A 71,275-nucleotide genomic window follows, 5' to 3' on the forward strand; every position below is an offset into this window, starting at 1 on the left:
TCTTCTGCTCACTTGGCCGGCTATGCCACTACATAGTCCCACCATTGGCAGCCACTATAAATCAAGGTAAAACTTATAGTTTTCCTTAAATTCTTGATTCTTAAATACTTGGAGGAGCTGTGACTATACTTGACCTCTATGAATCATAATACATGAGCATCAATGGTGTTTTGAAAGGGCTGGAGTTTCAGTTGAACCGAAACCTTTTGTGCAGGTAATATTTATAACAGGCTAGCCAGATTTATAGCTACCTGACCTGACCCTCCAATGGCAGGCAAAACCACGAGTCTTTTAATCCTTCTCCTTCTCAGCTTCGCCTCCACTCTGCCTATTGGTCACTCAACTTCTCAGAATGATCGAAAGGTAAATTATACTTTCCCGCTTAATTTACAGTTGCATTAATTAGGGATGAAGCCAGAATTTCAATTAAGTGGATAATATGAATAAAAAAAATTCATTAAAGTTCAAAATAACACTCATTCAATATTAGCAATTTATAAACAAACTGAAAAACACAAAATGATTGTTTTTTAATACATTACCATACATGTATTGTTACACAGATTAATTATGATTGCTACTTGCTAGGAAAAAAAAAATACAAGAAAACAGAAAATCCAAAGTCAATTGTTGCTATAATTAAGATTGTTGTTAATATTAGTTATTATTGCTAAGTTAATATTTATGTCTAGAAATGTTCTTTGTCTCTTTGATATAAAGATGTCAAACTAAAAACAAGTGCTCAACAATCTTTATTAAAGTTCCTCAAAAAAAAAATAAAGTCTTTATTAAATATTTAGTAAGTCAACAACCTTCAGAAAAAGGGAAAATCTATAAACACAAAAAAATTGATAAAAAATTGTACAATTGTTGATGAGACTAAGGGTCCGTTTGGATACAGTTGAAAACTGAAAACACTGCAGCAATATAATTTTTAAATGTGTAAATAGTACTGCGAGACCCATTTTTAATAAAAAGTTGCTGAAAAGTAGGTGAACAGTGCACACACAGTACGCGCACAGTGCGCTGTCCCCTGTAGCAGAAAAAAAAAAAAAAAAGAAGAAGAAGAAGAAGAAGAAGATGGAAAGCGCTGAACGCGAACCAAGCCTAATTATTGCTGGTAGTTAAAAAAGTAATGTTATCGATTTAAACCATATAAGAACTACGTAAAGTTTATCAACTCAACTTTTGTGAAAAAATGTTGTTAAATTTTTTTATGTATGTTGCTTTGCTATTAAATAAAGGAAATCAAATATGAATGCTCAACCAACTTTAATCAAATATTTGCTTTTTAGATAAACTTATTGACAAAAAGGGAAAATCTATAAATATAAAAAAATTGACAAAAAATTGTTCATTTGTTGATGAGACTAATCGTTAATGGTAGTTAAAAAGTGACGTTAATGATAAACTTATATGAAAACTACGAAAAGTTTGTCAACTCAACTTTTATGAAAAAATGTTGTTAAAATTTTTATGTATACTGAATTGCTATTAAATAAAGGAAATCAAATCTGAATGCTCAACCAACATTAATCAAATATTTGCTTTTTAGATAAACTTATTATAATATTTTAGCCTCTACTTTAGTTACACTATTGACTTTCTATAGTGATTGGACCAGCTTTAATTTTGGGCATTTAAAAAAAAAATTTGGGGAGTGAGATTTTGACTATATGAATATGATGGGTTTAGTAAATTTTTGGTAAATGTTTGGGCTTTCATATGCCAATCGTTAATTTTAGTTGTTGGCTTGTTATTTGGGCTTTCTTTTAAGGAGGGCAGTGATGTTGTTAGGTTGTTTAGAGGGGCCAAGTTTAATTTTATTGGGCTAAATTCTAAAATAGGTTTTGTGTTAAGGAGATTTTTGAAATGCTATGGGGGCCATGGCCCCTTTGGTCTCCCCACCCAACTCCCCTAGCTCTATACCTGCCACCAATTGACGCATGGTATGTAGTATTTGATTTTTGCTTCTCCCTTACATTTCAAACTTTGGATGCTTCTCAAAGGGGAAAAAATTATGTGGCAAATTTTGATTAGTAGAGAATAAAGTGAAATACACATAAAGGAAGACTTTTAGGCATGACTTAAACTAACTTTATTTTCTTGATATGATATGATATTATGCACGCAGGCTTATATTGTGTATATGGGCAACAAGAGGGATGAGGTTTCCACATCATCCCTATACACAAGCATGCTACAAGATGTCATCGGCAGGTTATAAAAGTAGTATAATGGCACCACCATAAGCTCACTATATGAATCTTAATTTTTTTTGTTATAACAATAAGTTTTTGACATTTTTAACGATAAGTTTTTGTCATGTTATATATAGTGGGAAAATAAAAAGTGGAGTCTCACATGTTGTATTTATATTTATATCACTTGTTTTTTTAGAATCTTATATCATGATTAATTATATGTAATATAATAAACGTTGATTTTTACATATTATTATAATATTAAGATTATGTGATTCAATATAAATGTTCTCCATTCAATATATATTTGTGGTTTTACCTTAAAATTATTAATATTATTTATTATATATAAAATTTTATTACCAAAGTCTCAAAAAGTTTGAAACACTACCCTGGTTAAAATTCCATTTTACATTTTCATTTTATGTTTTGATAAAATTAAACTTAAAAAATGTACTTTATGTAATATGAGTTATTTTTTCCATTTTGTATTTTTATTAGCTATTATTTTATTATCAATTTCAATAATTTTAGCAATTTTGTAATTTATATAAATATGATTTTTTTTTAATTTATCCATTAGATTCAAAAAAATTAGAAAAAAAAAAAGTTAACAAGATCTCAATAACATTAAAAATATATGGTTATAGTTATCAGGCATTGAAATGCTTCTAGGTCCTAACCTGTCAAAATGCATATGCCTACTTTCAGCCATATTGGTCCAGAATCTTTACTCTATAGCTACAAAAGGAGTTTCCATGGATTTGCAGTGGAGCTAACTGAGCAAGAAGCTCAAAAAATGGCTGGTGGGTTAACCAAAAAACAAAATTCCCCCCCCCCCCCCCCCCCCCCAAAAAAAATCTTGAATTCATAACAAAATTATGTAACAATGAATATGTAGGAATGGATGGGGTAGTGTCGGTGTTCCCTAACCAAAAAAAAGAGCTTCATACAACAAGGTCATGGGACTTCCTTGGCCTTCCTAAGCAAGTCAATAGACCAACAACTGAGAGCGATGTCATTATAGGAGTATTCGACACTGGAATTTGGCCAGAGTCTGATAGCTTTAATGACAAAGGATTTGGTCCACCACCTAGCAAATGGAAGGGCAAATGCCAGGCCTCAACCAATTTCACTTGCAACAAGTATATCTTTAACATCCATCTATTACATTTTGTATTGTATTTTATAAATTACTAACATGACTTGTTGTAAATAAGTGAACAATAAAATTGATGTTGATCGTAGAGCAAGTGAAAGTAATATCGTTCCAATCACAAAAAGCCATGTTAGCAACAAGAAAAAAATTTTGTGAAAAACGTTGTGCCAAACACATAAATTTAGAGTCAAAAGTACAACTAACAAATGTGATTACAATTAACGCAGTAAAATCATTGGAGCAAAATATTACCGTAGCGATCGAGATTTTCAAAAAGAAGATTTTCGATCTCCAAGAGATTCAGAAGGCCATGGAACACATGTTGCATCAATAGCAGCTGGGAACTTGGTGAGCAAGGCTAGCGTACAAGGTCTTGGTTTGGGAACAGCACGAGGAGGGCTTCCATCAGCACGCATTGCTGTGTACAAAGTATGTTGGTATTCTGGCTGTAATGATGCTGATATTCTTGCAGCATTCGATGATGCCATTGCTGATGGGGTTGACATAATATCTATTTCAATTGGTGGATCTTCTGACAACTATTTTATAGATACAATTGCCATTGGTGCCTTTCATGCTATGAGAAATGGAATACTGACATCAACTTCTGCTGGTAACCGGGGTCCATATCTAGCAACACTCTCAAGCTTCGCCCCATGGTCTCTTTCTGTGGCTGCAAGCACCATAGACCGAAAGTTCTACACCAAGGTCCGATTAGGTAACAACAAGATCTATGAGGTAATTAATATGCCCTTGTTTTGGAACATAAATAAGTTAGCCTACTTTAACTGTTTCACTTTGTCAATTGTACGTAGTATGTCATGCCTATCCTCCCATTGTAAACTTTTGTTATTTTCTAAGGATAAAAATAAGTACATATGTAGTAAAGTACTATCGGTGAAGGATAAAATATAACACTCATCTTGGAATTTAGGAATTTTTTTAATAATAATAATTTTTATTTTTATTTTTGACCTATAAGAAAAGATTCTATGTAATTTTTTTTTTCTTTTGAAAAATAATAACATTAATAAAATGCTAATACATAAGGAAAAATTTCTATATCTCACTCTTGGTGTTCTATTTTACACTTCACCAATTGTAGTCTACCACACATTCCTATTTTTTCTTCATAAAGTAATAATAAATTAAGATATATAAAATATAGAACAAAGTTTCTCTCCAAACTAATTTGGAGAGAAACTCTTCAAACTTCTCATATATTTCTTTTTTGGGTGTGAATTTTGAGAATCTAACCATTGAATTTCATGTTCCTTATGTTTTTAACATACGTATCAAATTTCGTTCAAATTGGATGTTATTTACTATTTAATCAATTAACTTATTTTTTATATACAACTTTAGATCACAAAAATTTGAAATTATAACATTTATTTGATGACATTGCAATTGATCTTTGATCTTCTTGAAATTTTGTAAGCATTAAGAATGTAATAAGAACTTGCAATCTGACGGTTAGATTTTCAAAATTCACACTCAATATAAAGATATATTGATGAGTTTGTAGGGTTTCTCTCCAAATTAGCTTGGAGAGAAACTTTGTTGTAAAATATAGGCACATAGTATAAGGTAATTGATGAAACATAAAGTAAAACACTCTCAGTCACTCAATGTGAGATATATAGAGTTTCATTATATTTGAAAGTGTTGAGCGAACCATTTCCTTAATAGTGTCGAATTGCATGTGTAGAGCCTATGGTATAAAAATAAAGAGATTAAATCCTATAAGGATGTGGTATAAAACCCGTATTTTATCCCTCCAATCTCAACATACCACATCATCTTATCACATATTTAAGAATAAACACAATCACACTTAATCAATTCTAATACCCATATATACATCCAACTAATTTGGGAATTTATTGAGATGTTATTTGGTGTGGTAGAATGTATTGAATTTTAAGTAAAATGTTGATATAACAATCACTTATTGGATGGTGTAAAATATGGGTTTTACACCCCATCCTTATAGAATTTATTCTCAAAATTAAAACTGCAAACTAATTTGAAGAATTACTTTACTTTGTGTGTAGGGCATTTCAATTAATACATTTGACCTCAAAAATAAAACGTATCCAATAATTTATGGTGGAGATGCACCAAACAAGACAGAAGAGTATGATTCATCCATGTCCAGGTAATTGAAAAAAAAAGGAAAATTTAAATAAGCCTTAACTTTTTATATATATACATATACAAAATGAAAAATTCTAGTATTACAAAAAATTACACAACTTCTTTGTCATAATTGTGATGTGACAAAACGTGACCAAGGTGATCAATACCATACCAATACCAACCGTATCGGTACGTATAACGGTATTGAAACACCAACATTTTGTACCGGTTTAAATACCAGCAGTACTGGCCATACCGGCTGATTTTGGGTATTATTAGCTGGTACAAAAAAAAACTTTTCTTTTGTTTTGTAATTTTTGTAAGGACAAAATGATAACTTATTTGCATTAACTTATAAGTATTATTTGTTTTCTTAGTATGCAATGAACAATTAAGCTTTCAATTTTTTATATTGTGTTTTTTTTTTCTTTTAATTGATGCTAAAGTCTAAAATCATGAATATTTTGTTCAAAATTGAGGTAATGTTTTATGGTAAAATTTTATATTTATTATAATATATATATATATATATATATATATATATATAAATAACGGTAAATCCGAAACGGTACACCAGTATTAACAAGCACCAAAATATATCGTTTCACTGGTCAAATTGGTACAGCCCCCGATATGAGATTAACTCCCTTAAGTGTGACTCGTGAAGAAAAAAATTGTGAGCCTATTCATAAGTGATAGTTAAACATTCCCAGTCTGCCATGTTAGAGTTGTAGGAAAAAAGTTGTGGAATAGTTTGTAGTCTTAGAACTACTCATAAACAAAAGGAGAAAAATTTAAACCATTTGCCAATCGTGTGTACTTAAATCTATTAAACTAGCAAGTGAAATATTCCTTGTGCTTCAAAAAAGTGGTACCAATTATCAAGAACTTTATAACTCAATTGAATTTTTTTAGTATTTTTAATGGAAATATTCAGTATTCAAATTCATCCACTTAACTATCAAATTAAAAAAAAAATTTAAAAAAAAGTGTACCAATTATGGACACATTCTAACATGGAAGTATTATAAAAGAAAAGTTGGTAGCTAGTTTTAAAAAAATGGAACTTATTGGAAAAATGCAGGTATTGCTATGAACATTCCTTGGACAAAAATTTGGTGAAAGGTAAAATTGTACTTTGTGATGTTGAGAATTATGGGGTTGGACAACTCTTAGCTGGTGCAGTTGGAACTGTGATGCAAGGCCGACGCCCCAGTTCTGGGGCTTTTGCGTTTCCATTGCCTGCAACTTACCTTAGCTTGGAGGATGGTGGCAATATTTACTTGTACATAAATTCAACAAGGTATTAATCTAAAATACCTTAGACAATTAAGGACTACACAACTCATAGGACATACTAATCCTAATCAAGATGCACAATTTCTAGGAGCCCAACTGCGACTATTCTTAAGACTGATGACCGTAAAGATCCATTTGCACCTTACATAGCTGAATTCTCATCCAGAGGTCCAAACCCAGCTACACACAACATTCTCAAGGTAACTTTCTAGTAATCAGTAATCACTTTTATTATGCATCAATCACAACTAGCTATGTTAATAGTGGTGAATAAAGTTGTAAAATATGTTACACTCCTAGAATTATTGGTATTATTCTTCTAATTGAAATATATTTTATGTTGTTTTAGCCTGATTTAGCTGCTATTGGAGTAGACATTCTAGCTTCATGGTCACCGATTGCTCCAATTTCCCCAATTTCTGATGTCAGTTTTGATAAGAGAGCATTGTCATATAATATAATCTCGGGGACATCAATGTCTTGCCCTCATAGTTTAGGGTCGGCTGCCTACATCAAATCTTTCCACCCCACATGGTCACTTGCAGCTATCAAATCTGCTCTTATGACTACTGGTAATAGCTATATTCAGTTCCTAATCTTGGTCATTTTAAGGCCAAACTAATTAGTTTGTTCTTTAAGTTTAAAATGATTGTTTCAAATCCCTAACAAAAGTGAGTCTCTTTCGTCTCTAAAGTTTAGAGTGCTCGTCTTATCTTCCTAGCATGTTTAACGGAATGATGATATGTTAGTTTTTAGTTTGGTCATGTCATCGTTTCATTAGAGAGATTTGACGGTTGTTGAATAATTAAAAAAGATTACCTTAAGTTTGTTAGGAAATAAAAGATATATACTTTAAACTTTAGTAACTAATATAGTTGGTAAATTAAAATTTAAGAATCAATATTGTATTTTATCCTCATTTTAATATAACCATAACCACGACCAAATTGGTAAATTACTTGCAATTGTCCCCATGAATCCTGAAGAGAGCTTTGGAGTTGAATTTGCATATGGTGCAGGCAATATTAATCCACATAGGGGTGCAAATCCTAGTTTAATATATGATACTGATGCACTTGACTACATAGCTTTTTTGTGTGGACAAGGATACAGTACGAAGTTATTACAAGCTATTACTAGAGACAATAGTAGTTGTTCCAAAGGTACTAATGGAAAAGTTTTCGATCTAAACTATCCTTCTTTTGCTCTATCCACACCATCCTCGAATTCTATAAGTCATGTTTTCAATCGGACGGTCACCAATGTTGGAACATCAACATCTACATACAAAGCTAAAGTGAGTGCCCCTCCTGGACTTAGTATCAAAGTGAACCCTAGTGTTCTATCATTTACATCTCTCAAACAAAAGCTATCATTTGCCCTTATGATTAAAGGAACAATAGATAGACAAATAGTCTCGGCTTCTTTGATTTGGGATGATGGCACATTTGAAGTGAGAAGCCCCATTGTTGTGTATGAAGCATTTTGACATTCTATATATGGAACATGTATTACCAATATTAAGCAAGCAAAAACTTTGGTTTCAAAAATAATATTAATAATAAAGCAAAAGCTTTGAAGTATTATGCTCATATAAAGAAGGATGATAGCGGTGATGAAATTACACCACGAAAAATGGTTGTAAACTTTTGCTACTTGATTGTAATTAAATGTAGTGCCTCTATTAAAGATAATGTCTTTCTGATATGTAATTAGGGTCAACTTGATACAATTTGAACCTAAGATAATGGTGTATTTGTTGGAAAAACATGATTTGTATCTCATACAAAACATACACAGCAGAAAATTAACGATTCAACTTCATTCGCAATTAATAACATATATTATGTAAATTTTAGAATGGCGCAAATGCACTTTTAGTCCTTACATTTTGACTTTTTTTCATTTTAGTCCTTACATTTTATTTTTACTACTTTTAGTTCATAAACCAATTAACGCGTGATATTAAATCCTATATGTCACCTAATTAACGGGAAACTGAAGTGAATGACAGAGAAATTAAAATATTATTAAAAAAGTCACTTAAGATAAAATAATATAAAAATTTCTAACCTTCTTTTTAAAAAAAGAAAAGAAAAAAAAATTAAATTAATTTTGTTTCTCTTTTTTTGAGAAACACATGAATCTAAAACATGTGTTCTTCCCGTTAATCATGTTTTTCATTTTCTTCCCAGCAAACCTTGCCTAGAAATTTTAAAAGTCAATATTTTTTTTTCTCTTTTCTTATATTTCCTTTGCAACAAAACCCATAAATTTACAAAACACAAAAACATTCAACAATTACTCTGTCATTCTTTCACATTCCCATTACAAACACAAAGACCTTCAAGGATTCAAAACACCTTCAACAAACCCAAAGTCCTTACACGCCTTAATCCAAATTTACAGACCCAAGCAAACCCAAATAGCAAAAACCCTAAACTCAAGATCGCTTTCCTCTTCCTCACCAACTCCAACCTCCACTTCGCCCCTCTCTGGCAGCAGTTTTTTCAAAATGCCCCTTCCAAAAACCTCTACAACGCGTATGTCCACACCGATCCTTCTGTCAAGGTCACCAGCCCTAAGGGCACCATCTTCGAATTCCGCTTCGTTCGGGGGAAAAAAACCTACCGCGGCTCGCCGACGCTCATCTCTGCCATGCGCCGTTTGCTCGCCACCGCCGTCATCAACAATCTGGCCAATGCGTTCTTCGTCGTGCTGTCTCAGTACTGCGTCCCTCTCCACTCTTTCCGGTACGTGTACAGCTCGCTCGTCACATCCACCACCTTCGATCCACTCTTTTCAAGGGTTCAATAATAAGTGTTGAAAAAAACACTAATATATTGGGCTCAGCTTAAATTAGGTAGACTTATTTCAAGGTCACTAATAACCCTCCAAAATAAATAAATTAAGGTAACCCTCCTTGTTCAACTTTTCCCACATTTCTTGTCGATTTTCTTTGCACATCTGTAGTTTCATCTCCGAACGAAGAGCCAAAATGCTGCCACAGTACAGATGCTATCGTCCGCTGTGAAGATCTTTCACATTTCTCAGAACAAACATATCCTAACTCTGTCTGTTTGTTTACAAGTCCTTTCTCTCTCTAACCCTGTTTGTTTCCCAAGAAAAAAAAGAGGAGAATGCTGTGTTTTGGTTTTTGTTTTGTGTATTGTGGTATCGAAGGTTTTGAATTCTTTAAAATTGATGCCTCTCAATTTATTATGTGAGTTGGTATTGATGCTGATTTTGTGGTTTTGATCTGAGAATTTGTTTCTGATTTTGGAAATTCTATATTTATGTTTAGCTAATTTGATAATTAGTATATTACAACAAGAGAAGTAACAAAATTAATTTAATTTTTTTTTAAATAAGAAGTTTAGAAATTTTTTATATTATTTTATCTTATGGGACTTTTTTAATAATATTTTAATTCCTTCGTCAACCACATCAGCCTTCTCTGTTGGTTGGGTGATAAAAAAGACTTAAATATCATGCGTTAATTGGTATAGGGATTAAAAGTGGTAAAAATAAAATGTAAGGACCAAAATGAAAAAAAGTTAAAATTTAGGGACTAAAAGTGCATTTACGCCTTTTAGAATTCAAGAACAAAAGAATTTACCTTGGTGCAGTGAAATTCAAAACCAAAGATCAGAATTACTTGAGAACACTTTTAATCTTCACCCCAATTCACTTTACGTCCAAGAAGTGTGGTTTCTCAATCAGTTTCTAAGGGAGAATAATAGAGTGTCTTGCACTCACATATACACATCATTTCATAACAGTGTCTCTTTTTTAAAATTATGTATGTTTCTCCCTTTGTATCTAACTGATTATCCAATTGGGCTGGCTTTTTGGGTATTTCCAATTGGATTTTAGTGTGTGGCTTAGAGTGGGACCAAAAGGGAACAAATAAGACTCTAGCTCCAACGGGCCTTGGACTTTTCTGTCAACTTTTGACAAGCCCAAAGTTACCATTAATTATATTTAATACCACTATATAAATATAATTGCACTCTAGGCCTTATTAATAAATTATATCCCAAGATTTTATTGTACATGCAATCCCTTCATAAAATATTCATAGTAATACAAAGTCATGAATATAGACTGTCACTTCGAAGATTACTACATCTTAATATTTGAGTATCCGGTTTAATCCTTTAAGTTATTCATCATATATTTATGAAATCCAATTTCATAAATATATATTTTAGTAACTCCTTACTAAAGTGGTTAAACCTAACACTCTGAATAACTAAACCCATTAAACTTATCTTAAGAGAATATTTTATATTTCCGTTAAGAGATTATAAATTCAATTTTGAGAATATATGTTCCATCAACACTAAATGCCGCTACCCAACATACTGAGATTTTAATCGTGACTTTAGATTTCACTCATGATATATCAAAGTAACCTACACTTCATGATCATGTCCATTATTCTCTCAGGATTAAGAGTTGATATAAATAGAAGTCGTGAGATTTCTTATTCATTTGACAGTCATTAGGAGAATAATAAATCTCACAGCGGTCCAATTCAATATGTCTTAACTCTTAAAACTTATCAACATATCAACTAGAAGTCTCTACTTTCATGATCAAGACAAATCATCTTAGTTGATATGTTATAGTCTTTGTAGATGAAACCAATTTCATCACCGGCTACAAACTACAATTCTGAGTTTATAAAGAACTTGTGATCTATATTTTCTGTGACTAAATCACATAAATCGCATACTATGCATCTCATAGACTATATGATAATGTCCAAATATTTATGTTACCAATACTATGCATCTCATTCAGTCATACATAATGTTATACAAAGTATCATACAATAGGATTTAAGAGCACTAATCCTAACAGTATTAATCTTATTTCTCAAAAAAAAAAAATGATACGTATGTTCATAACATTTTCATAACAAAGACAAATCGTCAAATACAATATGTAACTTGATTAATTTCATATAAAGAATCAAATATCTTGATTTATGTATAAAATTTAACAAAAAAGAAATATGGTTTTACTTTTTATTTTGTAAATGTGTGGGATAGATACAATTATAAATACTAATAAAAATCTCAAGTCGTTATGATATTGAGAGAGAAAGAGACGAATGAGTTTAAAGACAAGAACATATATTATTATTATTTAAATAAACACTACCTTTGAAGACTGAATTAAATTTAAAACCAAAAAAAAAACCTGCTCTAGTGAGTTTTGGAGAACAATTTTCTTAAAACAGACGTTAAACACACTTTTTTTTTTGGACCTACAATTTTCTGTGATTGGAAAACAGCAAATTATTTTTAAAATAACTATTTGAGATAAGATCAGAAGATTGTTAGTGTTGGCTTCGGACAGTTTAGTTTGTTGGCGGGCTTGACAAAAGCTATTTGAGGTCAGAAGACGTTTTAGTTTGGCCCAAGTTCAATTCCTTCCTTGAAATTGTCCATTTCTCTCCCGTACACTTTGAGTGAACAACATTGACTAGACTGCTCTTAGGACTAAGAATAGGGTAGGAGACTTCCGAGTAATTCTAGTATCATATAAATTGTTACTAATTTTATCATAATTATCTTACATATTAGATTGTGATTAATTATTTGTTACTTTTACAGTAATTTATTATTTTTTCTTCATCATTTATAATCTATCACGTGGACAATGAGACACAAGTTGTCTCACGTGGCTTAGTATTTTTCGTTCTTTAATGGACAGCCAAGCCTCTTCCCTTTCATGGCTTAATTAGCCTACCGAAACTGATAAGTCATGGGCCAGTATTGTGAGAAAAAAAGGAGGAAAAAAATTGACAGGTAAGATGGGTATGCAGTGAATTCCCATTTTCTAGTCTTATCAACGTTGGAAATTTGTTAAGTGTGGGTTTACTCGGTCTTGGCGTAGACTTTTCTTCTTCCACAATTTATTGCACTTGTGTCATTGTTGGTTAGTTGTTGGTGATGTCGCTTTTTGGAGGATATATAATTGTAGACATATTTTTAGTAGTGTTTATTACAAGCATGGCTGATACACAAACTTTTACAGAATTAGCAACCCTGTTAACTTATTTGTTCTTGATATACTGATAACTTCTTAAGAGAAATTTTTTTAGTACGAAATCTAATTATCTAGTTATGTATAGTCATATTGAAGCCTTAAATTAAGAGGACCTATATATTACGTGTTGTAATATAAAATTTAATTTTGTTTAAGGTATATTGTGGGGAGTTAATTAGGAGGAGGAGGAGATTAAAGAGGTGAAATTCAAACTAAAGACATCGGACACTACTAAGATATCACTATTGGCCTATCACAATCCTTAATTCATATATTTGGTTTTCAAGCACTCACAGACAATACTGCGACTCTAATATATAGTTTTGAGGTTATGATATGGCTGAACCCATTGGATGAGTATCTATGGTCTCCGATCCTCCATTTCCCCATCTCTTATTTAGATTCTGCAGACATTGGTTACTAAATGAATAGATGTTGTGATGGTCTCTTATTTAGATTCAGCAGACATTGGTTACTCAATGAATAGATGTTGTGATGTTAATTAATGGTCATACCTAGGCAGGGTCTTCCTTGGACAAGTCACCCCCTACTATTTTTCTTTATAAGAAAAAGGAAAGAAAGAAAGAAAAGTATGCATATTGGTAAACAGATTAATTTTTGTTTCCCCTAAAATGGAGTAATTAAGGTTAAACGTTTTGTGTACGTTTCCAAATAATATCTTTACAAGATTTTTGGAGTCAACAAAAATTCAAAAACAAGTATCGGTAGAATTCAACTTAATTATGAAAGTTTAATATGTATTTAGTTATATTTATTCTTGAAGGCTTTAGTGTGTATGAATATGGTTACAAGCTAGTTATTATATTTTACTAATATATAACATGTGCATATGTATGGTACAATTAAAAACAATTATAATTACACATATGTATTCAAATTAAACTTAGTATAATAGGAGTAATTCTTAGGTACTCCCGGAGCACGGAGAATGATGCTCATTCCTCTCACATTTATGGTATGGTCCACTAATTAAATTCATGGTGGAGTCCACCATGAATGTGAGAGGAAGGAGTACCATTCTACTATACTCCGAGAGTACCTAAGAATTTTCCCCATATATATTTTTTAAGTCATAGATAAGTTTTACTCATTCTCTCTCTCTCTCTTATACACGTGGCACATAATTAAATAATAATTGGAATCTAATTAAATTTTTTCTTAGTTTTGGCTTTAATTATAGGTTAGTTTTGGCTTTGATTATAGGGAAATACTTAGGTACAATACTTAAATGCTATTCTTTAATTTTCCATTTTAAGATTTTGTCATGTATATTTTTGCTTATAGGATGAAATTGTATTTTTTAGGTAAGTAACCACAGGGCTGAATCTTAAGAGAGGAATATAAGGAACGGCACCTAAGGTATTATGCCTAAGTTTTGTCCTTAATTATATATATAGATAATTAAATTTAATGTTGTTTATTTGTCTTTCACAATTTCATTTTTATTGGGGCTCCATATCTAATCTTTGAAATTAAGGTTTTGGTGTTTTTTTTTTGTCATTGTTACATATCTAATCTTGGAATATAATTGGATTTTTTTTTTTGAACATATAAACTAAAAAGTTCAAAGAAAAAGAAATTCAAATTCACACTTTATTTTTAGTTTTATAGAGAATTACTGCTTTGCCTTCAAGACTCTTGATAGGATTTGAATGTTGGGACATTCAACAATGAATTTTGAAGGGGCATCCTAGTACAAATACACCCAAGATATTTTGCCAATTTGAAGCCCAAGCTCTCCAACAAGAAACTACACCCTCTCCTTTTCGGCTCTATCTACCTCCTCCATATCCCACTCTCATATTCTTTTCACTTGGCTGGCTATGCCACTACTACATCTTCCCACCATTGGCAGCCATTATTTCCACGTACCCTGGGTCACAATATCACTATAAATCAAGGTAAAACTTTTAACTTTCCTTAAATTCTTTTATTTTTTGAAATACTTGGAGGAGTTATGGCTATACTTGACCTTTAAGGATAATACATGAGGATCAATGGTGTTTTGAAAGGGCTGGATTTTCATTTGAGCCGAAGCCTTTTGTGCAGGTAATATTTATAACCGGCTAGCCTGGTTTATAGCTACCTGGCCCTCCAATGGCAGGCAAAACCACAAGTCTGTTAGTGCTTCTCCTTCTCAACTTCGCCTCCACTCTGCTTATTGATCACTCAACTTCTCAGAATGATCGAAAGGTAAATTATGCTTTTCCGCTAATTTACAGTTGCATTAATTAGGGATGGAGCCAGAATTTCGATTGAGGGGAGAATATGAATAAAAAAATTCATAAAAGTTCAAAATAACACTCATTCAATATTAGCAATTTATAAACAAACTGAAAAACACAAAATGATTGTTTTTTTAATACATTACATGTATTGTTACTCAGATTAATTACGGCTGCAGCTTGCTGGGTAAAATAAAAAATACAAGAAAACAAAAAAATCCAAAGTCAATTGTTGCAATATATAATTAAGATTGTTGTTAATATTAGTATTGCCAAGTTAATTATTTATGTCTAGAAATGTTCTTTGTCTCTTTAATATAAGAATAATGCTACATGCACAAACTATTTTACAATATTTTTACAAAATATTGATGTGGACAACCTCTTATTGGTTTTCATCTAGGCCTAACATTAATATTACTTTTTCATTTATCAATAATCACTCACTATATTAGCAATTTGTAAAAAAATTTATAAAATAGTTTGTATCTCTAGCATTATTCTTAATATAAAGATGTCAAACTAAAAACAAGTGCTCAATTATTTTATTAAATATTTAGTAAGTCAGCAACCATTAGAAAAAGGGAAAATCTATAAAAAAAATAATAAAAAAAAAAGACAAAAAATTGCAAAATTGTTGACAATACAAATGGCTAATGTTAATGATAGACCCATACGAGAACTACGAAAAATTTGTAAACTCAATTTTTGTGAAAAATGTTAAATTTTTTATGCATATAGCATTGCTATTAAATTAAGGAAGTCAAAATTAAATGCTCCACCAACCATTAGCAACCAGTAACTAACCAACTTTAATCTATTATATTTTTTCTAGATAAACTTTATTATAATATTTTTGCCCCTACTTTAGTTACTTTCTAAAGTGATTGGAACAGCTTTAATTTTGGGCATTTTTTTTTCTTCTTCTTTTTTGACTTTTTGGGGAGGGAGATATTGACTATATGAATATGATGGGTTTAATCAATTTTTGGTAAAGTGATTGGACCAGCTTTAATTTTGGGCATTTTTTTTCTTCTTCTTTTTTGACTTTTTGGGGAGGGAGATTTTGACTATATGAATATGATGGGTTTAATAAATTTTTGGTAAATGTTTGGGCTTTCAAATGCCAATTGCTTAATTTTTTATGTTGGATTGTTATTTGGGCTTAAAAAAAAAAAGGGAGGCTATGTATTGTTAGGGGTCAAGGTCAATTTTATTGGGCTAAATTCTAAAATAAGGAGATTTTTGAAAAGCTAGGGGGTCATGGCCCCTTGATCTTCCCACCCAACTCCCTTAGCTCTATCCCCACCAATTGACCTATGGTATGTAGTATTTGATTTTTTTTTTCTCCCATTAATTTTAAACTTTGTCTATTTCTTAAAGAGGGAAAAAATTGTGCTGCAAACTGTGATTAGTAGAGAATAAAGTGAAATATGCTCATAATGTAAGGGAAGACTTTTCGGCATGACTTAAACAAACTTTATTTTCTTGATATTATATGATATTATACACGCAGGTTTATATTGTGTATATGGGCAACAAGAGAGACGAGGTTTCCACATCATCCCTTTATACAAGCATGCTACAAGATGTCATCGGCAGGTTATTAAAGTAGTATAATGGCACTACTGTAGACTTGCTATATGACGCTTGAATTTCTTTGTTATGATAAGTTTTTGTCAAGTTATATTTAGTGAAAAAAAAGGATGGAGTCTCGGTATTTATATCTTTGTCAATTGTATTTTTAGAATCTTATATAATGATTATATTACATAATAGGTGTAAATGCACTTTTAGTCCCTACATTTTGACGTTTTTCCATTTTAGTATTTACATTTTATTTTTACCACTTTTAGTCCCTAAAGTAATTAACGCGTGTTATTTTCGTCCTTTCTGTCAGTCAACCGATGGAAATGGCTGAGGTGGCAGCCGGAGATATTAAAATATTATTAAAAATGCCACATCAGCATTTATTTATTTATTATTATTTTTAAATTGTCAATTTTAACTATAAAAAAAAAAACAGAATTAAAAACAATAAAATCCTATGAACACAAGAACACAAACCCAGAAAATCAACCCCAAGAACACAAACCCAGAAAATCAACCCCAAGAACACAAATCAAGAACACAAACCTAGAAAATCAAACACAAGAACACGAATCAAATGCTGAGGAAATTAAAAAAATCAAGAACATGCCAACATGGAACCCGTAAAACCAAAAGACACAGATCTACAAAATACAAAGACCTTCAAAGATTTAAAACACAAAGAACACAAACTCAAACCCAACCCTCAATCTCTAGCAAACCCAGAACATCACATGAAAAATCAAACCCTCCATACAAACATCAAACCCAGAAACAAACCCATAAATTTCAAACCTAGAAAAATTCGAGAAACCATCACAGTCGCCACAACCCACCATCCCAACCACCACAACCAAACCCAACTTAGTCTCAACCCTAGCCACCTCAACTCAAGCCACCCCAGCCGGTCTCAACCCACCCACCCCAGTCTGACCTAAACCTAAGCCGTCTCAACGGCACTTTCCCAACCCAACTCGCTTCTCTCAAGAATCTCCAAGTCCTCGATCTCTACAACAACATGACCGGTGAGTTGCCTCTGACTGTCGTTGAAATGCCTAATCTCCGTCATTTGCATCTCGGCGGTAACTATTTCACCGACTGGATCTCGACCTAGCCAGCTCACAACCCACCCACCTCAACCCAACCTCAAACCCACCCCACCCCGATCTCAACTCACCCACCCCAGACCAACCTCAACCCACCCCACCCCACCCCACGCGATCTCAACCCATCCACCCCGATCTCAACCCGCCACAGCCACCACGAGCCACTGCACCACCAATTACCATGAGTGAGAAACACGAATGAGAGAGAGAGAGAAGAGAATGAGAAAATTTGAGAGAGTGAGACACGGATGAGAGAGAGAGAGAGAGAGAGAGAGAGAGAAGAAAAACTAATTTAAGAAAACGGGATGAAAGAGGAAACACCAGAGAGAGCCAAGATATTTTTTATCTTAATTCTAGTGATTTTTTTTTTTCTGTTTTTTATTTAATTAAAAATGACAATTTTTTTATAAAAAAAAAAAGATGCTGATATGGCATTTTTAATAATATTTTAATGTTTACGGCTGCCACCTCAGCTATTTTCGTCGGTTGACTGACGAAAAGGACAAAAATAACACGTGTTAATTGGTTTAGGGACTAAAAGTGGTAAAAATAAAATGTAGGGACTAAAATGAAAAAACGTCAAAATGTAGGGACTAAAAGTGCATTTTCGCCTACATAATATATATATATATATATATATATATATATATATATATATATAATATTAAGATTATGTGATTCAATATAAATATTGTACATTCAGCATATATTTGTCAGGTAGTTTTACATTAAAATTATTAATATAATTTATTATATATAAAATTTTATTACCAAAGTCTCAAATAGTCTGAAACTCTACCCCTTTTAAAATTCCATTTTCCATTTTCATTTTATGTTTTGATAAAATATTAATCTTAAACAGTGAACTTTATGGAATACGAGTTAATTTTTCCATTTTAATTTTAATTTTTAATTATTAGCTATCATTTTATTTTCAATTTCAATGATTTTAGCAAATTTTTAATTTTTAAAAAAAATGATTTTTTAACTAATCCATTAGATTCAAAAAAAGTTTGAAAAAAAAAAAAGTTAACAAGATCTCAATTACATAAATATACGGTTAAAGTTATCAGGCATTGTAATCCTTCTAGGCATTAACCTGTCAAAATGCATATGCCTGCTTTCAGCCATATTGGTCCAGAATCTTTACTTTATAGCTACAAAAGGAGTTTCCATGGATTTGCAGTGGAGCTAACTGAGCAAGAAGCTCAAAAAATGGCGGGTGGGTGAACCTGATCAAAATCCCCCCCCCCCCCCAAATTTTTTTTTTTTGGAATTCATACAAAAATGATGTAAAAATGAATATGTAGGAATGGATGGAGTAGTGTCAGTGTTCCCTAACCAGAAAAAAGAGCTCCATACTACAAGGTCATGGGACTTCCTTGGCCTTCCTAAGCAAGTCGATAGACCAACAACTAAGAGCGACGTCATTATAGGAGTATTCGACACTGGAATTTGGCCAGAGTCTGAGAGCTTTAATGACAAAGGATTTGGTCCACCACCTAGCAAATGGAAGGGCAAATGCCAGGCCTCAACCAATTTCACTTGCAACAAGTATATCTTTAATATCCATCTATTACGTTTTGTATTTTATTTTATAAATTACTAACATGGCTTGTTGTAATTGGTGAATAATAAAATTGATGTTAATAATGGAGCAAGAGCAAGTGAAAGGAATATCGTTCTAATCACAAAAATCCATGTTAGTGACAAATGAAAAAGTTTGTGAAAAACGTTGTGCCAAATTCATAAATTTAGAGACAAAAGTACGACTAACAAACGTGGTTAAAATTAACGCAGTAAAATCATTGGAGCAAAATATTATCGTAGTGATCGATTTTTTGAAAAAGAAGATATTCGATCTCCAAGAGATTCAGAAGGCCATGGAACACATGTTGCATCAATCGCAGCTGGGAACTTAGTGAGCAAGGCCAGCGTAAAAGGCATTGGTTTGGGAACGGCACGAGGAGGGCTTCCATCAGCACGTATTGCTGTGTACAAAGTATGTTGGTATTTTGGCTGTAATGATGCTGATATTCTTGCAGCATTCGATGATGCCATTGCTGATGGGGTTGACATAATATCTATTTCAATTGGTGGATCTTCTGACAACTATTTTATAGATACAATTGCCATTGGTGCCTTTCATGCTATGAGAAATGGAATACTGACATCAACTTCTGCTGGTAACCGGGGTCCAGATCTAGCAACACTCTCAAGCTTCGCCCCATGGTCTCTTTCTGTGGCTGCAAGCACCATAGACCGAAAGTTCTTCACCGAGGTCCAATTAGGTAACAACAAGAAATTTGAGGTAATCAAAATAATTACTTTTACTGTTTCACTTCCATGCCTTTCCCTTGTAAATTTTAGTTATTTCTAAGGATAAAAAAAAAATGATAAACTGCAATTGGTGAAGTATAAAATAGAATACTTGTAGTGAAGCCTAGAGATTATTATTATTTGAAATGTTATAAAAGATTCTATGCAAATTTTCTGAAAAATAATAACATTAATAAAATACTAATACATAAGAAAAAGTTTCTATATCCCATTTTATACTTTATCAATGGTATCTTACCACACATCTCTGATTTTTCCTCATAAAGTAACAACAAATTAAGTGTGCGTTTGGCATTGATGAAAGTTGTCAACTTATTTTATTATTCAGCTTATTTATGCCATTATTCATGGGCTTTGCTGTACTTTTTGACACTATTTATAGGTTTCACTGTACTATTTCAACTAACTTTTATCTTTATCTACAGAACTTTCAGCAAAAAGTTTTCAGTTTCTGCAAAATAAGCGAATCCCAAACAGACCCTTCGATAGAAAAAATATAGGCACATGGTATAGGGTAATTAATGAAACATAAAGTTAAACTGAATGTGAGATATGGAGTTTCATTCTATTTGTAAGTACTGAGCTGAACATTTCCTTCATGTGTAAAGCCTATGGTATACAAATAAACTGCAAACTAATTTGAATAATTTATTTACTTCATGCGTAGGGAATTTCAATTAATACATATGACCTCAAAAATGAAACATATCCAATAATTTATGGTGGAGATGCACCAAACAAGACAACACAGTTTAGTTCGTACGGCTCCAGGTAATTGAAAAAAAAAAAAATTTAATCAAGCTTTTACTTTTTTTGATGCATACGTATAGACAAAAGTAGCAATTTTAACCATTTGCCAATGTTGTGTACGTAAATCTACCAAACTAGTTGGTGAAATATTCTTTATTCTTCAGAAGAGCAGTAACAATTGTTAAGAGTTTTACAACTTAATTGACACTCATTAGTATTTTTAACAGAAAAATTCAGAATTCAAATCCCTCCACCCCTAGCTACCAAATTACCGACAAAAAAAAAGTATCAATTATGTACACATTCTCACATGGAATTATTATAAAAAGAAAAGTTGGCAGTTTAAAAAAATGGAACTTATTGGGAAAATGCAAGTATTGCAACGAGAATACGTTGGACAAAAATTTGGTGAAAGGAAAAATTGTACTTTGTGATGGTGAGAATTATGGGGTTGGGCAACTCTCAGCCGGTGCAGTTGGTACTGTGATGCGAGGCCGACGCCCCAGCTCTGACGCCTTTGCGTTTCCCTTGCCTGCAACTTACCTTAGCTCGGAGGATGGTGCCAACATTTACTTGTACATAAACTCCACAAGGTATTAATCTAAAATACCTTAGACAATTAAGGTTCTCAAAACACATACTAATCCTAATGAAGATGCACAATTTTACAGGACCCCAACAGCGACTATTCTTAAGACCAATGACCGTAAAGATCCAACTGCCCCTTACATAGCTGCCTTCTCATCTAGAGGTCCAAACCCAGCTGCACACAACATTCTCAAGGTAACTTCCTAGTAATCACTTTTTTACATTTAGTATTATTTGAGAATTTGCAGGGAAAGAAATTTTTTTACTTTTGATATCAAATTTATTATGCATCAATCACAACTGACTATGTCGATAGTTGTGAACAAAGTTGTAAAATATGTTATGCCTCTAGAATTATTGGTATTATCTTTCTTATTGAAACCCATTTTATGTCGTTTTAGCTCGATTTAGCTGCTCCTGGAGTAGACATTCTGGCAGCATGGTCACCAATTTCCCCAATTTCTGGTGTTAGTGTTGATAAGAGAGCAATTTCATATAATATAATCTCGGGGACATCAATGTCTTGCCCTCATGGTTCAGGGGCAGCTGCCTACATCAAGTCTTTCCACCCCACATGGTCACCTGCAGCTATCAAATCTGCTCTCATGACTACTGGTAATAACTATATTCAGTTTCTAATCTTGATAATGTTAAGGCCAAACTAATTAGTTTGTTCTAAACTTTGGTCATTAATGATTTTAGTCCTTTATGTTTAAAGTTTAAGAAGCAATATTGTATTTTATCATCCTTTTAATTTAAACCATAACCACAACCAATTTATTGAATTACTTGCAGCTATCCCCATGAGTCCTGAAGAGAGCTTTGGAGCTGAATTTGCGTATGGCGTGGGCAATATTAATTCACATAAAAGTGCAAATCTTGGTTTAATATATGATATTGATGCACTTGACTACATAGCTTTTTTGTGTGGACAAGAATATAGCACGAAGTTATTACAAGCTGTTAATGGAGACAATAGTAGTTGTCCCAAAGGTACATATGGAAAAGTTTCTGATCTAAACTATCCTTCTTTTGCTCTATCCACACCATCCTCAAATTCTATAAGTCATGTTTTCAATCGGACAGTCACCAATGTTGGAACATCAACTTCTACATACAAAGCTAAAGTGAGTGCTCCACCTGGACTTAGTATCAAAGTGAACCCTAGTGTTCTATCATTTACATCTCTTAGACAAAAGCTATCATTTGCACTTACAATTGAAGGAACAATAGATAGACAGATAGTCTCTGCTTCTTTAATCTGGGATGATGGAACATTTCAAGTGAGGAGCCCCATTGTTGTGTATGAAGCATTTTGACATTCTATATATGGAACATGTATTTCCAATATTAATAAAGCAAAAGTTTTGCTTTAAAAAATAATAATAATGATAATAAAGTAAAAGCTTTGAAGTAATATGCTCATACACAAGGATGAAGGTAGTGATGAAATTACACCAAGAAAAATGGTTGTAAACCTTTGCTCAATTGCAATTAATTGCAAGTGTCCCTATAAAATATTGTCTTTTCAATCAAACACTTGTCGCTAATCTATTTATTCTAGGTTGGCTTGATATAGTTTGAGGCCTAAGACAAATGTTTTTTTTTTATTTTAATTTGTATTAAATACCATTTAAATATTATTTATTTTACTTTTTATATATATATATATATATATATATATATATATATATATATTCATTCTTCTTGCTTTTTAATATGCAAAAATTATGTTGAGGACCAAAATTTCACAAGAAAGCTCATTCCATGAAAAGTAAGGAAAGACCATGGGTCTTAACAAAAGAAGGCTCAATTCATGAAGCTAAGAAGGACCATGAAGGCTCAAAATCCCAAAAAGAAGAAAAAAGAAAGAAATAATAATAATAAAAAAGAAAAAAGAAGAGGATCTCAGGACAAGGATTCCGGCAAGAGGACTTGCAGCAAGGATCTTGGTCAGGCTAGAGAATATGTAGCAATAAAAATCAACATCAAGACCCTATGTATGTTCAGATTTTCAGCAAAAAAATGCCATTAAAAATCCAGCAAAAAAACCAGGTATTATCTTTGTAACCCATGGTCCAAGCCCGTGGGATCCTGAGTGGATAGTAAGGGAGGAATGGTTTGGTCGGTAGATGAGTGATTTCTAGTGAAAGTAGGATCCCGAAGGTTTCCCTTAGTTCATATATTTGCATGGACTGCATGAACCAATGGAAAACTCAGTTCCCCCATGTGCATGACACCTCCCTACAATTTCTTCTCAATTGTCACTTTCAACAAAGCTGTCACAGTACACTAAGCAGCCCACCCATTCCTTTTAACTTTCCCAGAAGGAATCTTTCATTTATAACTAAAGCCAAATGCCCATTTTGAGTTATAATTGCCTAAATTAGCTAAACCTTTGCCCAATGCACCTTTTCAAGTCACAAAGGACATAGTTTTACCCAACAAACATGGGACATCCTCGCCCGGGGTACCAGACCAGGTCGGCTATAAAAGGAACACAAGGCATAGCAGAAAAAAGGGGGGATTCAGAGGGAAGAAAAATGAGGATTCAGGAAAAGAGTTCAGAGGTTCAAAACATATATTCTTAGAGCTTTAAAAGCCCAATAAGGAAGAGAAAGAAATAAACAAAATAAGAGAGCCAAGGTGGAGGAATTTGTCCCATATCCTGGAGATCATTCAAAATATCACTTAGCCTCCAAAGAAACATATGCCAAAACATGCACACATCAGATATCATTCTCTCCCACTAAAATCCTCTTCACCTTACTATCTTGGAAGGCAATGCCCAAGTAAAGCCACTTGGACTTGAGTTCCAAATCCCACAAGTCTTGTGCAAAAACACTAAGTCTGTGAGAATTAGGGCCAAGATCCTCGTGACTGAATCATTCTCATGAAATTCATTTACATATATGTATATGTATTAAAATGTATATCCTAATCTAAGAAACTAACAATTATTTAAAGATATGTGTATTGTATAGTGTGTTCTCATGCAGGAAAAGGGAAATGACAAAACTCTATTGCATAATAAGTACGGAGAAAGATCGTATAGTTCAAAGAATCAGCATTCTGGGTTCTTGCAGGCCTAGTACCCTTGGGAACCACGATTTCACGCCCGGGTTACCACGATATTACGCTCGGGGTACCAATTGAAGAAATTCTTTTAAATGTTCACATAGTAAAAGGTAAGCCTCAAATACTCTATTTCAATCTCCTTCTCACTGTGAATATTATGAATACTTATTTTACTTATTTTGTAAGAGTAAATGGTCATTTTATGACACTAAAACACTTATAATGGTATTTTATTGCTTAGGAGGAATCGCATTTTTGCCTTGAGGAGATTTATGTGACTTGCGCACAACTTGGTTCGTAATCAGCTATTATTTAGTTGTGGTGAACCAAGCCCAGTCCACCAAACAACAAGTAAAGGGCTTAGAATCCTTGTTTTTACTTGAGCTTGGGGTACTGTTCGAAAAATGACCCTCACAAATTACTAACTATATTTTTAAATTTCAGTTTTACTAACCATACTAATCCACTTAGTCTTATTGTGATATAATTGATTTTAATTATAATTTCATCAATTTTAGTTTTAAAACATATTTATGGAAGGATTCAATGTGAGATTCAATTAGACTTTCTATTCTTCTCTCATTTGTTCTTTAGTTAATTATTTCATATCCAGTTGTGTATTTCAAGTATAGATATCAAGTATTAATCTAACTTACTTCATACCTAGATGTGTTTTTCAAGTATAAAAGTTTTATCCAAAAAAAAGAAGAAGAGTATAGATATTAAGTATTAATCTAACTTATTAAAGACACTACTACAATTCATTCAATAATATAATCACCTAACAATCTCAATTTGCCAAAATAAAGATGATTTTAATATATAACTTAATTAATTGTATACTAACAAAATCAATATTAATTTTATATTAAAAAACCAAATATTTTGGTTTAAACATAAAATTTAACAAAAAAGACATAATATTTCAGTTTTTATTTTATTTTTTTAAAAAGTTTTAATTTACATTGAGCAAAGTGATACATGGTGGAGGAAAGTTGAAATTTAATTTCCAAATTTTAATTTTGGTGTTGAGAGAGAGAGAGAGAGAGAGAGAGAGAGAGATTATTTGTTATGGGTTCATGTGAGAGATTAGATGACTAATATTGACAACTAGTCGCTAACATGTGCTATGCATGAGAACTTACCTATTTGTGAGGACTAAAATAATTTTATAAAAAATTTAAGAAACTGCACCATTGCATGATTTGCTCTTGTATGACTTTAATTTGTGTTACAATTTAATGAAGAAGTCATTACATGAATGTGCAATGACTTACAAAAAATTTGTCAGACAGCAAAAAATTTGTCTCAAAATTTTAGATATTAAAATTTCTAAAAGACCAAAAAATATTAAAGAATCAGATGATTCACTACTTAGAAATTATTGAAACAATACAAAATATATTTGACTAAATAATAGAGAAATATAAAAGAAAGATGGGTTACTGTTAAGACATATGGATATTGTTAGAGCCATATGTTATGTAAATTGGCTAATTATTTGACAAAATGCACTTTACTTGTAATTGGGTAGATCTAGGATGGGTTTAGTACTTCAAGGAATAAATTTCAAGTTAAGTGTTAAAGCCATACAAGTCTATCCAAGAAACAAGTGAAAAAGTATTATTCATTAAAACTCGACAGATCATATCTATCGAGATTTAATGGTGATGCTCGACAGAAGCTGCATCTGTCGAGAATTACGAAATTTAGATTTTTAAATCTAAATTTACGCATATCCAAATGTATTTGTGTAGGGTTTCTTTTCTCACAACCCTAGACATATATAAGGATTATTTTAAGGGCCGTCTCAAGGGATGCAAGATGATTATTCATGCATAATGTGACCAGAGACAATTTGTCCTAGTTCATCATATTCTTTGTAGAAGCTACTGCGTCTTTGCGCCAAGGGTTTTGTAACCAAGGAGCTTCTTGATCTTCATCGTTGGATGAACTGAAGAACTTTGCATCTAACATCTTTCTTAAGTTGGCGTGTTAATCACGTACTTGGATCCATGCATCGATTGGTTAGTTACGTACTATGAGCCGTGCATTGAAATGAGAGATTGTCACTACATCACAAGTCCAATTGGGTATTGGGGTAAGGGTTCAACTGTAGGTTGGTATTAGGTACTAGGATTCATTTTTCTTGTAACCACTTATTTTGATAATAGTAGATTCTCAAGAGTGGTGACCTTAAATTCACCTGGTAGGGTTTTGCCTTGATGGTTTTCACCATTAGTAAACAAATCATCTGTGTCAAATTTAGTTTCCGCTGCATTTAACTTAGTTGGTGATTTGTTTGTGTTACCATGATTATTGCATGTAATTGAATCTAATTAATTAACTTGGCTAATTAATTGATTAATTTACCAAAGGGGTTGATACATTCTTGGCCTATCAAGTAGTATCAGAGCCAAGGTCATCGGTTTGAGTCACGAGAATGTCATTGTGAGGGAGGGATTGTTGGGGGGACCATAATTTGACTTCCTACAACCACTCTAAAAACAGGCCTGCGTGGTGTAATGTCGAATGCCATAAAATATTTGAGTGTGTTTTCTTCATCATCAATTAGTTTTGAGGTGGAATGACATAGTTCACGGTCCAACAAGTGGTATTAGAGCGGGTACACTCCGATTAGGGTTAATCTTTGCCGTGTGATCCATTGACCCTTATTTGTCATGGATAGAGGAAAGTTTCTTATTATACCTCCTTTATTTAATGGCACTAACTATGCATACTAGAAAGTACACATGAGAGCTTTTTTTGTAGTCTTTACATAAGAAGGTGTGGCAAGCTATGGAAATTGGTTGGACGAAACCAAAGGAAGCTCCGGCTGATTGGGATAATGCCAAGATCAAAGTGGCAAACTTCAACAGTAGAGCATTGAATGTTTTATTCAGTGCGGTCACCAATGAGGAGTTCAAGAAAATATCCTCTACTGAAACTGCTAAGGAAGCATGGACCATCCTTCAAACAACCTACGAAGGGACTAAGGCTGTCAAGGATATAAAGTTTCAAAGGCTTACTATAAAGTTTGAAGAGATTAAGATGGAGGAGGATGAGTCGTTTGATGAGTTCTATGCCAAGCTGAAGGACATAGTTAACTCTGCTTTAATCTTGGGGAAACTATTCTCGAACCCAAGGTTGTAAGAAAGGTGCTCAGATCTCTGCCTGAGAGATTCCATGCCAAGATCACTGTCTTTAAAGAATTAAAGGACATTGACAAAATTCCTTTGACGGAGCTGGTTGGCAACTTGCAAACCTATAAGTTGGGTTTAACTTGGATCGGGAAACCAAGCAAAGTAAGAGCATGGCACTGAAGGCCAAAAGCAATGAGATCGATGAGTCTTTGATGATGAAGATTCCAAGATGAAATCCTACATCACTAGGCAATTCAAGAAGTTTATGAAGAATGCCAATCTGAAGGGATTCGATAAGGACCAAAAGCAATTTAGTTCTTCACAATTCAAGAGCCAAGAAGGATGCTAAGGATGGCAGTCAGTACACTGTTCCCTCTAGAACAAAGTGCTTCGAATGTCAAGGTTTTGGACATATGAAACAAGAATGTCCAACATATCTCAAGACAATTGGGAAAAATAAGGCTCTTACTGCTACCTTAAGTGACACCGAGCTTGAGGATAAGTCAGATGACAATGATGATGAATGGATCTTGAATGTCTTCACTTCCACAGTGAATCCGACTGAGGGGATTGTCGAAGAGGTAGATGAAGAAGAGGACTTGGTGGAGTCTAAGTTTGAGAAAATGGATGAACAAGATGACATCCATACAGCCTATCCTAAGTTGTACAAGGTTTTCGAGAAGCATGAGAAACTTTATAGGCTAGCCACTAAGAAGCTGAGTGATGTGGAGCTAGATTGAGAGGAGCTCTCTTCAAAGGTTGATGAAGCAAATCAAACCATTGGAGCTTTACGATTCGAGAACAACTTCCTTGCTGAAAAGACAAAGAAGCTTGAGGCAAAATTGTTTCAAGTTAAAGCTCAATTGGAGAGGACTTCTAGTGCAAAGCTTGATGAGATGCTAAGCTCACAGAAATCTGCTTCTGATAGAATCGGTTTGGGGTATGATTTCTCTTCTCCTAATATTTCCTCTTCTAGTATTATTGTGTTTGTCTCACCTGCTAATAATGTTAATTCTGAGAACAATGAATGTAAAACTGATATAGCTAGTAAGAATGTAGACAATGAAAAATCTATCCTAGGAGCACCCCCTAAGATTGATAAGAAAAAAACTTGAAACCCTAGGACTAAAAAGGTTAATAACAAAAAGTCTCAACCGAAGAAGCCGAATCTCTATCACCACTATGGAGCTTTAAGGCATACTCATCCAAATTGCTACAAGTGGTTAGTCACTTAACAATAGCATGCTCTCGTCCGGAAACCAAAATCAGTTTCCATCTTTTTTTGCTCCTTTTGGAGATCTTCTCAAGGCCCTCATGTTCCTTTCGAACTTGAACGGTTTCAACTCTTCCCCCTTACTACCGGATCAAAGGTTCGCTCAAAGAAAATGTTCTTCTAAGGTGTGAAAGGAAAAATGCTCAAAATGATTTATTCACCTCTCTCTCTATCTCTCTCTCTCTCTCTCTCTCTCTCTCTCTCTCCTTATGGTTATGCATTACTTGTATGTTTTGCTTTCTTATTTTTCAGTCAGTCTAGTTTTATGCTTTGCTTTGTTTAACATATTTTTGTTTTTTTGTTTGTTTTCAGTTTTCTTTATTTTGTTTGTTTGTTTTCAGTTTTCTTTATTTTGTGTACAACCTTGGATGACCATTAAAACAAAGCTTTCTAAACTTTGTATCTCTTATAAATTAGATGAGCATCTTAATGCACAACTAAGCAAGTGAGCTTTATGGCTCATGTTTGTGATGCGTGCAATTAAGTAATTTCTTATACTTAACACTCATATCACTTTTTTTGACGGAAAAGACTAAAAAATCCTAAGATGAAGGCATAAATAACCATCTCACCACTAAAACCCATCAATCATGTATAATATCTGTATGCTTTGGCATAGCAAAAATGTGATGTTTTTGGCTTACATAATTGGGTATTTCTTCTCTATCTATATATGCCCATGCATGATATGTTCAAAAAGTAAATATACAAAGAAAAATAAGCAAAAAGAATCAAAATAATTTTAAATATGGTTGCAGTCGTGTTTCTAGGAGATGTAGGAGTTATAGGATGTACCTTGAATGTGATAGTCCCCATCAAGCAGTTATGATTGTGTGTGAGTGAAATTAATTTTCTCATATCTCAAATCGTCATAATATGAGACGTTTATACACTCTTGCTATGTTTTCACACACAACACGTAAATTCTTTGCTACTTTTGATTCATGTACATGTACAATGTGATTTGACCATCACAAGGAATACATATGTTAATGTATACTCACTAAACTGTCTTAACTTATTTTTGAAATATAAATTTGGTTAGACTTGTTTAGTGTGTGTGTGTGTTTAGGATCTTGAATGCTTTGCATATATGTTAAGAGATGTTTTGAGAGCTTAATATGTTGATTGGATCTTTTGTATGAGTTGCTTGCTTGTTGCATTCATCTTTATGTGTTTTTTCCTCTCTTTGAAAAACTCATTTTCTTCAAGCTCGGTAGCTTTCTTGACAGATCTCGACAAATCCTCTTCTATCAATCTTTCTTAACACAATCTTAACAACTTCTCGATACATCGAGGAAATTTTTTTTTAGCTTTATGTCTGACCGATAGATCCTCGACAGCTTCTCAATCCATTAAAACATTTTTACCATCGATAGATTCTCAACCGCACCTCAACAGATTACATTTGTCGAAATTTAGTGCTCAATAGATCTCAACAGATACTTCGATCCGTTGAGCTGCGATTTCTTAAATACTTGAGGCGCGAAATTGAATCTCACTTTCTTATCTCTCTCTCGGCAGAAACACTTTTCTCTCGCCCCAAACGCTTCTCCCTCACTCAAATCTCTCTACCCTCTACATTTTCGGCCTCTACCAAGATCAAATCACTTGGTAAGTGTCCTAAAACCTTCATTTTTCATGCATTTTAGATCTAGGTTTTGGAGTTTTTGAAAATTGTTTGGGATTTTTGAGTATTTTGTGATAATGTTGGGTCGAGTGTTATTGATTTGATAGTGTATGCTCATGCATTTCATATTCCTTACATTTTAACAATGTTTCATGCATTTAGATGTATGATTGATTATTTTTTATGTGTGTTGGTAGGTTTGGATTGGGTTTTACTAGGGGTGGCAATTCGAGTTCGCGTGTCGAGTTCGTGTCGTGTCAAGTCATGAGTATTCAACTACATAGGTCAACACTAACCCGACATGTTTATTAAACGGGTCAAGATTCCTCAACTCTAACACGACCCATTTATTAAACGGGTCAGTCGTGTCGACCTGTTTATCAGCTTTTATCAAAATGAAAAATAATAATTAATGAAAAAACAAACAAATAAATATTTTTAATATAAAATTCAGAACTAACGAGTAACTGCATCACAAAGAATCATTCAAAATTAAAACATATCACAATATCACAAATAATTAATCACAATATGTCAAAGAAAATAAATCACAACAACTAATAAGTTTATATACCAAGAGTTTGAAGGGTATATTGGCAAAATATCATTTAATTAAACGGGTCAGACGGGTCAAACGGGTTCTATGTGTTCAACACTAACCCAACCCATTTATTAAACGGGTTAGCCGTGTCAACCCGAATATGACACGAACCCGTTAAGTCTCAACCCATGACCTGCTAATTTCGTGTCGTGTCGTGTCGGGTTCACGGGTCGTGTCAAATTTTGCCACCCCTAGGTTTTACCCATGATGTATTTATGTTTGCACGTCACATGTTCATGCATATTTTATGCATACGTACCCTTTCTTTTCCTTCTATTTGTTCTGGTTGTGATGTGTTTCATATTTCTTCTCTCTCTCTCTCTTGGATAGACTGGGCTATGGCACCCAAACAACGCAAATCTACCTCGGCTCAGAACTCTTTTCGTGGTTCTGGGTCTTCTTCTTCTGCTCTTCCCCCTTTTCACGTTCGGTTCCATGATGAGAAGGCCCAAAAGGACCTCTTAGAGAGCTTTCAGCGACGCGGCGTTCATTCAGAACGCCAAGTCATTCTGTCGGACTTTTCCGACACTTATCTCCCCGCCATTATTCGAACTCGGGGTTGGGCTTCTCTCTATGAGAGTCCTTTGAGATGTCCTGTTGTGATTATACAGGAGTTTTACTCCAATATACACGGCGTCGATACCTCTGTGCCTCTGTTTGTTACGTTCATTCGAGGTACATGTATCGTAGTTACCCCAGATCTTATATCCGAGGTACTACATATACCTAGGGTAGTGCATCATAACTACCTTAGTTGTGATCGTCTCTGGGCTGTGTATAGAGACGAACTCATCTCTCACTTTTGCGAGACTCCTTCCATATGGGGTGGTAAGCTAAACACCTCATGCTCAGGCTTTGCAAAAGGTCTGAGGTTCCTTAATATGATGATGACATTTACTCTTACTCCACTGTCTCACTATAACTCCATCACTGAGCCTCGTGCTAGTTTCCTTTTTGCTCTAATGGAGGATTTCTCTATAGACTTCCCTTCTCACTTCATCACATTGGTCATCGATGTTTATCAGGATATGACTACACGTGATAAGCTCATCTTTCCTTTTGCTATCATGCGTATCCTTCGACACTTTTCCGTTGAGATTCATGATACCCCTCCTCTCTTCCCCATTATGGGTGCCATTGATGTTGGTACTATTCAACGAAGTAAGGCTTAGATTCGACCTAAGAGGCCGCGTGTGGTGACTCCTGATCCTGTAACTCCTGCTGGTCCTTCCACCTCCGCTCCCTCTTCCTCGTCCAGTGATGTGATCTTGGAGGCCATCATGGCGTAGTTTCAGCATATGGATGCTCACCTTGACATTTTTTCTACTGAGTTGTATCAGGTGAACACTCATGTCGGTCGTATAACACGACGACAGGCTCGCCTTGGCAGTTTCATCGCTTCTTCTCCATCTCCCTCTCTAGAGGCTTCGGCAAATGAGGATGGTAGTGATGATGATGGTGATAAGGATGCTAGCTCTTTTGATGATGTCAAGATGACATCCTCTCAGTGACTTGCCCTTTGTCATTTGTGACAAAAATGGGGAGTAGTTTTGGATGAGAGTAGTCTTCTACTTAGGGGGAGAGTTAGTATAAGACATTTTTATTAGGGGGAGTGTCTATATTTTAAGGGATGTCGTGAGAATTTTATGTACTTTTATTTTCTTTATCTATAGTTACATTATCCTCTTGTACACTGACCTTGTGACCATTTATTTATGACATTCATTGTATTTATTTTCATTTATATATATGATGATGTATGTTGTTTTTCACCTATCTCTCTATGTGTTGTTTCTTTTCTCTCTTTATACACATGTTTCTTTATTTATGCAATCCTTTATTTCTGTTTCACACTAAGATGCCTTGATGAGTTTTGTTTAAAGTATTTTAGAAAGACAGGTTGTGAAAATTTATCATGCCATGAACTCTCTTCTTGCAAAGTTTTTCAACAGTTTGTATTAGGGTTAGATTTTATTGTATTCAAAAAGTGGTTATGAGTTTAGTGATTTAAGACTTCTCTCATAATTCATTTGTTTGTTGTGGTTTTGTCACGGATTGCCAAATGGAGAGATTATTAGGACATATATGGATAATGTTAGAGACATATGTTATGTAAATTGGCTAATCTTTTAACAAAAGGTACTTTACTTGTAACTAGGTAGATTTAGGATGTGTTTAGTACTTCAAGGAACAAGAGTTCAAGTCAAGTGTTAAAACTATGCAAGTCTGTCCAAGAAACAAATGAAGAAGTGTTGTTCATTAAAGCTCGACAGATATCTCAACAGATCATATCTATCGAGATTTAATGGTGATGCTCGACAGAAGTTGCATCTGTCGAGAACTACGAAATTCAGATTTTCAAATATGAATTCACGCATATCCAAGTGTATTTGTGTAAGGTTTCTTTTCTCACAACCATAGACATATATAAGAATTATTTTAAGGGTCATCTCAAGAGATGCAAGGTGATTATTTATGCATATTGTGACCAGAGACAATTTGCCCTAGTTCATTATATTCTTTGTAGAAGTTACTGCGTCTTTGCACCAAGGGTTTTGTAACCAAGGAGCTTCTTGATCTTCATCGTTGGATGAACTAAAGAACTTTGCAGCTAACATCTTTCTCAAGTTGGTGTGTTAGTCACGTACTTGAATCTATGCATCGATTAGTTAGTCACGTACTGGGAGCCGTGTATTGAAAGGAGAGATTGTCATTACATCACAAGTCCAATTGGGTATTGGGGTAAGAGTTCAACTGTAGGTTGGTAATAGGTACTAGGATTCCTTTTACTTGTAACTACTTATTTTTATAATAGTAGATTCTCGGAAGTGGTGACTTTAAATTTACCCGGTGGGATTTTGCCTTGGTGTTTTTTCCATTTGTGAACAAATCACCAGTGTTAAATTTATTTTCTGTTGCATTTAACTTAGTTGGTGATTTGTTTGTGCTACCACGCTTATTGCATGTAATTGAATCTAATTAATTAACTTGGCTAATTAATTGATTAATTTACTAAAGGGGTCAATATATTCTTGGCCTATCAGTTACATTCAAAAAAATAATTTCAATTGTTGTAAGCTTTATTATCTTGTAAAAAACAGCTAAAGAAAGTTTGGTGGTTCATGTACGCAAATTACTTTTTTAAAAATATGTTAGGTTCTAAAAGTTTAGAACAATTGGTAAATCGTGAACACAAACTTGTCTAGGTATAGATCTTAAAGTCTATAAGTTCTATTAGACAATTCTCAAGGTGATACAAGTCAAGGTTTAAGAATATACAAGTTGCATAAAGAAAAGTTCAGAATCTGCCTGGTTCGATTGATCGAAAGACAAGCTCTACCAATCGAAAGACAGGCTCTATCGATCGAAATACGGGTCTACAGAATTTTAAGTTTGGTCCAACAGTAGTTCAAGCCCAAAAAAGATTAGGGTTTCAGATCTACTTCTTCTAGTATATAAAGGAAACTCTAAACACGTTTTTAGAGGTTTTTTAGAGAGAGAAATTAGAGTGCATATTGTGCCTCTTTTGTAGATCTAGGGTTTTGTACCCAAAAACTCTCTAGAGTCTTTTTGTTTGTGATGTGTGATGAATCTCTTGTGAGATTTAGAGGTGTTTACCTTCATACACACTTAGGATTATCAAGATCAAGATTTATGTCAAGAACTTGATGATCGTTTCAGTTGCTGCATAAAGAGCTTAAAGAAAAACAAGTGGTATACATGTGGATGCTGTGGATCTGAGAAAGAAGTAGTTCGTGGACTTAGAGCTGTCACGTGGTTGTGGTAGTAAGTTTTGTACTCGAGGTAGCAATAGGATGTTAATGGTCTAAGTCGCTATTGTAAAACTTCAATTCTTTCATAGTGGATCTTGTTTTACCTTGAGGATAGTTAGGTTAAATCATTCCCAAGTTTTTTACCCATTTGGTTTTCCTGGGTCATCAAATCTTTGTATTCTTTATATTTTCCGCTGCTTTATATGATATGATTTTCTTGTTTTAACCTAGATCTGAATAATGGACCTAGTGTTTAGATCTTTTGATCTAAGAGTTAATCACTTAGCTAAATAACTAGGTTAATCTGGGGGTCTAAAAACGTACAAAATACATGAATAATCATTAAAAAAAATATTTTTTTAACAAAGTAGAAGAGAAGAAAATAACATAAGAAGAACTCATACCTCTACTTGGCTTTAAAAAAAAAAAAGAAGGGGGTTTGCTTTGCTTTTATAGTGTTCATGATTAACTTCACAAATTTGAAGATAAATTATCAATGTTTGAATTTAAGTTTAAGTTGAGCTTGTTAGAGAGATAAAGTTTTACTCATTATTAAGTTTGGATTAAACAAAAATAATTTTGTTTTAAAAAAATGATAATGATAAGTTTGCGTTTAAGTTGGACTTGTAAAAAACAATTAAAGAGAGTTTGATGGTTCATGTACGAAAATTACTTTTTAAAAAATACATGAAAAAACATATATATATAATTATATATATATATATATATATATATATATTAACAAAGTAGAGGAGAAGAAAACAACATAAGAAGAGCTCATACATTTACTCGGCTTTAAAAAAAATTTGGGGTTTGCTTTGCTTTTTATAGTGTTCATGATTAACCTCACAAATTTGGAGATAAATTATCAATGTTTGAGTTTAAGTTTAAGTTGAACCTATTACAAAGATAGAGTGTTACTCCTTATTAAGTTTGGATTAAACAAAAATAATTTTGTTTAAAAAAATGATAATGATGAGTTTGAGTTTAAGTTGGACTTGTTAGAGCATTCACAGCAGTTGAGCTAAAAATTTAGCAATTTAGCTTTACCAAAAATTACTTTATCTATTTTACCTACACACATGCTGCAGCAGTGGATCTATTTTAGCTTTCAACACAATAAAATAATATAAACATCACAATAAAATAATATATCTACCACAATAAAATAATACATCTCACTACAATAAATACACCACAATAAAAAAAAGTAATGTGAACTCAAAATAAAAAATTAATTTTTTTTAGCTCTCATGAATAGTGCACATCTATCTATAGATGTGCACTGTAGCAATGAGTTAAAAAAAAAAAGATTTAGCTCCACTACTGCATGCTTCTTTTTGGTGTTTTAGTGGAGCTAAAATAGCTATATAGCTATTTAGCTTCACTGCTGCAAGTGCTCTTAGAGAGATAAAGTTTCACTCCTTATTAAGTTTAGAAAGATAGAATTTCACTTCTAATTCAGTTTGGATTAAACAAAAATAATTTTGTTTTTAAAAAATGATAATGATAAGTTTGAGTTTAAGTTGAACTTGTTAGTAAGATAGAGTTTCACTCATTGTTAAGTTTGAACTAAATAAAAATAATTTTATTTAAATAAAATGATAATTTTAATTGAATATTGTGCTAACATGTGAAAAATTGTGAGAGTTTCATAGTTTTCGATTATATATATATATACTACTACTACCACTACTATTTATGACAACTACTTATAAAAGATTAAAATCTAAAATCCAAATAGAAAATTGATCGTCAATGATAATTCTGTATACTCATTTGCTACTACTATTTTTTCTTAAACAATCTAAGATTTCAAATGAGTTGAATTTCAACGATCTCACAAATTCAGGGCCTTCTAGTTGAGGTGGGAGAGCTCACTTAAACAATAAAAAATAAAATTAATTAAAAAATTTTGGGGCATATATTTTTTATATTAAGGCCCTTAGGCAATGGCCTAAGGGCCGGCCTGTAAAATTCAAACCGACCGGGTTGGCGGTCCAAGTAACCCGGTCCATCCAGAGCCGTAGCATGTTGCTTGTACCATCGTGCTGGACTTTGGGTGAGAGAGTCACAGCCTCTCTCTCTCTCTCTCACAGTCGCTTCGAGCTTTAGCTAGGGCACGCATTCTCTATAAAGAACGAAACCCTAATTCCCCAATTCAAAAAAAAAAAAAATGCCTTTCATTTCGAAAATTGAAAGGCAATCCGATTACCATCTCTTCCCTTCAACCACTCCAATCGTCATCGACAATGGCGCTTCCTATTTCCGCATCGGGTGGGTCTCTCTAACTGTTCTCTATCATTCTCATTAGGGTTTCTCTGTGTTTCTGTGTTTTTTTTTTTTTTTTGATAATTGGAAAAAAAAGTGTTTTAATGTTTGCTTGTGAATATTTGTAGATGGGCTGGAGAGGCTGAGCCTCGTGTTATTTTCCGTAACATTGTTCAGAGGCCACGCCATAAAGCTACTGGTACTCTTTTGTGTACTTAGTTTTTGTTTGGTTCCTGAGAAAGTGGCAGAAAGTTAAACAAAAATTGAGCCTTTACTTGCTGTCTATTGTCACCATGAAAATTGACTTGATGGGTCTCCATGAGCAGTAACAAACTGATTTTAATTTGGGATTTTGGACCCCTTTTTTTTGGGCTCTTAGGTTCTGCTTGGCTCTTGACAATGTGGCAGAAAAGAAAGTAAAAATTGAGCCTTTTCTTGCATTCTATTCCCACCATAAAAACTGAATTGAGGGGTCTTCATTAGCTATAACAAACTGATTTTAAATTGGGGTTTTGGACAAGTTTTTTATTTTTATTTTTGGTTCTTTTAAGTTCTGGTTGGCTCCTGAGAATGTGGCAGAAAAAGAAAGTAAAAACTGAGTCTTTACTTGCATTCTATCCCAACCGTAAAAACTGATTTGATTTAAACTGGGGTTTTGGATTGTGATGCAGGTGAAACTGTTACTATTGTTGGTGACCATGATCCTGCACTTTTGAGATACTTTGATTGCACTCGATCCGGGCCTCGTTCAGCTTTCGATAGCAATGTTGTTTATCAATTTGAAATTATGGAATATGTAAGCTTGTTCTGTTCTGTCCTGTACTCTTTCATTTTTACTAAATATTTTTATAATTATAAGTACATGGTTCTATTTTAGTTGTCTAGCTTGGGATATATGGATCTTGTTTTAGACAGGTTAATTTAATGGGAACTCCAAAATTGTATGATAACGCAAACAACAAATTAATAAGAAAACTTGTAGACACACATATGAAAACAAATTGAGTTACTTCAAAACTCTGGCACCTTGTTGCAATTCACATTACATCATGTAAGTTGTGAAATATCCGCATTGGAATGTTAAATTTAGTTGGGCAGGATCTTTTTTTCTTTCTCCAAAATTCTCCCAACAGCATAGCATGGCAATCTTTGATTGAAAACCTTATAAAGAAGAGAGAGAGAGAGAGATTTATATGAGGAGCACAGTAACAAGTTTTGGAGTATTCTATTTCAAAACCTTTTAAATTAAGGTTCTAATGTTTTTTCACAAGCTGGACATGTTATGCTTTTCAGTCACAAATATGCCAATGCATATTTTGATTATTAACAAAAAGATCTAAAGCACATTTTAACTAAGTTGTGTGTGTGCGTGCATGCGCGTGTGCATGCCTGCGCTTGAATGTATGTTAAGAACGACAGCCTCACAAATGTTTCCTTGTTTTTGTAGATTCTTGACTTCGCCTTTGATCGATTGGGTGCAAATGGATCACGGGTATGACGAAAATGGAAAATATTTTCCATACATTGATGCTTTAGAATTTTCATGTTAGAAGACTTATTTGTCACCAATCTAATTGGTATTCTCAGTGGTTTTCCATAGTGCTCATGGTCTCTGTTAACATTGAGGGCTGTGGTTGTTGCCTGTCAGATTAATTGTACATTCAGATTCTTTGGACTTCTTATTTTACATTGTATTTTTCCTTTAAATTTGGTAAAATTTGTGGTCTGCTTTTATGATGTTTGCCTTTAGGATTTTTCAAATGAAGTTGGTGGTTACTGGATAATTTTTTTTAAACAATTTCAAAGTAAAATTAATTTGGACTTTAGTTTTAATAAATTCATATTTAGTCATCTGTGGCATTTGGACACCATTGGAAATGACATGAATCAAACAGAGAGTGTGGAATGTAAAATGTTGGTGCTAATGGCAGTCACAGTTTTTGTATTTTGTACATTGTTCTGCACATCTGACATGGTTATTGATTCTAAATGCTTCGAATTGTGTAAGTAAGGTTTTAGGTATTTGTTAATATACTCACAAGACCTCTTTCTTCTTTTTATGTTCATTTGAGGGCAGAACAGATTGATCACCCTGTCCTGATCACAGAATGTGTATGCAACCCTGTTCAGTCACGAAGTAAAATGGCAGAACTTCTTTTTGAGACTTATGGAGTTCCATCTGTAGGTAATATCACTAACCAGTACATAAAACTTTAAATGCCCTTAATGGACATTTTCTATGTCCTTTCACCTCCTTTGAAATTCTTTCATTCTGGCTTTGGTCCTCTCTTTCTTCTTTAATTTGTGTACTTCTTTCCTGAAATCTGTCTTTCTTTCCACTATCTCAGCATTTGGTGTTGATGCTGCATTCAGCTATAAATATAATCAACAACTGGGGGTTTGTGCTAAAGATGGTCTTGCTTTATGTCCTGGATTTACCACAACTCATGTGATTCCGGTATGGTTTCCAGTGTTTTCATTTACTTTATTCAATTAGTTGACATCTTACGCACACACACACACACACACACACACACACACACACACACACATATATATCCAGGATTCATATAGTAAATGTTTAACTATGCTTAGGATAAAATATAACAGCTTTGTATGATTGTATATAATTGATGAGTTAGTTTTACTTGTTAACTCTGGTATATATTTCTCATCATGCATCATTATCGCCATCGTTGTTGGTGGTAGTGTTACTAGTTTCTTTACTAGTTACAAGAGAGAAAAAGGAATTAAGATTACCAACACTGGTGTATTATTGTGTTTCATTTCAATTCAGTTTATTGATGGGGAGCCTGTTTATAAAGGAAGCTGCCGAACTAATATTGGTGGATACCACATCACTGATTATTTGAAGCAACTACTTTCGCTTAAATACCCTCAGCACATGTAAGTCCAAAAATATTAAGATTCTGAATCTATTAAGTAAGTACTGCTTGTCAAAATGTCTGATTATCTTGTTCAAATGCAACAGGGCTAGGTTTACATGGGAGAAGGTCGAAGACCTGAAGATGGAGCATTGTTATATCTCACAAGATTATTTTTCAGAAGTTCGGCTATTTCAGGTAATGTGCATAACTTTTCTCCTCCCATTCTCCTTTTAAATATAAGACAATTAACTATAGCCTTTTTTATGACAGAAAGGGGACAAGGAAGCAGAAGATAAAACCAGGTGTTGGCAGCTTCCATGGATTCCACCACCAACTGAGGAGCCTCCTTCAGAAGAAGAGATTGCAAGAAAGGCAGCCATAAAGGAGAGACAGGGTCAACGGTTGAGAGAAATGGCCGAGGCAAAGAGGTCATCTAGGATAAATGAACTGGAAAATGAATTGCATGGTTTGGAATTTCTTTTACAGCAGTTGGAACATGTGGAAGAGCATAATATTCCTTCTTTCCTATCAGAGACTGGATATGTCTCAAAGCAGGAGATAGAATCTGCTGTTCAGAAAGTCACACAATCTTTACGGAAAGCAAAAGGTGAACCAAAGGGTGACCAAGCTGAAGCTGAGGAGAAGACAGATCCTGCCACAAACGAAAGGTTTCCTCTTATAAATATTCCTGACAACATGCTGACACCAGAGCAGGTATTCTATTATATTAAATATCTGATCATTTTTTCTTTTTGGTAAGTTACACGTGCATCCTGTGGGTCTTAAATCCACGATTTCTCCCTCCATCCTATTATTATAGGGGAGGAAGTACCAGTAAGGTATTGCTCATTTGCCAAAGGCTGATCATATGCCTCGTGGTTTTGAAATTTCCACTGATTGTGCTTTTAATAAACCACATTAAGTAACACACGCACACATACGCTACATTAAGTCAAAAACAACTATTTATGTAGCCATATTACCTGATACCTCTGCCTGCAAGTTCTTTATATGTTGTTCTGAAGTTTGTACATAGCCTAACATTTATAACGCTTAGGTCATTGCTTCTATAATTTTCTGATTTTGAATGCTAAAATTCTGATGGATATGATAATGCAACCTTCAGGTTGCAACCAACCTGGTTTTGGAAACCAGCTGAATAACAACTCTATATACCCACGCCCTAGGGGACTTCATTTACTTATTTATTTATTTTTATATATTTTCCCATCATTAACAGTAAAATTTCACCTTGCTATCGTCACTTGACAGCTTAAGGAAAAAAGGAGGCAGTTGTTTCTTAAAACAACGTCTGAAGGCCGACAGCGAGCTAAACAGAAACGCTTTGAATCAGAATTAGAACGAGAAAGGAAAAATCAACAAGATGAAGAAAAACGCTTGTATGTGCCAAACTTAGGAATTTCTTTTAATGTGATTTATTGTGTTCAGATTTAATGAGAAAGGGGCAATCCTGTGTTGTGAAAGTAAGAATTTGTTTAGTTGAATTTAGTGGAATTTTTTAGGAGAATGGAGGGACTAAGGGGGAAGAAAAGCATCTCTATCTGTATTCAAGTATGAACACTTAGGGGCTGTTTGGATTTTGTGTTTCCATCCCCTATAACTCTGTTTCCATCGTCCATAACTCAAAAGATGTAGGTCTCACGGCTGAGAAGTGTGTTTGGCATTGTTTCCAGTTTTTGTTTCCATTATTCAGTTTTCTGATTTTTGACTGATGAGTTATGGAAATTGAAAACACATTTTAGGTGTTTTCAAGTTATGGAAATAGAGTTATGATGGTATTTTGGTAATAAAACACTCAGACATGGGACTCACTAGTTTTGTCAAGTCAGCTTTCCCTTCTCATCCCACCAATCTCTTTTTTTTTTTTTCCCCCTTCACTTTTCTTTCTTTCTCTCTTCTTTTTTTCTGTTCCTCTTTTTGTTCTTCTTCAGAGCAAAAAGCTCATACTCACCAACCACTCACATGCATAACGTTCTTTTTGCTTTCTTTCGATTTAGTGTTCTTTCTATTCTTTCTTTTTTGTTCTTTTTGTTCTTCTCCCACTGGTCACTCACACGTTGACCCACGCCAACCCAAGCTGAGAGATCATCGGCCTCGATCTTCGATCACATGCCGAAAAGCTCCGCCACACGCTCGTTCTCCTCATCGTTGCTATCTTACTCGTTCTTCAATTTGGCCGGAGCATCGAAATTGGCATCCACAACAACGGCGGATCTCCGTTGGAAACGATTGGAAACAATTCAATCTGGAAGCTCGTTCTTTGATCTGGAAGCTCTGTTGTTGGCGCCAGGAACAACTCTGTTGGAAGCTCGTTTTTGATCTAGAAGCTCGTTTTTATTTTTTATTTTTTATTATTTGGTGGTGTATCATAAATAAGTATGAATGAAGTTTTGAATTTGGGGTGATGAGTTGCTTTAGGTGGTGATAAATTGTTGAGAGTTTTTGTTGTTTGTACTTCTTTGGTTAAACTATGAATGAAGTTTTTGTGTTAAACTATGGCTGTGGTTGCGGCAAAATGAAATGTGCAGTGAAGAAAATGGTGGGAGATTAGCAATCTCTGACCATTGCTTAGGTATGGGTCCCACATAGAGTAAAAAAATTTGAGTGATGAAAAGTTGAAAATATATGCCAAACGGGTGGGATTAGGAAATTGGGGTATTTTAAGTGATGAGTAACGAAAATTGAGTGAGGAGTGATGAGTAATGAAAAAAAAAAAACAAATAGCCCCTTAGGTTTTAAGAATGCTTGCTTTACTCATTACATGATAGTGTTGCAGATGATCTTATTAGGGAAATCATTTAATTCATTTTCTATACTTTGAGCATATGATCTCTCTGTTCATTGTTTTTCTCTTTCTTTTTGATGTAGAGAGAACCCAGAGCTTTATTTAGAGCAGTTGCGTGCTAAGTACAAAGATCTTTCTGAGAAAGTTGAGCAGCGAAAACGACTTAAGACTAATGGGAACCATACAAATGGAAATAATTTCTCTGGTGGTGTTGGTCGTGGTGAGAGATTGAATGCAGCCCAGAGGGAAAGGATGCGCCTCTTAACTACAGCAGCCTTTGATCGAGGGAAGGGTGAGGATACATTTGGTGCCAGGGATGAAGATTGGCAACTTTACAAACTGATGAGTAAAGATAACGATGATGATGATGAGGGACCAGATCAGGATGAAGCAGAAATGGCTCGCCTCTCTTCAAGGCTCCAGGTCAGTTTTTCATTCCGTAATAATCATGTGCTACTATATATCTGCAACTACCCTATTTTTCTTTGTCTTGTTAACTAATTCAGCTAAAAGTCTTAATGGACCAATACCGTGGCAGGAAATAGATCCAACATTTGTTCCCAAGTTAGAAATAGTAACCTCTCAACCTGTTGAAGTACCACGATTACGTCCTCTCACCAAGGAAGATTTCCAGATCCTTCTTGGGGTTGAAAGGTTCCGATGCCCTGAAATTTTATTTCGTCCCAACTGGATAGCTGTGGATCAGGCAGGGCTAGATGAGATGACTGGTGTCTCAATAAGGAGGTTGTCACCTGTGGGCCAAGAGGTGGAGGAGAGACTGACCAATTCAATATTCATCACTGGTGGGAGTTGTCTTTTCCCTGGTATGAGCAAACGCTTGGTAGCTGGAACCCGGATGATTCGGCCATGCGGGTCACCTATAAGGGTGGTCAAAGCATCGGATCCAGTACTTGATGCATGGCGTGGGGCTGCTGCTTATGCAACTGCTCCACAGTTTCTGACACAAACTTTCAGTAGAACAGATTATTATGAGAAGGGTGAAGATTGGCTTCGCAGATATCAATTGCGGTATACATTATAATATATTTGGCCGCAGTCCATTAATGTATATTGTCTTTCACATTAAATGATACTAAATCAATTCAATTCTAGACTAAACTTCTGAACTGTCAGTGAGGTTCTGCCTCAAGTCTTTTGCCACTGTTAGGCATTGATGCATACAGGGATCTTGTTCTTATTTAATTCCCAATCCATTGTCTGATCTTCTGGCGTTTGTGCAAATAATTACTTTGCCACTTGATTCTCAATCTCTGGCCCATAGTTACTGAGCTGGCGTGTATATAACTCTGAATTTCAAAACCTTGGAAGTAAACTTCGATTTTTGTGTTTGGGTGGGCCAATGTTTTCAAAACCTGTTAATTAATACTAGCTTAAAAGGCAGGAGTGTGCCTTTAACTTGAGTGAGATTTGAGACTGCCAAAAGGCAAGCCAGCAACTAATGCGTTTCTCCTGCATACTTAGAGCATCTGCATTGGAACATCTGCGTTAGGGGATGTAAAACTTTACAAAATACAAAAGACAACAAATTTTACACATTTTACTTCAAATTTTTTTCACATCAGTTCTTTTAAAATTGTGTATATTTACACATTTGCCACAATAATTGTTCATATATACACGATTACTGTAACTATATATACTATTATTTTATTAATTTCATATTTTGCTCCTTTTTTTCTCTCTTCTCCAATTGCAAAACCAACTCAAACTTCTCTCCCTCATCATCTTCTTCCTTTGATACACACAAATACATCCACACAAACACACCCACATAGACAAACCAACACAGAGACGCACAAAAATGCATAGACTGTTTGATGCTTGTTGATCAGTGCTACAGTGGAGTTTGATGCTTGCTAGCAGCAAAGGTCCATTTGATGCTTGTTCTCTCACTATTTCACAGAACTTGCAAAAGCACCACCACCAAAATGCAGATCCCACCATTCACCCAATACTATCCAATCACCACCACCAAAACCCGTTAAAATAACGGAAACTCAAAATACAACAAAAATCAAACCTAATCAACTCAAAATTAAACCATCAACTGAAAACCCATAACCCATAACCCAAACCCAAAATCAAAATCAAACACAACTTAATGGTGGCCAAACGCTTGAAATCAGTTGAGAGAGATCCAACAATGAAAGCTTTGACAGAGAGAGATTTCTTCAAAACTTTGAGATTCGACGATCGTGAGAGAGAGATCTGATATGAGAACTTGAGCTACTCAAATCTGTTCTTTCACATACAAAATCCCCACACAATCTCATCATCAATGGTATTGTCGACGAAGATGGAGTAGCCCCATCGCCATCGTCACGTATAGAGGTCGATGACAAAGTGAGAGCAAGCTTAGAGGAAATTTGTAAGTGTGTGGGCTTTGGATGAGAGGAAATCTGTAAGTTTGTGGGTTAGGGAAAAGAGAGAGGTGGAGAGTTTGAGGGAGGAGAGGAGACGTGTGAGATAAGAAGTATTTTATTATTTTTAAAAAATAATAATAAAAGCAGAATAAAAAAATTATGCACCATCTGATGTGGTTGCTCTTATATCCTGGTTGTGATGAAATACTTGGATTTAGTTTTCCTTCATGCGAGCCATGGATCAAAGCTACGAGCTTAGAGGAAATTTGTAAGTTTGTGGTTGTGGGTTAGGGAAAAGAGAGAGGTGGAGAGTTTAAGGGAGGAGAGGAGACATGTGAGATAAGAAGTATTTTATTATTTAAAAATAATAATAAAAAAATCAGAATAAAAAAATATTATTTATATAAAATAGAGTGTATGATAGATAAACTGACGTGGGTGTTTTGTAAAAGTGGGTATGTAAAATAGAAAAAAGTAATTTTTTTTTGTGGTTGCAAAATAGACAGAAATTATGCACCATTTGATGTGGTTGCTCTTACATCCTGGTTGTGATGAAATACTTGGATTTAGTTTCCCTTCATGTGAGCCATGGATCAAAGCTATACGGGTTTCTTTTCAGGTCTTTATCGATCATAGATCAATATGGTTTGGAATTAATTTGCTTTTAACAACTCTAGAGTCATAACAATTTAACAACATACGTAAAAAAAAATATTTGTGAAAATTGTTGTTCGGACAATTTGTACAAGTTTTTTTTTAAAATAATTTTTTTAAGCCTTACATTTTCAAGTCATAAGCATATTTTTGTCTAGTTTCAGAAAATAGGAAAAAAGTTAATCCGAACACACTTGCAAGAGGAGTTTTTTTATTTTTATTTATATATATATATTATTATTTATTTATTTCTATTAAATATGCAAGATTTGAATTTAGGATATTCGTAGCTCTTTATCGTTGAGACACCAATAAGTTCATTGTTTGTATAAATGAGATTTGATTCCATAACTTTATTTGAAGATAAAAGACTACCAGTTAAGTCAAAAAACAAAGTTTATATGCAAACTGACGGTTGGAGGAATTTTTCCAAACTGAGTTAGAAATAATCTTATGAAGTTGACATGTCCTATACCATGTGCAAGTCACATTACCGGTTAAAATCACCTCACCCGTAGTTAGTATACTTAACTCGGTAAACCCAAACCCAAACCCTCTCTCTCCCCGCATACTGGGCCTCCACCACCACAACTATGACAAAAACACTAATTTTGGGCTTATTTTTTTCTTCAGTTTTGGAGGCTAGGTTGTGGTAGAATTAAAACTTATAATTTTAAAGTTTTAAATTAAATTAAAATTATTGCAAATTAAGCTTTTATAGTTTTACTAATTTAAAATAAAATACAAGAATTTTAAAATCGTATGAATCGATATGACTTTAAAGTTTAAAATACAAGGTGTGATTCAAAACTAACGAAACTATAAGCTTAATTTGTAACAATCTTAAATTTTGAGGATATAATTTAAAATTTTATAAAACTATAAAAATTTGAAACTATTCCTCAAATATAGATGCTTAAAAAAGGAAATTCCAAAGAAGGAAAAAACAAAAATCCAAAAAAGTGCAGTGCAGTGCAGTGCAGTGCAAGGGAGCTCTAATCAATAAAATAAAATACTAATAAAGCAACGGCTACTTTGGTAACTAAACCCAACAGCCAAGCCAGCTTGTACAAGCTTATCATATACAGTATTTATGTAAAATTCGACCGTTGGGGAGGAGTGTTTCGCACGGCCCTAGCTCTTTCTTTTTCCAACAACGCTCCTCTCCTATAAACCCCACCATTTTTTTACCGTTGCAAATCTTGCTTCTCACTCTCTCACACAAGACCACCCTCTTTAGAAAAAGCCCTCTTTGCTTGCAGAGAGCGGCCTTTCTTTCTTTCTTTCTTTCTTTCTAGCTTTCTTTCTCATCTTCACTATTCACCATAGACAAAAAAAAAAAAAAAAGATTTCAAAGAAAGAAGGAGACCCAGAAAATGGATTCACCTCAAGCGAAAAAAAGCGGGTTGAATCTCCCGGCTGGGATGTCTGAGACATCACTACGCCTCGAGACCTTTTCGGGTTCTACTTTTCGTGCTGTGACTAACTTGGGATCGCCTCGAACCATATCGAACTTGTCAGCATCCCCTTCGAAATCTTCGAGTTGCAGTGATAGGTTCATACCGTGTAGATCTTCGTCGAGGCTGCACACTTTCGGGTTGATTGATAAGGGGTCGCCGCTTAAAGAAGGCGGAAATGAGGTGTATTCGAGGTTGTTGAGAGCGGAGCTTTTTGGATCTGATTTTGGGTCTTTTTCTAATGCAGGTCCAGGGTCACCTATGAGTCCTAGCAAGAACATGTTGAGGTTCAAGACCGAGAGCTCAGGGCCTAATTCTCCTTACTCGCCTTCGATCTTAGGATATGATAATGGGTTTTCTTCAGAGACTTCCACGCCTCCCAAGCCACCTCGCAAGGTCCCCAAGACTCCCCATAAGGTATGCATTGAATGCTCTTTCTGGTTCTTATCTTTTTGCTTGCAGGAGATATTTTGTATGGGGCAAAACTAACTTAAAGCACAATTAAATTTAAGGATTTGACTTATTAGCAAATGCTACACATGATTGAATTTAATTTGAGGATCTAAGGTACAACTATGAAGGAAAAACCAAGTTCATGCAAATTGTTTGTGTTAGGCGCAGTTAGTATTTGAAAATTTCAGCTGACAGTTGTTTCATAGACTAAGATGCAAATATGAGCAAATGAACTAACTGAATCTCAGCTGAGAGAGAGAGAGAGAGAGCAAACCTTGAATGAATTATAAAGAGAATAATGCAGTGATAGATATAGGAATAAAAAATGTGGTTGATCATTGAAGTTAAATTGTGGCAGGTTCTAGATGCTCCATCACTTCAAGATGACTTTTACTTGAACCTAGTGGATTGGTCCTCACAAAATGTCCTTGCAGTTGGATTGGGAACCTGTGTTTATCTATGGAGTGCATCAAACAGCAAAGTAAGTTTAGTATTACTTTGTTGGGAACAAATTGAAGCAGAGTTTGGTATGAGTTGTGTCTAACATTCTATTATGCCATTTTGTTCTCAGGTAACAAAGTTGTGTGATTTGGGACCTAATGATGGTGTGTGTTCTGTCCAATGGACCCGAGAGGGTTCATACATTTCCATTGGTACAAATCTTGGTCAAGTTCAGGTAGCTAGTCCTCTAAACTTGCATATGATCCTTTAATTATCACATCTTCTTTGTAGGCTAGTATGTTCAATTAGTCTCTTATAGAATTGAAATTAAGCTAGCATTTTGGTATACTGTTGTAGGCCTGGGATGGGACACAGTGCAAGAAAGTCCGAACCATAGGTGGGCCTCAAACAAGAACAAGGGTTTTGGCATGGAATTCGCGCACATTGGCCTTCGGAAGCAGGGATCGCAACATACTTCAACATGATCTTCGGGTTCAAAATGACTTCGTTAGCAAGCTAATTGGCCACAAGTCTGAGGTGAAGCCATTGAAAATTTCTTAACTCCTCTTTTCATCAACTGAAAGCCCTTAGTCCCACCTACTTGGAGCTTCCTATACATATCTTTTATTGTCATTTAGCTTTATAGAGGATCATATCCTCTGTTAAGTGTTATAATCCAACGTTATTGATATGCTATCTTTAACATGGACCACAACTTAATGGGAGAAAACAGAGAAGTTATAGGGAAAATGGCAGTAATCTTAACCTTTCCTTAACTTCAATGCAACAGGTATGTGGGCTAAAATGGTCCCATGATGACAGGGAACTTGCATCTGGTGGCAATGATAATCAGGTATTCATCACTAACTTTTAGTTGTTTCTTATTCTTTGGAAGCTTTGTGTCTAGTCGATAACTAATCTGATTTCTTGCTGGTGAGCCTAGCTATTGGTCTGGAACCATCATTCTCAGCAACCAGCTTTGAGACTAACAGAGCACACAGCTGCTGTCAAGGCCATTGCTTGGTCACCCCACCAAAGTGGCCTTCTTGCATCTGGAGGTGGAACAGCTGATAGATGTATTCGCTTCTGGAACACCACAAACGGCCACCAACTGAACAGCGTTGACACAGGGAGCCAGGTAGTTCTTTTCAATTCTTTATGCATCATACCAGTTGATTTTCATAAAGGGAAAAAAAAATTCTACTAGCCTTTGTAAATGCCCATAGGAAAATTATGATTTCTGATAAGGACCGGGAGGGGGGAAGTGGGTGCTAATGCCAATTCAGACAACATATGATCCTGTCATGTGGAAATTTGTTCTTGAATAAATTCATGTGCTGAAGGAATACTTATATAGAGTTTGCTGCTTAACATGCAGGTTTGCAATCTTGCATGGAGTAAAAATGTGAATGAAATAGTAAGCACTCATGGGTATTCCCAGAATCAAATTATGGTGTGGAAGTATCCATCAATGACAAAGGTTAGCTTTTTAGTCATAACTTCATTTTCATCATAATCTGTCAGCAAACCTTGGCCTTTGAAATTATAGACAAGACTTGTCTGGTTTTTTTTTTTTTATTATTGAAACTTTTGGATTGATTGATAGGTTGCAACTCTAACGGGACATAGTATGCGAGTGCTTTACCTTGCAATGTCACCCGATGGTCAGGTATCATTTCCTTTAAAGCATTTTTCATAGCATGTGAACCTGATTGGCAGCACAGGAGAGTAACACCAAAAATAGATGCAAATATATATTATACTGCATATAGAAATGTTTTAATTTGAACTCAATTGCCTCCTGCAGACTATAGTTACTGGTGCAGGTGATGAAACCCTCCGGTTTTGGAATGTCTTCCCATCCATGAAAACACCAGTAAGCATGACCATTGCAGAGCATATTTGATAATAATCAAACTGTACTTTGCTATCTCTTTCTAATTCTCTTCTCTTGTTTCCTATTGTGTTTTCAGACACCAGTGAGAGACACAGGTCTTTGGTCTCTTGGGCGAACCCAAATTCGATGATATTCTTTGCACACGTGAATATGTTTTTGGTCTTTGGTCTCTTGGGCGAACCCAATTTCGATGATATTCTTTGCACACGTGAATATATTTTTGGTCTTTGGTCTCTTGGGCAAACCCGAATTCAATGATATTCTTTGCACACGTGAATATGTTTTGGTTATGAAGATGGAAAGTAAAGGCTAGTTTATACTGTATATGAAACTGTAATTTATTTGTGAGCAGCTGAGATGTGCTGAGAGATTGGCAATGATGTATTCTATTTTTTTCCCCCTTCTGCTATAAAGTTTTGCATCTGTAAAGTGTTTCCTTGTTTATAAAATACTTGGACATCAATAACACTAGATAAGTTGTACTCTCTCTCTATGTCATTTTATTATTATCTGATGGAATCAAAGCTTTTAGTCTGTATTAGCTTTTGTATATGTGGTACTCATAGAAGCGCTAATAAAAGGTTTGAACAACTGCACATAACAACAAGAAACGATTCTGTATTCTTGAACAGGTCACAATGATGTTTATCATTTAATGAAATTTCAGTTTCCAACTTGAAAATACAAACACCAGGCTTACTACATCCTAGAGTACATAGGAAGTAAAAATAAAATTACAATGAAGCTCATAAAATACATTGCAGATTGCAAAGAATTGAATTTTATCCTACATTGCAGATTGTGTTTTTCCTATTTTGCCCAATTATTGTTGATTTCTGGTGGCCTGAGTCTGGCACAAGAAGCCAATTATATGGAACAAATTATATTTGTCCTTGCTGCAACCCTTGACATATCAGATAAATCTCTCTGGATGAAGATCTTGTGGCTTTTGGCCTCAACCATGATGCTTTTCTAAACAGTGGTTTGCATATCTGGGTGAATTCTGTGAAGGCAAAAGCCAGAAAGAAAGCAAGAATTATATCCAAACCCGTCAGCTGGAAAAGAACTAGATAGAGTAGATACTGCATTTATAAAATACAATCCAACCTTTCACATCTTCACTCTCTAAAAGCTTTATGACAAGATGGCCCCCTGTTAGCAGAACACCCTCATTCTCTAAATCAGAGGCTGAACTGTCCATCTCTTTTTCCTTCTGAACATTATCATCCGGAATATGTAATGTAGCTCTACCAACAGCCAAATCAAGTGCTTGCATTCCCAACTCAACTGATAAAGCTGCATCCCTAGTTGTGATTCCAGAAACCAAGGGACACATATCCGAGAGAATCACAGAAAACCCTTTCTGCTGCACAGTAGGAAAACAAAATCATATCTGTATCCCTACACTAGTGAAAGAGAGAGACCCCCATAATGGTTTGCCTTGAGCGAAACTAAGATCTATCAAGTTATAAAGATCCCAGTCTATCTAAATCTCAAGATAAGATGAACACTCTCATCTCTGAAGTGTTTTTGTTTCAAAGGTTCAAACATATTAAGGCAAACAAGGTTAAGGGCCAACCTGTATTTAGACAAGAAGCAGAAAAAAACCTGGCATACATTGTGTCAAGGAATCAACAACTAGACCATGCTGCAAAGTAATCAAGCTTTCAAATATAGTGAACCCAAGGTGATGAACCATTGGATTAATTAAGCCATTCTGCTTTGGGTAAATGAAAATTGAATTTACAAAGAAATCATCTATAGAAAGCACATCCATTTCCATCTTTATCTACTAGCCCTTTGATGGGAAACATAAGGATCCAATAGATTATAGAACTAATAAAAACAAGAGCAAATGCAGGGAGGGATGGTTTCAAACAAGGGACGCCGAAAAGGTTGAACCAGGAAGCAAGTAATGAACCTAAGTAACACCCTTCTCAATAAAGCTAGGATCACAGTTAAGTTTACTTCTTTCTTGGCAGTGTGAGAATGGCAAAGGGTATTATGGACCTCAGATACCCCCAAAAGAAAATAGCTCAAAAATCAATGAATAATCAGATAATATGTCAAATTAAAATACATTTAGAATATACCTGAGGAGAGAGAGCCCTAAGTTGGTGTTTAGGCAAGTTCATGACATCAGCACAAACAGTTTTAACCCTTGCATCACAGTGACGAGGAGGAACCTTCACCTTCTGTTCTGCATATACCATTATTTCACAAAATCAAAATCAAAATCATTTCTTTCAATTTCCTTTACCCATCAGAAACAACTAAAGAATTAATGAATATTGAAGAAAAAATAAATAAAAACAAAACCTTGAGATCAATGCCCACAACAACCCCACCAGTTTTAAGAGGACCCAAACTCTGGCAAGCTACCTACAAAAACAAAATAATAGGCAGAACAGAACACCATGAAAACTGAAAAAGCCATAAAAACAAAGACACCCTTTAAAACCCATCAAAAAAATTTAGTTTTTGAAATGGAAAAACCTGAAGCCAAGCGCCAGGGGCGCAGCCGAGGTCGAGAACTGAGGAGCCGGGTTTTATCAGCTTGTACTGCTTCTGCATCTGCAAAAGCTGTTCTTTCCCAAACAGAGAAAGATATCAGATGGGAGTGTGTGGAGAAAATTTTAAAAGAGAGAGAGAGAGAGAGAGGTAGTACCTTGAAGGCAGAGCGAGCAACATAGCCAAGGCGTTGAGCTTCTCTGTAGAAGAAATCTGGTGCTCCTGCACCATTCATCTCTCTCTTTTTGACTCTCTGTTTTTTCCTAAAACCCCTTTTGAGGTTTGTTTAAGGGTTTTGCAGTTTTTGGCTTTTTGCTTTCTTAAATTTAAAAAATAAAAAATGGAAATAATTTCCATTGCCGGGATTTGAACCCGGGTCGCCTGGGTGAAAGCCAGGTATCCTAACCGGGCTGGACTACAATGGAGTAGTTAGTACTGTGACTTAACATCATCAATTAAGAGTTGATGAAAAGTGTTTGTTAAAAGTCACATAATTCAACCTTATTATAAACAGTAAACTGGTTTTTTTAATGTCCTTTCGTACAAACACAAGGAGAATATATTAGTTGCCTCTTTACAAAAGAATACAACTATATATACATTTAGCCAAGGTAGCAGTATGAAAGAAGACAAACTAAAACAAGATAAGAAAGGATAGTACATTATGAGAATGAGAAATAAATTAAAATAAAATAATTACAAAAACAAGGACTTAGTTACATTTTTGTTATGTAGAATGAGCTGGTGGCATGAACTGTCCCTTTACTGTTTGCAAAGGTCCATGACGCTTATCAAATATATATCTTATCCCTCTATTTGATTGATAAGGTTGTGATATTCTTCTTCTTCTAATAGTGGTGAAAAAACAAGGATTTGACTGTCATCGATTAGACATAGTACTTCGATGATTTAATTCAAATCCAAAATAAACCAATTATGTGGTTTGTGAGTAATGCTAAGAGACGTAAAATGTTTCATAATTGTATTCAACACTACTAGTGTGTGATAAGTTATGATTGGAACATTACTTTCGCATAAGTCTACTACTAACACTAACTATTATTAGTAGCAAGCACACCATGTTACCTCAACTGATGAAAAATTTTGCCTGCTTCTAGACATGTTCACATTTATAAGCACAAATATGAGCATTAGTGTTCGGATGATAATATTTTTTGACCATCTAATTCTTTTTTTTTTTGGGGGGGAGGGGGGGGGGGGGGTTATTTAATGATTATGTATATGATGAATTGGCATGGGTTTAAGACAAACTTAGCACAATGGACATTAAATCTAAAATGACCCAGATTTGATCTATTAGCATGGATGTTTCGTTACAAGGACATCAATTGCTCTGCAGATTCAGGTTTGGTCAAAGGTACCCTTGCAATAGATATCGCTAGTTAAATACTCAGCATATAAAACCCAACATATATCTCCTCCCCAACCCTTTTTGTTTAACCAATTAGTGGACAGATACCCATATTCAGTATCGCCAGCTACACTTTGAGAAATGCTGCTGCACATTCTACATTACATGTTAGAAACATAAAGTACAGTGAACACGAAAATTTGGTAAAGAAAGTAGTTCAAAGTACACCATTTACACTAAATGTGAGAAGTTTAGTTTACAGGAAACATATTGGTTCACATCTTAATCATTGATCCTTGGGGTCTCATTACTTCACCTAAATACGCAAGACTGATATAGCTGCAATTAGGCCGACCTCCTATGTTAAGAGCATGAGTTATGCAGCAAAGGAGCAGCCTTGAAAGTTCAGTTACTATGTACTGTAAACAGCTAGTCTTATCTTGTATACATAGATATCTATGTCAAAAAACCAACTGCCTGAAATAGTTTCCATCTATGTTACATACATTTAAAATGGAATATATTTTTGTCTCTTGAAGCACCGTAACTATTTAAGCATTATTATGCACGTATATCTTTGCAGTTAAGAATAGGTCTTCCACAGCATGATGATGAGCAGGTGGCCAAAAGATCACTCCCCAATTAACCTGCTCCAAAAACCAGAACGATTTAATCAAAATTAAGATCACCTATTACACAATATGCTAATGGCAAGACAATGCTAACAAAGATAAATTTTAATTTAACTTGAAAGCTTTAATACCTTAGCTTTGTGTATAAGAAATCCAAGGCAAAATCATAGAGAACAAAGGGCAGCAAGTTGAACATGAGCTAGGAGTATTCAATGTTGCCTTAGTTGAACAACAATGATCATGCATTTAACAATCAGGCCTCCAAAAAGAGAGTACAAAAATATTTCGTCCCTTCCAGCCCTGTAGCAGACACTGGTTATCTTCATCAATAACAAAATCCTTGTGGTAGCGTGATTTCACCCTGTCCTTTGCAGTTTTCATCATCTCCTGATTCAAAGGAAGCTGCCTAAATCCAGCCCTCACATTCCGAAGCTGCCACTGTTTGTATGTCTCCGGCCTCTCAACCCTCTCTAAGCCCTCACAAGCTATGACATTCATTGCCTGCGGCCCATATGACTCACTCTCAAGAAGCATCCTCTCCAGATTTTCACTGGACAAGTAGGTGTCAAGCATTTCAAATAAAGTAGAGAAGTGGAAAAGAGCCTGTCGAAATCTTGAAGTAAAGAAGGGCACACCATGGGCTGCATTCACAATCCCCTGTATGAAAACATGTGGATTCATCTTCCTGATCAGTTTCAAGACAACATTTCTTGGACTCTCTATCACTACTGTCTCATCAAGTAGGTATTTGAGTGAATACATAGAATTCACAACAAGCACCTCAGTATTGTCAAGTTTGAGGTCTTCAATTTGAATGGTGTCCCACTTTTGTGCTATTCCATTGAACTCAAATGGAACATTGAAAGTCTCCGCATAGTTTGCCAAGCGGCGCCCTGTCTCCTCAACCCTCTGTGCTGGTCGGAAACCTGGTTCTGCAAAATCAATCCCAGTAATCCGAAGCTTAGGAGGTCCACCAGGCCTTGCGGAGAGCTGTTGTATGAGGGAAGGCCATTGAAAACCATAAAGAATACCAAAATCAACAATGTGGAGTCTTGTTTCGTTCTCAACTAAATTCATAATTGTCTTACTTGAGAAGAAATCAAAAACCTTGAAAAATGGAAATGCAGTATAAAACAGATGGTAAGCTTTCAGTACATCAGCAGCTGACGTTCGCCTAGTCATAATGACTTTGTAAATCTGAGTACCAGAGCCAGCAATGCGTGCCTGAAGACCATTGGCAAAATAGTGAGCCATTCTCTGGATTCCATCCCCTAAAGGAGAAGCATGCTGTCTGATCTGCTTCAGTCGCTCAGTGGCTGTCCTCTGATCATCTGCTGCAACAGCTTCTGCACAAAGTGTCAAAAGAGTTCTCAAATCCACCACACCCCTTTTACCTCCAGTCTTCCTCCGATTGGCCCTTACATTAATTGACCTTTTGGACCGATCATTTGGCTGTACGTTCTTGCTTTTCTCATTCAGCACAGCTTCACAAAGAACAGAATCATCCTCTTCAGAGTGTAGCAAAACCATATCAAACATTTCCGGACTCACAGTAGATTCAGTAGAAGTTGCTGACTGCTTGCTACACCTCCCTTCTTCTAAATTCACATCCTCAGAATGAGGGTTATTTTTTGCCCTCAAACCATCCAGGGAGTACAGATTCCCATCTTTCTTCTCAGCTTTACAAAAGGTATTCTTACTTTCCTCCTTCTGCTCTTTGACAAGAAATGCATTACTCTCCCAATCAATAACAAGACTGTCGCCATTTGGAAGAAACTTACTCGCTTCCTCAAACCCTCTCTTAAATTGCAAAATAAACTCACTGCCATAAAGGGTTTCAGGAATAGTATTAGTGCCTTCCAACAAGCTATAAGATGGCTCAGACGTGGACACAGGAGCAATAATTGAGGATTCATACTGAACCAAATCACAATCCCAGCCATGAATCACAAAGTTGTCACTGCTGGTACTACGACTAGAGTCACCGTGATTTACAGTATAATATTCATCAGAGCTTTCATGGTTTTGATCCACATAATAAGGCTGAACATTATCAGGAGGAGGTGGATACTTCTCTCCGAGAAGCTCATATAATGATTTTTCAGCAGCCTCAAGTACTTCAGACCCCTGAAGCATGTAGTCCCTCTCTTCCATATTATCTTCCATAAGCATCTGGTTGATGTACTTGAGAACTGCATCACTAAAATCGTAGTCCTCATGTAAATCTACTTCTGGCTTCACACTCAAAGTAGGGGTTAAGTCACTGGGGGTTGCATCTGGTGGCCAAAATGCAAAACTTGCACAGTTTTGCTCAGCAAAATTACTCTCAGTATCAGTATAAATCTCATCACTGAATTCCAATACAGAAGTGGAACCGTAGAATTCGCTCAAGGTTTGATGATCCATGACCATCTACATAGAAAGAACTAATACCCACAACACAAAAAGGTTTACCCAGAAAGTATTTTTTTCCTGAACTGATTCCCTCCACTTAAATCTCCCACAGAAGCCTATTTCAAACCCAGAATACAAAACCCTCAGCAAAATTAAATGCTACATAGAAACATGTGCAACTAGATCAAGAAAAAAATAAATAAATGTTGAGATCTTTGGCAGTAGACTATATCAGAAGTGTAAGTTGAACAGTGAATAAAGAAAATGAACACATTAAAACAGACGAAAAAAATTTACAACTACTGAAACACTAGTATTTGCTACAGTTTTGAGTACAGAATTACAATGGGACCTTAGTCCTAGGAAACATCAAATCAATCTTTTCTAGCTTAACGGTTTGAAATTAAAGCAGTTGGTAGTCAACGAGAAGTACCTGAGCTGAGCTCTTCAGATTTTGTTCCAGTAAAAGTGAAACAGAAAGAGAGGCTAGCTAGACCAGGCTTCGAATTGTAAGTATGGAATTTTAAGAAAAGAAAAAGAATTAAAAAAAAGGGTTCTCTTTTGACATTATTTATAGGAAATTAGTATTAAATACAAAGTCTTTTATTTCTTATGGGGTCAAAAAAAGAAGAAGAATGAATAAGTAAGAAGATTCCAGCAATAGTGACCCAAAAAACAAATCAACCAGTAGGAAACAGAGGACAGGAAGAGACATGTCAGAGTCGCACCATTTTAGTCAGAAAGCAGAAAACATCTCCTCTATGTATGTGTCAATTATACTACTTTTGATTTTAGTTAACGCAGTCAAAGTATTCCACTTTGGATTTTCTCAACAAAAAAAAAAACACTCTTTATAATCTTTATTCAACAAACCAATAGCTTGATGACACCTATGCCAAATTAAGAATTTTAGTCCACGTCAGCTACTTTTAGGATCTGACTAGAATTTGATATTCAGGCTGCGTTTGTTTTGTTTCATACATTTTTCAATTTTTTGGGTGTTTGGCCCAACTGAGAATATGTCAAATTACACAATGAGGTGTAAATTATTTTACACCTCTCAAAGGGGCGTAAAACAATTTACACCCAAATCACAACAACTCAATTGTAGTTGTTGTTACCATGCATCCCCAACTCAACTCAGTTACGTTGTCATCGCCCTCCCCCCCTTTCCCCACACACAAGAAAGTATCTTTTGTGCTAATCTCATGAGACTCATGTCTCATTAATATGCAAGTTCATAGAAGAGAATTATTGTATGTGCTCGTTCCATAAGATCCATGTCTCCCATACGCATAATCCCCCCTCCCATACACACACAAACACAAACCAAACATGTTATTGTTGTCACTCCTCCCCCATAAAACCCAACTATGCTCTCCCACACAACCATAGTCACTCTTTTCATATTCAATCAATTAGATTTTCTCTCTTTCTCTCTCTCATGCAATCGCCCAATCTACTTTTTTCTCTTGTTGACATCACCATAGAAAATCCAAAACTTCTAGACTTCTTCTAATTAAACTCCTTCACAAATGACACGTCTACTTCAAACTAGAACTCTATGATCTCAATGCATGCATTGGTACAAGGCAAAGATGAAAGAACTCCGTGGTTTCACTTTCAACAAACATGCATTTTATAAATTTCTTGGTTAAAGGTATAACATGAAGATGCATGACATAGACCTAGAATTAGAACAAGAAAGACGTTTTTGAGTTTTGAAAACAAAGGCTCTAAAGATGCTCAATGGTACGACACCCTTCTGAAGTTAAAAATTTGTGTTTCACTCAGTGGCGACTTTTGGATTTTTTTTTTTTTTTTTTTCTAGGGAGTTCAACACTGATAGAGCAAGAAATTTGTCATGGGAGTAAATAAAAAATAAAATGATTTTTTTTTCTCTACATACAACTTCCATATTATATACAATAATCTAATATAGTATTCTAAATACAATTCAGTATATAATACAACTATATTGTAAAATAATATAAAAAAAGTTATTAATAGTTTAAAAATCAATACGACAACAAATATAATTAAATAATTAATCATACATTTTTGTCAAATTAATAATAACTTATTATATTTATATGTATTATCAATTAAATTAAAATATATGATAAAGAAGAATACTAACATACCTAAGAGTAGAACTAGGAGTAATGCGAAACAAAGGAAAAAAAAATAGTAACCAATATAAGTTTTTGCTTTTGAAGTGTATGGCTTTTTTTTTTTAGGAATCATGTATGGCTTTTTAATCATACATGTGATCGCTCTCTTGGAATTTGAGTAAGGACTAAAAAACTTCTTGGACTTGAAAATCTATAGAGTATTTATCAAACAATTTGATCAAATAAAGAGAAAAAAAAAACATAAGAAAGAGAGAGAGATAAAGAGAATGGGAAAGAATTACAAATGTAGATAGAGATATATTGGTTGTAATAATAGTGTAATTTTTTTCTTATAGAGAAAAAAAGTGCATGAAAAAACAGCTTCATTTTGCTGTTAACGATAAAGTAAGCCAGAGTTCTGCAGAAAATATACATATATATTTTCACAAATGAGCAAAAACGAAACTTTTTTTTTTAATAATATTCAATATACAATACTTTCACAAAATTTTTATAACAAAATTCAGGTGGCAAGTTGTTAATGATAGGTAAAAAATAGTGTTAATTATGGATTCAAATAAAAACCAGTTACAACTTGCCATATAACATTTATTGTGAAAATATTGTAAAAGTAGTATTAAGATAATCATATTCAAATTTATTTTAGTTGGGTTTAAATAAAATTGAGGGCAGGGTGTTTAAATTTTTATTTTAAGGGTTCAAAACAAAAGTTAAAAAATTTATATATATATATATATATATATATATATATATATATAAATTTGACAAGTCAGGGGTTCATTTGAACCGTCTGGCTCTAACACAACACCACGCCCTTGGTTTCACTTATATTTATAAGTAGGTTAAGATTGTTAACAGTCTTGTAATTCAATGGTATTGTTTGGTCTCCTTTATAGGGAGAACTCCGGTTCAAATTCCGTTCTCTACTTATTGTAATTATTGAATTATAAAAAGAAAAAAAAAGTAGGTTATAATAACACAATACAACTTTTCTCCTAGTGGAATTAGACAAACAAAGTCTGACTCGTGTGAGGGACAAACAAATTTTCATGTTGAGATTTTCCAAGCTGCAGATCTTCAACTCAAAAAGCTTTTGTTTCTTCACATATGCTCAAGTGTTCCAAACCCTAAGGAAAAATATATACAATGTCAACAGATATTACCAATCATAGATAGTAACAAAGTTATATCCATTTTCTTTGAGAAGAAACTTCGTTTGCACCAATACTGGTCTTCGGCACAACAGGTTTTGAAGCTTGTTTGAGGCCAACATTGGTCTTAAACACCATACAAAATCAATTAAGCAAAAAATAAACAACATTTCAGGTATATTGTAAAATTTTGGGTCATTGATCTTTCTTTGCTGGAGTTTCTATGTTGGATAATGAATGAATTATTTACCAAATACTAATCTAAAAAGAATAATCTTCATTTGAAATGCATCAATTTCATGGTAAAGAATAAGCTATTTAAAATTTTAAATGATGTGACACCATAAAAAATAAAATAAAACCTAAACTGTAATTTTTACCATTCTACTTAAATATATTCAAACTGGGTCGTCCATCCTTAATTGCTTCCATGGCCTCTAAAATGGTAGGTGATATTATGTGTATAATATAATATCGAGATTGGCATCATAAATGTGAGATTCACCATCAGAATCTTATATGCAACTAGTATATCTATTCTATACATAAAAAGCGCGAATGCGCTAATGCGCTGATGCACTGTAGCTATAGTGCTTTTGTTTATTCAACTGGCACGGTAGCTATAGTGTCTAAAGTTTTTTTTTTTAGTACTCAGTTTGAGTTTTTTTTTTTTTTTAAATATTTATGTAAGCTGTCATATATATTGTTATACTGACAAAACAAATTTTACAATATTTTCATAATTATTAACGTGTCAATTTCTTACTAGTCAAAATAAAATAATAAAATATGAGACTCTGATCAACTACAACTGAAAATAAATGTTTTGAGAAAATGTTACAACACTTATTGTTATCACAATATTTTCATAATTGTTGAGATCTCAGTTTCTTATAAATCAAATAAAAAAATGCGAAGTCCACAATATTTTAATATTAATTTCTACAATGCCTAAAGTTTTTTTTTTTTTTTCTAGTAATCGATTTGTATTTTTTTTTCTTTTAAATATTTATGTAAGGTGGTATATATATTGTTATACTGACACGATAAATTTCACAATATTTTCACAATTATTGACTTATTAATTTCTTACAAGTCGAAATAAAATAATAAAATATGAGACTGTGATCAACCACAACTGAAAATAAATGTTTTGAAAAAATGTTACAACACTTATTGTTATCACAATATTTTCACAATTGTTGAGATCTCAGTTTCTTATAGATCAAATAAAAAAAATGCTAAGTTCACAACATTTTAACATTAATTTCATAACAAATCATAGGTAAGTTATTATTGATGGATAAAAATGTGATATTAGTCGTGAGTCCATTTTAATATCAATAACAACTTGCCATTCAGAATTTGTTATAAAAATATAATGGAGATAACATTTCTATAAAATAAATAATAATATATCAAACCGAAACTTACCTCGACTAAAAATAAAGGTATTGTAAAAATATTGTGACATTTTGTTGTGTTCCTAAACTTCTTTTTTGGTTTAGTCAAATTTGGTGATCACAAATTCACTGTTTCACACACAAATTTCTCCTGTTGGTTTTTTTTTTTAATTTTTTTAATGCATAGTTTAAAGTGCTTGTCCCAATTAAAACCCAATAAAAATTTATCATCTAGGATTTGTTGTAAAAATATTGTGGATGTAGTATTACTCTAAAATAAAATTATAAAATATAATACCAGGGCCTACCATAGCTAAAATAAAAGTATTGAGAAAATATTGTGACATTTATTATGTTCCTGACTTTTTTTTAGCCAATTTGTTGAGTCAAAATTCATAGTTTTACATATAGTTTTTTTGAGCTAACTGTTTTTAACACATTTTTTAAAGTAAAAAACACATGGTTTTACCCAAAAAAAAAAAATTATGGAAAAAAGTACTTCGCCCATTTATGTTTGGGGGTAGTTTCATCCCCCCACAATAAAGTAAAATAATTTCCACCTTTATATTTTGTAGACAAGTATATAGTCTCTACTGTTACTCTCTTAGTTAAATCCTAACAAAATCTTATGATTCCTATAATATTTCATTGCGCAATATCTAAAATACCTCACTAAATTTTAATGTCCCAAAATTTTTCTTTGTGTATTTTGAGTTTTATGTGTTAGTCATGCTTAAAAAATAAAAATATTGTTGTATTGTATTCTATTTCTTACCTAGAGAACATTAATATATTAGTGGTTGAAATCTTCTAGATTTATACTTTTATCTAATAGAAACTTCAATGACATATGTCTTTTGTTATTTTGTTCTTTTTTTATTTGTTTTCTTTCTTAAAAATGTGTTCATTAAAAATTAAGCTAAGCATTGTAGTTAGGCTCATAAAATAAAATGATAATGAAGGAAGTATGAATAACAAAATATTCATTACAAATGGTTGTAAGTATTTAATTTGATAAAGAGTTTCAATTGTAGCATATGTCATCATTTATTACAAAAATTTAAATATTGTGACAATGTTTTATCAAAACATAGTTGTTTATTGTTGGAAGATGACGACATTTGTTATCATTCTTAATTAATTGAATTTTGTTGTGAGTAGATACTATCTTTAGTAAATAGGTTTTAAGAAATGAAAAAGTATTTTGTATCAAATAATACCACGTTATCTGTATCAAAATCCGTTAAACGAGAGACATGTATATACTACCTACTAACACATGTTTTTTAATTGTTAGTGGATTAGTTATTTTTTATTGACATGTCTCACACTTATTTGATTTTGATACCACTAACATGGTATCATTTGATACCAAATACCTTCTCCTAATAAATGATCATATTAAATAGATAGCCATACATTAAATAACTATTCAAAATTTAAATACATGGTTTGTTACTACTTCAAAAAACAATCCTATCTTAAATTTTCACGCTTAAGGGCAGCACGTGCCTTACAAGTGCAACCCTTACTAGTAAATAATAAAATTCTAAATGTATTATGGAGCAAGAATGATTCAATTAAGACAAATTAGGACCATATTTACAGAATCTAAAACTTTTTATTTTTATTTTTACTGCCATCCCATGACCCAATTTATATCTATATATTGTTAAAAGCTGAAGCGTAGCATTTAATGTTGCTACGCTCAGGTTGAGTCATATCAACTGCTCTTTCATTACCATTATTTTTCCAAAATTTGTCTTACAATTTAAAATTATTTTTCTTAGATCTATATCTATATCTATCTATATATTACTAAAAGCTGAAGCGTAGCATTTAATGTTGTTACGCTCAGGTTAAGCCACATCAGCTACCATGTCATTACCATTCCTTTTCCAGAATTTGTCTTACAATTTAAAATTATTTTTCTTAAATTTAAAAATACTAATAAAAAGAAAATAATTTCCAACCCTTTGTGTTCGACGGTTACAATTTTAGATGGCAACCCTCTGTATTCCACGATTACAATTTTAAATAGCAACCCTTTGAGTTCCACAGTTACAATCTCAAACGTCAACCCTTCAACTTCCTAACGCCAAACTTTGGCTTTTTAACTTCTTCATCTCTTCCTCTCCTCACACTATATTAATATTGAAAAGCTAGATGATTCACTTTAGGTATCTAAATCCCAGTTGGTCTTGACCTCTATTCTTGTGGCTGCCTACATAATAGTTCAATGTAAGGATTAGATTAATAGTGCTGTTCTTTTTTATTGCTGTTTTTTTTTTTTCCTTTTCTTTTCTAAATTTTGTTACTACCTCTTTTGTGTTGTGGGTCATATATGAGTTTTTATGTATTTAGGTTGGGTATCTGTACTGATATATGATTGTTTGTTTCTATGTTTAAAATTGATTTAGTTTTTTTTTTTTTTTTTTAAATGTTTGAGACGAAAACATTATTGGTTTGTATTTTGTAATCCATGTAGTAGAGTTATAGTAGTATTTGTGTGATAGAGTTTTAGTAGTTAGAAAATTGAATAATAGAATTTTAGCAATATTTGTGCTTGCAGAAACTCAATTGAATGATGTAATCCGTGCTTGCAGAAATTCAAATTGCTAAGGTATTTTAGTAGTTAGCAAATTGAATTATAGAGTTTAAAATTCAATACTATACTCAGAACATGATACTTCTCCTTTTTTCTTGGTCTCCTCATTTAAGTGAATCCCTCCTTCATCATTGAAATCGATTTAAAATTCCTTCTATTAGCTTTGATTGTACTCTTGGCTATATCATAAAAGAATGTTTTTAGATATAATCTTTTTATGGTAATTATCATCATTCTTGTTGTAGTTGAATCAAAATAAGAATATGCTAGATTTGCATAATTATTAGTTGTTGCATCTTCATCATTATCACAGGTTTAAGATAGACATTACTCTCATCAATAGCTGTTGCATCTTCTTCATTGCCAAACTTGATCATCTTGACAAACCTTTTATTTATCTGATTGTACCACATGTATTTATTTACTTATGGATTCTATTTGATTGTAAGATTTTTATGTCTTTTGGTATAAATTAACTAGCTGGTATGCTAGCCAAACTGCTTGCTTCTTCAGCTTTTTTAATCTTTTACTTTGCTCCAATACTATTGCAATTGGTTGTCTCTTTAATGGCATTAACTGTCTCCATCGCTATATATATATATATATATATATATATATATATATATATATATATTGTTTTGTAGGATCCAAGAAAGAATGAGTTTAAGATGTCTGCTATGTTATTCTCTCAAATTTTTTATAGCATGAACAACTTGCGATATTGAAGTAATTACTGAATTTTTTTTTTATCAATAGTTATTTGTTAATAGGTGTTTGACAATTTTAGAATATGAAAAGTTTTAGGTTAAATGGGTAACAACTTTAATTTTGTTAATTTTTGCTTTCTAAATTACTAATAGTGATTTATCATGTTAAACTGGTAGTTTATTTTTATATTAATCAGCTACAATGTTGTAATGTTTTTTTTTTTTCTAATTTGTGAGGTTTAATTCAAATAATTTTGAATAAGTTCTTTGAAATCAAATTTAATACAAAAGAAATTTTGTTAGGGACTCTATAAGGCTAAGGGGAGCTTGAAGATAATATAAGTTTTGGCTTCGTATAATATACTTATATTGTGAGCTTCAGGTGCTACAAGTAGTATTGTAATAACTTAGACATGAAACTCTAGATGTAACACAAACAGTTAAGGATAACGACATTCACTAATATTTGTCTTTTAATTTAAATGGTATTTCGCATAATTGCTTTGCATTCATTAGACTTCATTTTCAGTAATTTTTATGTGCATCGCACAAGTTCGCAACTAGTACGTTTAAAATCTAATTCTTTTCTTTTTATTATTATTTTTTTTGGAACCAAGGCCTATTTCATATATGAATTTTTTTATCAAATAATTTCTTATATGTGATTAACAATCTTAATGTCCGTTTGGCAAAAATTAAAAAGTCAGCTTATTTTACTATTTAACTTATTTTTGCTACTGTTTATGAGCTCCACTGCACTTTTTGATACTATTTATGGGTCTCACTGTACTATTTCAACTAACTTTTATTTTTATCTATAGTACTTTCAGCAAAAAAATTTCAATTTTAACAAAATAAGTGGATCTCTAACAAACTCTTATTGTTAATTCCCTTTAAAAAAAAGTCCACTTCTAACTTAACAACCATATAAAAGTTCTTAAACAAGCACCAAGCCCACCACAGCATACCCATTGTCCATTGATATCAAAAACATTATTCAAAACGAGCAAGATGCTTTTAATTCCTTTTCTTTACAGATTGGTTAATTATAAAAAGATTAATCAATCTCCTAAAAGTAAGCAATAATATGATTAAAGGTTTGAAGAAGGGAGACATGAACAGAGACAGGAAGATGGGTTTCAAATGATAGCACATCAGAACGAGGACACTTGAATTTTTTTTTTTTTTTTGGAAGTTATTTCTTTTCTTTTTACCTAAGAATATGAGGACAATTATTTTATTTCTTGGATGTAGAATCAAGTATGTCTAGAAGAAAAAAAGTATGTCCCTGTCACAGTGCTCACATGTGACAACGTGGCTTCACACGTTTGTGGGAGAGACCCACAATCATACGTTAAAGTACATCCTACTTGCATTTTTATTTTCTAATTCTCGAATCCAAAAGCTTTTGCTAATTTTTATTAATACTACTTTCTTACTTCTATTTTCTCTTTTTATTATTATTTTTATAAAAAAATTGGCCCCTTTATCGCAGAACAAGTGTTGAAGATTTTTAAATACCACTTTATGTAGAAAAAAATAATAATAAATTAAATAAAAAAAAAAAAACAATTGATTCTTCCATTAACCAAGCAATAAATGAAGGACTTGTGTCTGATGCTCCAAGTGTAATCCACTTGACGGGATATAGACATGACACATGCTTGATTGATTCTTCCATTTATTAGGTTAGAATGAGAATTTTACGGTGTGATTATCAACATTTATATAGTGAATCTAATGCTTTTTGCTTTGTATGATGTTTATTGGGATCATGTCTGAAAAATGGTTCAAACTTGATATATCAAAAACACTTCTAATGGTCCCTATATCTAGGTTTTTTATTTTTGATTTTAATAATGAGTTATAAAATAACAATGATAAGATAAAATAAAACCTTGCCAAAAGAAAAATACCAGTAGAATTGAAAATTCGTTCAATTCTACCACTAGTTTTAATCATTTACAAATACTTCAATAGTATATAGTACCCTTTTTTAAGTATTCGCAAAAACATTTGTATAAACTTAAGGAAAACTTATATTTCCATGAAGCTTTATGTTATTGCTCTGTTCATAATTTATCGTTGATTAATTCAAAACCAAGCTCTCTAACACCATTTTTTTTTTTTTTGGGGCTGAATAACACTTTCATTGTTTATGCACATCTTAATCATTGTCCCTTGGGGTCTCATTGCACCACCTAAATACGTACGATTGATAGAGCTGCAATCAACCTCCTATGTTAGAGTTTAGGAAACAAAGGAGCAGCCTTGAAAGTTCAGTTACTATGTATTGTAAACAGCTAGTCCTATCTTGTATGTACATCAAAAGCCACTTGTCCCATCTTTGTGACATTACTTTTACAATGGAATAACTAAGCATCGATATGCAAATATATCTTCGCAGTTAAGAATAGGTCTTCCATAGCATGATATGACCGGGTGGCCAAAAGATCACTCCCCAATTAATTAACCTGCTCCAAAAAACAATGCTAGATAATCAATATTAAGATCATCTATTATACAAAACACTAATGGCAAAACAACACTAACAAAGATAAATTGTATGTCTCCGGCCTCTCGATCCTCTCTATGCCCTCACAAGCAGTGACATTCATTGCTTGCGGCCAATATGACTCATTCTGAAGATGCATCCTCTTCAGCTCACAGGACATGTCGATCTCAAGCATGTCAAACAAAGTAGAGAAGTAGGAAAGAGCCTGTCGAAATCTTGAAGTATAGAAGGGTACACCATGGGCTGCATTCACAACACCCTGTATGAAAACATGTGGATTCATCTTCCTGCTGATCAGATTCAAGACAGCATTTCTTGGACTCTACCACTACAGTCTACTCAAGTAGGTGTTTGAGCTTAAACATGCAATTCAAGACAAGTCCCTCATTATTGCCAATTTTGAGATCTTCAATTTGAATAGTGTCCCACTTTTTTGCTTTTGCATTAAACTCAAATTTGAACATTGAAAGTCCCAAATAGTTTGACAGACAAAAGTTATGCACGAAAAAAACTAAAAGCTAGATTATGCATGGAGATAAAAAGCAAAAAGTAAATATATTTTTGCCTTGCGGTTGCATATAACATATCTCTCATATCTAGACGAGTCTCACCCTTATGAGAATCACCTTCACATATAAATGTTATGTACAGCTGTTATATGATCAACTGTCTTATTGTTATTAAATAAAAAATAAAAAATTGTTCCACTTCTAATTACTCAACTACCAACTACCATATGACAGACACAACACAACATTCCCATTGATATAAATAAAAAATAAAAAAAATCAAAACAAGCATAATACTTTCGATTCCTTTCTAGATTGGTTAATTATAAAAAGATTAATCAATCTCCTAAGAGCACCCTTATCAGGTATGCCAAATGTGTCAAATATCAAATATTTGGCATTTGGCACACCAAAACTCCAAAATATCAGCCTCATGAGATGTTTCAATGCCAAAATTTTGGCACATATCTATAGTACCGTCTCAAATATGAGACGGTATGGACATATATGCCAAACACTATTTGGCTTATTTAATTCATTTTTTCTCTCTCCTCCTATCAGATGTCTCTCACTCTCTTTTCGTCTGCAACACATCTCTCTCTCTCTGGCCACGCCGATCTCTTTTTTCTCATCGCTGTCTCGCCATGCCGATCTCACCACGTCGAGAGACAGAGACCGCCCAGGCTCGTCACTAATCATTGACCCACTTTGCGACGAAGAGGAACTCTAGTATGAAGGACAGGGTGGCCGGAAGTGAAAACTTTTCTCAGCGACGGCAACGGAGGCTTTCGATTCAATATGTCTTGGTGTATGTCCAATTCAATTTATGATTTTAGTGTAAATTGTAATTAATTTTATAATTGATTTGGTGGATTTAGGATGTGGGCTTGTTTGATTTGGTGGATGTGGGTTTGTGCCGGTGGTAAATGTGGATGTGAGTTTGTGCCGATGGTGGATGTGGGTTTGTTTGGTTTGGTGGATATGAGTTTGTGCCAATCTCTCTGGTTGTGTGTGTGTGTGTGTTTTTTTTTTTTTTTAGGTGTCGGTGGTGGCTGTGGCCTTTGTTGCGGCAGTGGTAGTTGTGCCGTTGTCGTTGTTGTTGTTGATGACGATAGGGAAGAGTTAATATATTATTTTAATGTATAGTAAATATTATTTTAATGTATAAAATTGAAGGATAAAACATTTAATAAATGAAATATTGTAAAATGATGTAGTAAAATAATAAAGTAAATATTTAGTGTATCAAAATGACTTTTTTTTTTTTTTACATTCAAACGAGAATGCACTAAAAGTAAACAATAAAAGGTTCGAAGAGTCTACCAATAGACCCAAAAGAAAAAGAAAAACGAAGAAATAGGAACTATGACACAGACAGGAAGAGTAGGGAGACAACAACTGGAGAAAGTATCTGATACCACATCAGTACGAGGATACCCAATTTGTATTCTTTTTAGTGAATATATATAAGAGGACAATTATTTCGATTCTCGAATGTTTTATGTCCTTTCTCACAGTGCTCGCATGTGACAACATGATTCACAATTGCAAATGCTTTTTGCTAATGTTTAATATTTTCTCTTGTAAACTCTTTTTTTTTGGCCCTTTTTCATTAAACGAGGCATCCAAGATTTTTAATTACCCCTTTATGTAGAAAAAAAATCTGTATAAATTTTTAAATACCCAATTGATTCTTCCATTAACGAGGCAATAAAACAAAGGACTTGTGTTTGGTACTTTACATCTAATCTATTAAAAAAAGTCTAACTTTGCAGAAGATGATGAAGTTTGATCACCCTTTAGACTTCAGCTGATATGACAGCTTTCTGGCACTGTTCACGTCAGGCAGTGGGTGGCAGAAAATTAATGGGACAGCCCATAGTTCATCCTTAAAGGCTTGGTTCTCTTGTTAGGGTCTCTAGTTGTTTTTTGGTTAGGGATGAACAAGGGTTGGTTGCCCTCTCTCAAGCCTCTTGCTGGGGACTTTTTTGGGCTGGAACTTTGCTCCATTTTAACACTTTTAGTTGGGCCATATGACCCTTTCTTTGCTTGAGCTTGTTCCCTACTCCATGAGATTTTTGGTCCTACAAAATGAGAATTAAAGACATGCTTTGCCATGGGTTTTTTACTGCTCATGGGCTTTAGTTGTTAGTATAGATAAAATGAATCTATGAGTTTTAATAAATATTTATGATAAATTTTTGGTATTAATTTTCATGGGCTTTAAATAACAACTTGTATAGTTTCTCATAATTTTTGCTATGGATTACTTTGTAAATGATATTTTCTTTGGGGCTTTTTAAATAATGACATCCAATATTTTTCTTGAGAACAATATTTACCATGAGTTTTAAATAAGTATGGTAACAATTACTATAATGGAATAATGTAATGTTCTCATGAGTTTCTCTATAAATAATCATAATGGACATGTAGGATGAATAATTACCATGAGATTTGGTAATAAATATTATGAATGTTGTGATGTAAGATAGATAGTGAACATGAGTTTATAACATGAAATAAATAAATGTCATGAGCCTAATAATAACTTTTCATAGGCTTTTATAAGATGATTGCCATGGGTTTTGAGAATAAATAATTCATAAATTCCATGAGCTTGTAATATTATAGTAATAGGTTTAAGAATATAAAGTATTGTTCATTATTGGACTTTTAAGTAGAATAATTATGATATAGTATTTTGCCAAGTATTAATAACCTTGGGCTTTTAATAGAATAGTGCCAAGTAGTTAGCTTGAGTTTTTAATAGTGCCAACGCAAGTTGAACTTTTGATATTGCCAATAAGAATTAGGCTTTAAATATTGCTAGCGAGAACTGGGCTTTGATATTGTCAATAAGAATTGGGTTTTGATGTTGCCAATGAGAATTGAGCTTTGATATTGCCAATGAGAATTGGGCTTTTGATATTGCCATGAGTTTAAATCATGGGCTTTGATCATGGATTTGAATTCAATTGATAAAATTATTTTGCCATGGACTTGAATCATGAGCTTTTTGAATATTGCCAAGCATAAGTATTCTTGGGCTTTAAATAGAATATGATGTGTGTATTGGGTTCATAGGGCCGGTTTTGGGCT

General features: G+C 33.7%; 6 protein-coding genes and 1 non-coding gene across 9 annotated transcripts; 4 read left to right on the top strand and 3 right to left on the bottom strand.

The window, feature by feature from the left end:
• The first annotated feature begins 237 nt into the window (after nucleotides 1-237).
• On the top strand, nucleotides 238-8,353 carry LOC142641048 (cucumisin-like). Its single transcript, XM_075815406.1, has 10 exons — nucleotides 238-363; nucleotides 2,135-2,220; nucleotides 2,916-3,010; nucleotides 3,106-3,349; nucleotides 3,591-4,101; nucleotides 5,421-5,524; nucleotides 6,590-6,808; nucleotides 6,893-7,004; nucleotides 7,154-7,380; nucleotides 7,774-8,353. The coding sequence occupies exons 1-10, from the start codon at nucleotides 268-270 to the stop codon at nucleotides 8,291-8,293; spliced, it is 2,214 nt and encodes a 737-aa protein (XP_075671521.1). The 5' UTR covers nucleotides 238-267; the 3' UTR covers nucleotides 8,294-8,353.
• Nucleotides 8,354-14,619: 6,266 nt separating this feature from the next.
• Nucleotides 14,620-22,867, top strand: LOC142638517 (cucumisin-like). The gene is made up of 12 exons (XM_075812548.1): nucleotides 14,620-14,789; nucleotides 14,938-15,081; nucleotides 16,630-16,715; nucleotides 18,937-19,031; nucleotides 19,120-19,363; nucleotides 19,610-20,120; nucleotides 20,817-20,920; nucleotide 21,086; nucleotides 21,275-21,492; nucleotides 21,571-21,682; nucleotides 21,889-22,102; nucleotides 22,283-22,867. Exons 2-12 carry the CDS (start codon nucleotides 14,986-14,988, stop codon nucleotides 22,804-22,806), a joined length of 2,205 nt encoding a protein of 734 aa, XP_075668663.1. The 5' UTR covers nucleotides 14,620-14,789; nucleotides 14,938-14,985; the 3' UTR covers nucleotides 22,807-22,867.
• A 14,186-nt stretch (nucleotides 22,868-37,053) lies between these two features.
• Nucleotides 37,054-44,195, top strand: LOC142641164 (actin-related protein 5). 2 transcript variants are annotated; one of them, XM_075815562.1, is made up of 12 exons: nucleotides 37,054-37,262; nucleotides 37,385-37,455; nucleotides 37,928-38,052; nucleotides 38,704-38,748; nucleotides 39,339-39,441; nucleotides 39,605-39,714; nucleotides 40,054-40,163; nucleotides 40,249-40,339; nucleotides 40,415-40,858; nucleotides 41,417-41,544; nucleotides 43,034-43,373; nucleotides 43,489-44,195. In XM_075815562.1, the coding sequence occupies exons 1-12, from the start codon at nucleotides 37,162-37,164 to the stop codon at nucleotides 43,990-43,992; spliced, it is 2,172 nt and encodes a 723-aa protein (XP_075671677.1). In that variant the 5' UTR covers nucleotides 37,054-37,161; the 3' UTR covers nucleotides 43,993-44,195. The 2 variants fall into 2 exon arrangements, with proteins under 2 accessions (XP_075671677.1, XP_075671678.1); XM_075815563.1 differs by lacking the exons at nucleotides 37,054-37,262; nucleotides 37,385-37,455 and having other exon boundaries at nucleotides 37,960-38,052; nucleotides 39,334-39,441; nucleotides 43,489-44,172.
• A 3,014-nt stretch (nucleotides 44,196-47,209) lies between these two features.
• On the top strand, nucleotides 47,210-50,723 carry LOC142641703 (B-type cell cycle switch protein ccs52B). Its single transcript, XM_075816180.1, has 10 exons — nucleotides 47,210-47,862; nucleotides 48,257-48,379; nucleotides 48,470-48,574; nucleotides 48,697-48,876; nucleotides 49,130-49,192; nucleotides 49,283-49,477; nucleotides 49,718-49,819; nucleotides 49,946-50,008; nucleotides 50,147-50,215; nucleotides 50,313-50,723. Exons 1-10 carry the CDS (start codon nucleotides 47,365-47,367, stop codon nucleotides 50,364-50,366), a joined length of 1,452 nt encoding a protein of 483 aa, XP_075672295.1. The 5' UTR covers nucleotides 47,210-47,364; the 3' UTR covers nucleotides 50,367-50,723.
• Nucleotides 50,724-50,834: 111 nt separating this feature from the next.
• On the bottom strand, nucleotides 50,835-53,098 carry LOC142641704 (uncharacterized). Of its 2 annotated transcripts, none has more exons than XM_075816182.1 (6): nucleotides 52,905-53,098; nucleotides 52,733-52,819; nucleotides 52,556-52,618; nucleotides 52,330-52,431; nucleotides 51,344-51,599; nucleotides 50,835-51,239 (listed from the first exon to the last, which is right to left on the bottom strand). In XM_075816182.1, exons 1-6 carry the CDS (start codon nucleotides 52,980-52,982, stop codon nucleotides 51,118-51,120), a joined length of 708 nt encoding a protein of 235 aa, XP_075672297.1. In that variant the 5' UTR covers nucleotides 52,983-53,098; the 3' UTR covers nucleotides 50,835-51,117. The 2 variants fall into 2 exon arrangements, with proteins under 2 accessions (XP_075672297.1, XP_075672296.1); XM_075816181.1 differs by having other exon boundaries at nucleotides 51,344-51,602.
• On the bottom strand, nucleotides 53,099-53,172 carry TRNAE-UUC (transfer RNA glutamic acid (anticodon UUC)). The gene has a single exon. It is a non-coding gene; the product is annotated as a tRNA-Glu (tRNA).
• A 1,192-nt stretch (nucleotides 53,173-54,364) lies between these two features.
• LOC142639107 (scarecrow-like protein 14) lies at nucleotides 54,365-57,702 on the bottom strand. The gene is made up of 2 exons (XM_075813206.1): nucleotides 54,883-57,702; nucleotides 54,365-54,766 (listed from the first exon to the last, which is right to left on the bottom strand). The coding sequence occupies exon 1, from the start codon at nucleotides 57,161-57,163 to the stop codon at nucleotides 54,998-55,000; it is 2,166 nt and encodes a 721-aa protein (XP_075669321.1). The 5' UTR covers nucleotides 57,164-57,702; the 3' UTR covers nucleotides 54,365-54,766; nucleotides 54,883-54,997.
• Nucleotides 57,703-71,275: the final 13,573 nt, after the last annotated feature.

This window comes from Castanea sativa, chromosome 6, assembly GCF_040712315.1.
Source record: "Castanea sativa cultivar Marrone di Chiusa Pesio chromosome 6, ASM4071231v1".
NCBI classification, from domain to species: Eukaryota; Viridiplantae; Streptophyta; class Magnoliopsida; order Fagales; family Fagaceae; genus Castanea; species Castanea sativa.

Bases quoted from the DNA above. Each gene is read 5' to 3' on its own strand.
- LOC142641164 (XM_075815562.1), top strand. From the start codon at position 37,162: ATGCCTTTCATTTCGAAAATTGAAAGGCAATCCGATTACCATCTCTTC. The intron at 38,053-38,703 runs GTAAGCTTGTTC...TTGTTTTTGTAG, and splicing joins AATTTGAAATTATGGAATAT to ATTCTTGACTTCGCCTTTGA. The intron at 43,374-43,488 runs GTCAGTTTTTCA...ATACCGTGGCAG, and splicing joins GCCTCTCTTCAAGGCTCCAG to GAAATAGATCCAACATTTGT.
- LOC142641048 (XM_075815406.1), top strand. From the start codon at position 268: ATGGCAGGCAAAACCACGAGTCTTTTAATCCTTCTCCTTCTCAGCTTC. The intron at 6,809-6,892 runs GTATTAATCTAA...CACAATTTCTAG, and splicing joins TTGTACATAAATTCAACAAG to GAGCCCAACTGCGACTATTC. The intron at 7,005-7,153 runs GTAACTTTCTAG...ATGTTGTTTTAG, and splicing joins CTACACACAACATTCTCAAG to CCTGATTTAGCTGCTATTGG.
- LOC142638517 (XM_075812548.1), top strand. From the start codon at position 14,986: ATGGCAGGCAAAACCACAAGTCTGTTAGTGCTTCTCCTTCTCAACTTC. The intron at 19,032-19,119 runs GTGGGTGAACCT...ATGAATATGTAG, and splicing joins AGAAGCTCAAAAAATGGCGG to GAATGGATGGAGTAGTGTCA. The intron at 21,683-21,888 runs GTAACTTCCTAG...ATGTCGTTTTAG, and splicing joins CTGCACACAACATTCTCAAG to CTCGATTTAGCTGCTCCTGG.
- LOC142641704 (XM_075816181.1), bottom strand. From the start codon at position 52,982: ATGAATGGTGCAGGAGCACCAGATTTCTTCTACAGAGAAGCTCAACGC. The intron at 52,432-52,555 runs GTTTTGTTTTTA...TATGCAGAACAG, and splicing joins TTGTGGGCATTGATCTCAAG to AAGGTGAAGGTTCCTCCTCG. The intron at 51,603-52,329 runs GTATATTCTAAA...CCTACTGTGCAG, and splicing joins TTAGGGCTCTCTCTCCTCAG to CAGAAAGGGTTTTCTGTGAT.
- LOC142639107 (XM_075813206.1), bottom strand. From the start codon at position 57,163: ATGGTCATGGATCATCAAACCTTGAGCGAATTCTACGGTTCCACTTCT.
- LOC142641703 (XM_075816180.1), top strand. From the start codon at position 47,365: ATGGATTCACCTCAAGCGAAAAAAAGCGGGTTGAATCTCCCGGCTGGG. The intron at 48,575-48,696 runs GTAGCTAGTCCT...ATACTGTTGTAG, and splicing joins CAAATCTTGGTCAAGTTCAG to GCCTGGGATGGGACACAGTG. The intron at 48,877-49,129 runs GTGAAGCCATTG...TCAATGCAACAG, and splicing joins TAATTGGCCACAAGTCTGAG to GTATGTGGGCTAAAATGGTC.